We start from the raw sequence: 72,089 nt of genomic DNA, 5'->3' as shown, positions 1-72,089 counted from the left end.
AGGCAGGACATGTTGAGTAACAATAAAGGAACCAGGTAAGCTGCTGGGCCCTGGAGGAGGATGGGAGAGGCTCTGGGGCTTGGAACCCAGTGATTTTTGAGGATGGAAGCCCAGGTCACTGGGATTATTCTCCAGGGCCTGGGTGTTCCCCAAGGCTAAGGTAGCTCAGAGGGAAGATTGAGCCTATGGCCTTCCTAGGAGTGTTTAGGAGGAACTTTGCTTGCTACCAAAGGAATCTGGCTCAACTCAGAAAAGCTTTTCAGGGATGACCTCATTCCCAGAGGAGAAGAGCCTCCCTGGATTCTCTCACAGAAGCTTTACAATGGTATGTTAAGAAGCTGCTTGTTCCCTAGAAAAGTCATTCAATTCAGGTGACAAGAATGAGTAGGGCAGAATTGCTGGCAGCTGTCCCCTGAATCTGGAAGTTTTGGGCATCCAGCTTAGAAGCACCTGGATGAACAACAAGCCCATCTCTTCCCTGACTTGAGTCATAGTCTCCCTACCCTTCCCCGCCCACAAAGGTCTGTCTTGGAGATTGTAAAGAAACTCTAGCTATAAATGCCTATTGGTGCTAATGGATCTGTCTGAAGGGTGGCATATCATACATAAATGGAGTGTAACTCCCCATTTTTGTGGTTGTACATGATGTGGAGTTACACTGGTTGAAAGTGAGTCTTTAACTGAGAACTGTCTTAGAATTTCTGTGGCTCTCAAATAAATGCTTATTGGTCATTTAAGCCCAGAGGTCAGGTGGACAGCAGAGGGGTGGACTGAGAATCCATAGGCATAGCCCGTAGCAATTAAGATCACATGTTTTGAGTTGGGTCCACAGCCCTGCTTCACCACTTACCAGCTGTGTGTCTTTAGGCAATTCAACTAACCTCATGGAGCCTCAGTCTCCTCAGTTGTAAAGTGAGGATAATAATGATGCCAACTTCAAAGGGTTGCAGTCAGGGTTAAATGAAAACAATGCAGACAAAATACTTTCCCTGGAATGCTTCCTACTATGCACTCAAAAAGCATCAGCTGTATTAATGTTGGATCCCTAGTGCCACATTTGCACTTTGTCCCCTGTCTGAAGTCCAGTGCTGGTGGTGCACATAGGCAGCTGCCTGCTCTAAATAGCATCTGGGAAGAATATCATGTATTGGAGATGCCAGCCCAAAACACGTTTTTCTAGCCAAACACCTTGTTTGTCCAACTACAGAGCGTGGCCTAAGTATTGGAGACAAAGTCACTCCAGCTCCATTTTTCATCAGGAAGTACAGCCAGCAGAGGAAATTGAGTTGTGACTTTGTTTCAGCACAAAATGCAAAAATTTTCCTTCTCCATAGGTGCATCTGCCCTCCCAGTGGCCCCGTGAAACATGCAGGAACTGAGAGTCACTTAGGGTCAGTGGGGGAATTGATACTCTTTGAAAGAAGGTTGAGAATAATACAAATGTCATGTGATCACTGCTCCACACAGTTCCTTATAGGAGGAACAAACCAATTAACTAATGGAATGTGGAGCATCTAGGGGAACTGCAGGGGCTCTGAATGACCAAGAAAGGCAGCAAAACCAGATTCCCACGTGGACAGGAGTCTAACGCTTCTGCTAAATTTGGCTACAACTAAAGCTCTGGGGGGCTTCAAACTGGCTCTTCGTCCTTCACCTGAATTCTTCATCTTTTCTTTCTAGCATCTTAGACAGCATGTCCCTCTTTGAACATGTAAGTTTCCATACCAGGGACAAACCCCAAGCCTCATTCCTACCTTTCTGGAATCTTGATTCTCTAATCACTGGTGGCTATTCATTCATGTCCCTTCTGTGGCATGTGTGCCTGGAACTGTCATCTCTGCTGAACAGCTTGCTAAAGCTGAGGATGCTATGTCTCTCCCAGATTTGAATCCAAAGACAAGAGTAGTCAGTGGGTGCCTAACGTACTAAGTTAAGGATCTTGGGGAGAGTGTGCAAGCATTGATTACTAAGGTCGGTCATGGACAGGGCTGTATACAACATAGGTTAATTAGTAACTAGTGTATAGTAAGTGATTTAGAAATGACTGTAAAGAGTGAATAGCCAAACAGGTAATAAGTAGAACGGACAGGAGAGGTGTCTTGCTGAGGGTCACACAGGCAGTTTGTAGCAGAGTATGATTTAGAAAGCTGTATTTTGATTGGCACTTTCTAATTCTTCTCCTGTGTATTTTTTCCTCTTTCCTGGGATCAAGGCACTAGGCTGTGGGTACTTAATGACAGTGGGAGATGGGAGAATCTGGTAAAGGCCAAAGTTCTTTCTCCAGCTCTTATTTGATTTGATCAGGAAAAGATACACAACGGCCCAACTTAGGGATGAGACCTCTGCTGACTAGACCAGGGAGATGCCTGGCCTCTCTACCACGCAAAGAGAAATGCTGCAAGTTGCAACTGGGATTGCCAGTCACATGCGTTCTCCATCTAGAAATCATTTGTTAATCAATGACTGCACTCTTTTTTTTTTTTTTTTTTGGTATGTAGAATCACATCTGGAAATGATCTAGCTCCATAAATTGATGTTCAGGAAGATGATTAAAAATTCTGATTGTGCCCAAATAAGTATGGAAATGTTTAATAAGGAGCTGGGGTCTTGGGATGCCTGTGAGGCACATTCCTGAATCCTCATCCTCATGGTCTGGACTTCACTTTGGGCAAAAGGGACCAAGTAGAGGATTAGGGAGGTGCTGGTCCAGTTTCCCTGTCCCGTTCTAGGGTGGAGCAAGGGCTCCTGCTTCCCTGCTTGCCCTTCTCTTGTCCTTTGAGAGTGCTTGTTCCCAGAATGCAAGGACACATTGTTGTCACTGTGCTGGCATCTGACAGAAGCACCATGAGGACTCCAAGACCTGGGGTCTGCCATTCCTCTTCACCCATGGAGGAGCAGGTGGTGATGTAAGGTGTTTCTGAGGCTAAAATCCATGTGACTTATACAAGATCATTATAAAAGCCAGAGCCCTGCCACTGGACTCATGATGTAGTGCTTTTTGTGCATTGAGCTCTGTGGATCCTTGTTCTCCTCAGCAGATCCCTGGGGTGGCTCTTCTGGTCATGGGATAAAACTGCAGAAATTTGCAGGAAGCAGATCCTATAGCCATTGTACTTCAGAAAGGAAAGTATGGGTAGGGGGTGAGGAGGGAACAGTACCTTCCCCCTCATTTCAAACCCTAGAGAACGTCCAGAATAAGGCTCTTTCTGGAAGTCAAGGATGGATGCCACTTCTTTTCCTACAGTTGTTGATGGGTGGTCTCCCTAGTCAGGGACACAGTATCCCTCATTTTTTTTATCAATGCTCAGGGATCCAGGCTCAGTTCCTCAGTGCCCTAACAATATTAATAATTGTTGAGCATTTGTCGTGTTGTGGTGTGCTAGCTATGCACTCACTGTTATAAATGTCTCCTCATTATACATTTGCAACAATCTTATGGGATAGTTCCTGTTATGATTGCTCTTTTACAGTTCAAGAAAGTGAGGCTTAGAAGCTTAGAAGCTTCTGAAATGCCAAAACCAGTGGATGGGCCATGCTCCAGCCCATCCACCCTAGAGCCGGCTCACTAGTAACAATGCCACAGTCTTTGGAGGCCTCTTCAAATCTTTCCCATGTTGTGTTTTGGAAGAGGAACAGATGAAGTGCCAAAGGACACTACTGCAGTTGTGATTTTTTTTTAAACAACATTTCCCCAACAGGCCCCACATTGGACAGGCAATAAATCCCTCATACTTCAGACTTTGAGTAGCCTGACTTGCTGCCCTGCCTCCTCTCCTTGACTTTGTAAATAAGATAAGCCCAAACCCTTTGATATAACTTGGGCTTAGAAGTCACTTTCCACCTTATACTTTCCTTCTAGGCAGAGAAATGCTGGGAGAGTGTTCTGTTGGCTCACTGTGCAGGGCCTGGGGAGGACTCTGTCCTTGCAGAACATCAGAAAGACACAGGAGTGGGAAGAGAGGACCAGCACATGGTCTGGGAAGAAGATGAGGCACAAGGCTAGGGGTCTGGGGACTGGAGAAGGTCTCCATCCTTTAAAACCCAGGTATTTGATGGCCCTCTTCAGATCCACAACTTACAGACCCTGGAAGGGTGCTGGAAGAGGGGCCTGGTTGTAGGCAAAGCGTTTAGGACTAAATTGAGTTCTCCAAGTTCACAAGTTGAAGTCCTTTCCCCTAGGGCCCATGAATGTAATCTTAGAACTAGGTCTTTCCAGAGGTAATAGTTTGGGTCCTATCCTAATGACCTCACCCTATCTGATATGACTGATATCTTTGTAAAAGGTGGAAATTGGGACACGGCAGCTAGGAGAATGCCACAAGAAGATAAAGGCAGAGGTCAGGGTGATGCATCAAGGAATGCCAAGACTGCCAGCAACTACCAGAAACTAGGGTTTAGGAAGGGAGCAGATGCTTCCTCACCGGCCTCAGGCCTAGCACTGCTCACACCCTCAGCACAGACTTCTGGCCCCAGTACTGTGAGACACTGAGTTTCTGCAGCTGAAGCCAGCCGGTCTGTGGGGCTTTGTTAGGTGAGCCCTGGGAATTCCATCTATGAGGTGCACCCAGGAAGGCAGCAGGAGAGTCCAGGCTTCTCCAGCACTTCTGAAACGTTGACCAAGCACATACATGAGCACAGCAGTGAAAATGAATTCTCAGGCCAGTTTTATAATTTCTGATTAATTGAGTGAGGATAATTTTAGGCTGAGAAGACAAAGGTTATTTAGGTATGAGCCCAGAAGGGTCATAGGACTCAGGTGTTCACACAAGCCCAGAAAACCTGGCTTTGTGCTCAGTGACTTAAACTCTTCTGGATCTGTTGAAAATGTGGGAGGGCAGAGGTCAGTGGTATGAGGAAAATGAGACTTGCATTTCTTGAGGAAAGGGGACAGCTGACTTAGAGTTTAAGACCTGCTGGTTTGGGACTGAGGAGGTCACCTCAAGTAGAGATGCTGGGACTTTGAGGGTCATTGCACAGAGTCCCATTCTTGAGAAGCCGTCAGTGAGGTCAAGGAGATGAGATGAAGCAGTGAGGGACACCTTCAGAGGGGCAGGTGGAGAGGCTGCTAGGCAGAAGAGCAGAGGGGGCATCAGCTTGAGCCCAAAAGCTGTGGTAAGGCTTGGTGTGTGTGTGGCTTGAAGGGCTGAAGTTGCTTTTTGGGAAGCCTCAGCTTCTGCCACACAATCCACTTTCAGGGGTTGGCCTGAACCCGTGTGTCTGCTTCAGCTGTCACGGAGGAGGAATCCATGTGGTTGTGGGGAAAGGCCTGTCAGTAGACCATGGCCTCTGGCAGCACATGAGAAAATGTAGGCAGAAGCCACTCAGGAGCCTGCACTGAGTGAGACAGCCGTGTCACCAGCTCCCCAGTCTGAGGAGCACAATGTGGGTGGAAAGAGAGGACCGACATGCAGCTGGGAATGCTGTTCTGGGAGCTTTGCTGTGTGCCATGATTTAGGAAGTCTGCTATGCACCCCAGGGATGGGAGAGGGTCTCTGGCTGGGCTCTCTTGCCTCTGAGTCTTCCTCTCGAGAAAAACAGCCTTGGACCTTGGCCAGAGCAGTAGCTTCATGAATAAACCTCTCCTGGGGCTGTTTCAAGCTTTTCTTCCAGGGAGGTGGCTGTCGGGCCCCTTGGGGGCTTTCTGCCCTTGGCCTCCCTTTAGTAGAATGAGGGAAACTGAAAATCAGAATCAGGAGGAGGGTGTTGGGGACAGAACTGCCCACACCCAGGTCCATTATTTCTTGATTCCTGTCTATTTGCCTGATGGTTAATGGGCACTCTTCTTTAGCTCCCCAGACATAAGTTTGGTGGTACCATGACTTTTCAAAAACATCAGTGCCCAGGTGTTGGAAGGCGCCATTCAGCAAAATGCTAGAAATAGGCAGCACCTGACTTACCTAGAGCAGGGCCCACAGCCTTCTGCAGAGAAGGAGCAGCACTCACTTCTCTCAGAGGTTGAGGGACACGGGGCCCTCCCTTGGTTGGCGTTTAGTTTCTGCACTTTCAGCCTGGGGTGCCTGTCTTTTCATCTGGGCTGAAAAGCTAGGGCTTTCTTTATGTGTCATGAACATAAACATGATAAGAAGCTTAAGAGGAGAGAGGTGAGCACACAGCAAACCTTTCTAGCACACACAAAACTAAGTCAAGCAACAGGCTTCTGCCCCTCATTGGAGAGAGCTGGAGTGAGCTTAAGAAAGGGGGACCCGTGTAAAACACCAAGTAACTACCTCGATCAGGGCCTTGAAACCAGAGTGCCACAATCAGGCTCTGATGTAGCTGTCATGCTGATGGATGGGCTTTACGCTGTGCAGGCTCCTGATGTACTGGGTGGGCTGAAGTTGACTAGGTGTGTTCTTTAGGGACAAAAGGTGAATAAATGGCATATATTCCTGAGGTGAGTTACTTGTTCTGACCCTGGCTCAGGAAGGGGATAGAGCAGAGGTATAGTTCATTGAGCTGTTTTGTCCCCAAGGTTTCTTATCGCTGGCCTGGCCTGGGCCCTGCTGGCAGTCAAGGACAAGGGACTGCAGAGACAGAACACAGAGGATGCCCTGAATTTTGAGGTTGAACAGCAAGGTTAGGGAAGAGGAGCTCACTCTACAGAGGACTTGGAGGTCAGAGTAATTCTGGAGTCCACCCCAACTTGGTCTTCCATTCCAGTGAGTTCCACATAGTCTGCCTGTCCATGGCTGGGGCAGAGCTCTGTACAGCCTGACCACAGGCTGAGCATTTGGGGGCACATTTTGTTCTTTAACTCAGTTTTACAACTTGGTTTGAAGCTCACAGTAAATATTCCCCTGAATCTGGATGCTGTTAGGCAGGATCAGCCTCCTGATAAGATAGGCAGTGTCTGATGTTGCCTCCTTTGCTCAGAGCAGCTTGTAGGTGCAAAGGGAAGATGGAGGTAAACAGATGGATGATTTCAGTCAACTCCATAGAAACAGGCACCATCCAAGGAACTCATTCCCATCTTTATTCCTTTCTTTCCAGCAAAATGGCACAAGAGGAGTTGGCCATGGCAGTGAGGGGGGACATGGACAGTACTTGTAGGCATTTAGGAGAGGGTCTGAAACAGAGACCCTGTCTTTGTTGAGTGGATTCTTCTGGAGGCCCAGCACAATCAGCAAGTTTATGGGGTCTTGCCCCTGTTACGGAGCAAGGGTTTGCTGCTCCATGCACATAGAAGCCTGGTTTATGCAAAAGAAAAGAGCTGCATTGTAGGTTGAGTGACAAGGAGACGGGAAGCACATTCAAATATGCCTCCCCAGTTGCCAGTAGGAAAGGGGTTTAAGCAGCCAAGGCAAAAGGGAAATAGAGGGCTGATTGGTCATAACTGGGTGTCTTGGAAGAATCTGCTTGTGTAGGTGGAGTTTGCAATTGGGGAGTTTTCAGTGGCTCCATAATCCTGGTCCATCCTGCAACTGTTGATGGCCCTCTCACTTCTGATCTAGGTCTGCAGGACCCTGTTCTGGTTCTTCATGTTACACTTGCCAGAAGCTTTTGGTTTCACTGTCTCTCAAGATCATTTTTGGTCAGGTCCTGTAGTTTGTGCCTGTGAATAGCCTGAACAGGTTTTAGGAACAGGTAAGTGCCATTTTATGACCTTGTTTTACTCACCTCTGTGCCTGGTTCGCCTGTGCCCAGTGTGAAGATGTAGATGTTGGGAGATAGACTGGGCACACAGGCAGGGCACAGGGCTCTTATCAGGCTGTAGACAGGCAGGTGGCCACAGTTGTAAGTGACTTGGTCCAGGGGCAGCACCTGGGTAAATGGCTCACAGAGCACAAACAGCTCTTTTGTCTTGGAAGTCAAGACAGGCTCTGGGCATTCCTTCCAACAGTGTCACCTCTGAACTTTCCAGGGACCCCTCTTCATGGAATAAAACAGCACTGTGAGACTGCATGTACACGTACGTCCCCAGCCAGCAAGACTCCAGGCCAGCCGTCTATGAAGTTCTCCAGGTGAGTTTGATATCAGGAAGCTCTTCCCAAACGCAGATGCTTCCTGGAGAAACTCTAGCCTGGGGCCCTCTTGGGGGAGCAAGCCCTTTCTCCAGCAGAGACCATGGTTGTCTCTGCATCTAATATGCAGACACTGCAGGCCTTTCCTTAGTGGCTCAGCTGCTGTTCTAGCCATAAGATCAGATGATTCTGGAAGCTGTTCTGCTAAACTGTCCAACCAGGAGGGATATGTGGACCTATCTGCCTTGTGGTGGCTCTACCAGGAGAAATTACAGAGGCTGGCAACTGTGATATTGCTGTCAGATAAGGGGGCAGCTCTGTAGATGGAGCTACTCCAGCAGCATGAAGAACTTTATGGGTGATTGTTTTTCTCCTGTTTATCTAGTGCCTAGAGGAGCCCCTGGCACATAATAAGTTCTTATTAAATGTTTGTTGACTGATAGATTATGCTCCATATCCCCTTCTGCTGTGTCTTAGCACTGGGTCACACTGGCTATAGTAAGAGATAGGGAGGGATCTGAGGATTTGCCCATCTGTGCTCAGGGATGACCTGCACAGTTTCTTTGAGAACAAGGTACTATGACACAATGTGCTGAGAAGTTCTATAAATGTCCCAGGAAGACCACCCTCACTGGGTGTCTTGGAGTACCCCATGGAGAAAAATGGGCCATCTCAGGAATGCCCCTGCAACAGGACTGGTATCAAGCTGGATTCAACTGGTGCTCACCTCATCTCCTTTCTGACAAAAGGCTGAAGGAATGCATGGCCTTATCCAGAGCTCAGTGTGGCTGCTGGCAGTTGCACTTGCCTGCCTGTAATTGGGTGGCATCCATCAAGCAGGGCAACAGAGTGTGCCAGTCCTGTGTGGGGCACTCCAAGCCAGGGTTTTGAGGACTTTCCATTAGCCCTCTCTCTCTCTCCAAGACCCATCTGACAATTGCTGCTAAGCTTCCCTCTGCTTCCAGGTAAAAAGCAGTGAAGAGGATTTCAGGGAGAAGAAAGAATTTCAGGAGCAGAGACTGACAGTGAGCCTCAGAGAGGTAGAGTGTGGCTATCAGCTGCTGGGAGGCATCAGGAGGGAGGCTGAGGTAGGGGTGTGTATGTTTGGGGTGGTCTGTTTATTTGTGTGCACACTTAGGCACATATTCATGCAGAAATGTGTATCCATATGTGTGCATATAAACAAGCTTGTGTCCATATATGGGCATTTCTGCATCCTGTGTCCCAGGTATGCGCACACAAGGCAGGTGTTAGTGTACCATGTGCTTTTACATTCCTGTGTATCTGCTTAGGTTCTCATCACCAAGGAGTGACACTCTGATTCTTAAGGTCCAGCTTCCCTAGGCACTGACCATAAGAATGGACACTGTCAGTAACCCAGTATTGGCTGGAGTCATGGGAGGCCTAGAGGGTCCTGTGGGAGGGACCAGAATAACAGGTGTGGGATAATATTTGGGGAGCTGTGGCAGTAACTATGAACCAACTGGTCCAAATATCTCAATATTTTAATAGCTGATGGCCTTCCTAGTGCCAATGGGATGAGCATCAGTTTTGCTGTCACCAAAAATAAACTTGAGTAATAAAAAATATGTTCTGGTTAAGGTGAGTTTGATTTTCATCAGAACGAGTGACACAACTGGATTTGCATGTTCGATACCCTATTAATTAATCTCTTGTAAAATTGGCATGACCACACTCACAAAGGCCGTGTAAGGTTGGCGTAAAGATGAGATGAGAACACTTAGGTGCTGAGCACGACATGAGGAAGTTTCTAATATTAATGGTCTCATCATTTTTATTATAAAAATGATACAGCATACATTTCTTGTTATGTTTTTGGAGATGATGTAGATCTAGATTTTAAGCCCAGTTGGCTATTTATACATAAATAATAAATATGGAGCTACTTAATCTCTCTGAGCCTCAGTTTCCCTATCTGGAAAATAAAGATCCCACTATGTTACTGTGGGTTTGTCATAATACCACTAACACTGTCTTGCAGTAAGTGAGCTATAGAGGGTCCTGTTTCCATTCCTCTTGATGATGGTGGTGATGAGGGTGACAGTAGTGCTGAGGGGCCCCTCACCAGTCTTCCAGAATCTGAGAATCTTTGGAGACCACTTGACTTCATTGCATAGATGGACTGCTGTAGTCTGGAGAGGTGGAACAGGAAACTGGCCTCAGGCCTCCTGGGACTATGACCTGAGGGGTCCACTGAGAAAAGAGAAGCTTCTAACTAAGTATGGATTTCCCTACTATGCAGAGCCCTAGGCTCCCCAGCTGATGGTGGGACCTTGTGAGACATGGTACCAGGTAAACCTTTTTTTTTTTTTTTTAACCTTTGATGAATTTATAAGTTGTTCAGCACCAAATAACTTGTTCCCATTCTTCATGTGTGTGCTGTGGCAGATACCCTCTGTAGAATCTGGGTTCCTACTGACTTTAGGGAGAGAAAGGAAGACAGTGGGGTATCACGGAGCTCCTTCCCTGTTGGATGGAGCAGTAACATGTCTGGCTTATCCAGGTTAGCCGGATGGTTGAACCACGCATCTGACAAACCTCCTGTCCACATTGTGAGGCTGTATAGATGCTGTTGTTTAGTGGCAGAGGCAGAAACCTAGTCAAGACAAGGCCTCCTAGGACCCAGGTACTGAACATTCTGGAAAGCTGTTGCAGCTTTTGAGGGATGGTGAAGGAAGTAGAGGGAGGTATTTGATTGCTATTTAGGAAGTAGCAAGTTTCTGGAGGCAGATTATCAGAGAAAAAAAGAACAAGTATGTTATGTCAGATATTACTCAAAGCAACGAACACATTCACTTTTATGATCTTCACAAAAATTTTCTGAGCCATGTACAGTTATTCCTCCATTTTGTATATGCAGAAAAGGCTGGTAACCTGCCCACGGTAACCTGCCCCCTCAGTGCCAGGAGGCAGGAGTTAGAATCAGGTGGTGGGTCTCTGAAGTCTTTCTGCATCCTCCGTTGGAGGATGGGATGTAGGGCAAAGCCTCTAGTTTCCCCTTGGTGAAATTTGGGCTGAATGCTGAGAAATTGTGGGCACGGACATTTCTCTAGGCAAAGAGAGAAGACCAGGAGCTTCGAGGAGGGCGGGAGGCTCTGAAAGGCCCCTGGTGCTACATTCCACGACAGCCATGCGCGGTTGCTTGGAGAGCTCCAGGGGAATTCTGGGAGCATCATTAATCATGGAGTGGCCTCTCACATGGAGTGGCCCACCTCGCCATTCCTCTCCTCCGTCACTTGCCGAATTCTCACCAAGAAAGACTGCAGGAGAGGAGTGCAGGGCTGCCACTTTTTGAGGGTGGGCTGCTGGCATCTTTGAGGATGAGTGACCAAGACCAGCTGAGCCCAGAGTCCATCTACGAGGTTTTGCCAAGCCCTGCCAGGAGCTAGGTCCCAGTTGAGGACAATGGAGGGGACGAGGCCTGTGAAACCCAAGCCCAGATGCAGGAGAGCACCAGCCACATGAGCAGCAGGATAGAGGGCGGCAGCCCAGAGGAGAGGAAGTTCCCTGAAGGATGGGAGACTGGAGGTGAGGGATGGTTTATCAGAGGAGGGTGACACTGGGAGCTTTGTGGGGACATATCACTATGAAAGGGAAGTGAAGGAGTTGAGGGCTGCTGGTAAAGCCTAGGGAGCTACCTCGGTGGGTCCCTTTGCTCTGGGTCAGGAGGGCTGAGTGCTGCTCAGGGAGCGGGGCATCTCCTGGTGCTGGTTGCAGAGTCCCTCCTGTGGGGTCGAGCAGAGTTGGGCTCAGTTACTTAACCTGTGTGCTGCGTGGCGTAAGCCCCCAAAGCACTTGATAGGCACTTGAGGTAGATGTATTGAGGGAACAAAAGAAGGAAAAGACAAGAAGGCAGGAGTTTTCTGCCCTGATCTTAGTGTCCCAGCAGAGCCTGACTGGGGCAGAAGGCCTGGCCAGGCTCGTAGGCGTGGAGAGTGGCCCTTCCCAACCCCTCAGGTCTCTGCATTTATGTCGGAGGGTGGGGCTGTTCTGGTGCTGCTGCAGTAGGTACTCTTCTGCCTAGGGTGACAAGGTACCACTAGGGGCCCTGTGGAGCCCCCACCACACTTCCTGCCACAACCTCCCTCCAGGTAGGATGGGGAAATTCAGGGATGTGCCAGGATGAGGGCTCAGCCCTAACCAGAGCTTTTTACTCTTCAGCTTCTGGGGAGGGGACCCTCGTGTAAGTTGACCAGCACCATGGAGTTTCCTGGGAGACAGACCATGGGGGAAAGGAGGCTGACACCTCTCCCCCTAGGGAAGATCACAGAATATTCAGGCCTACCCTTTTCCCCTTCTTCTGCAGAGTTTGCAAATATCTAGGGACGGAGCTCATCAGCTTGGCACACCCTGAAGTGTGTTTTTCTATTTGTGGGCAGTTGGGAAAGCCAGTGGCTAGTTCCCGTCCCAGTGAGCAGTGGACTCCTCCCTCCTGCCCCTCAGAAGGCCACTGGCAGTGGGGAGGGGAGGGTGGCTGGATTCTCAGGGGTCTACAGGGCTTGGAACTTAACTTCCCTGGGGCTGGCTTATATTCTCACCTCCAGCTTTCTATTTGGCTTAGGACAGCTCACATTATACTTTCCCACTTAATTTAACAGCCATAGAAAATATGCTCTTTTTGCTTTTTTCATCTTTTTGACCCGAGATCGTGTTGGTGCCAATTTCCTTTTAAAATAATTCATTACCTGTAGGCCACTGGTGTGAAATCCCAGTGGTAGCCCCCGCCGATCCTCCCTCTGTAATTCCATGGCCTGGCCTCCGCTTGCTTGCCCTTTCCTCAGGGCTCCTTGGCCTCTGTGTTTATACACTAATGTTTTTTCTCACACATTCATTCTGTGGCTTTCCTTAATTTGGTGTCCTGCTGGGTGCCAGCGGGGGACCACTCAAACATTATGTCAGTGATCTCAAAATTGAACCCCAGGGCTTTCTTCTGCCAGTGGCCTGAGCAGATGTGTGGCACACTTTATTAACTCAAGTACCCACGAGTTGAAAATTTCATTAGTTTGAGGGGAGGGCTAAGACCCATCAAGAGACCTGGTCTGGACAGATTCTTTGTGTCAACCTGACCCCTGGCAAAACGGATTATTGTTCTAAGTGAGACAAGTGACCTAATGTTCTGCCTATTATGCACACATGGTCTGTAACCTTTTAAAATGAGTGTGGGAAAACAGTGCATTCTGCCACATCCCTGACTGCAAATTCCTGACAGGTAGCAGCGGCCTCTTAGCAACGCCACAAGGAGCCCGGAATTATCCAGGGCCACGATGGATGGTTCCCTTAGGGCCAGGTATGGGGTGGGGTCCGGAGATGGCCTGTTGGAGAGGAAGGAGCCCAGGAAGGCAGAACTCAGTCTCCAGTGCCACCCTGTGACAGGTCAGGGGACAGCCTCAGCCTGGTGGGGAACTGGGAGGAGCACAGGAACATCCCACCTTTCCTGCCTTGCTAGTGTAGGGCTGGGCTTCCCATCAGGGCACCTGGGTGGTTTTAGGTGTAAAGTTAATAACAGCATTCTGTGCTGGGTTCAAGAGCAGCTATGTCCCAATTGAGAGCACTCTGCACAAACCCACCTGCTCAGCTGGCTCTGCTCCCTCCACATTGTTCTCAGTGGCCTCCTTAGGCACACATGGCCTTAACCTTTAAAACTGAGAATGGGAGAATGTCACTTTCTGCCACATCCCTGATCATCAGTTCCTGATAGGTGGAAGCCAGGATCTGGTGGGAAGAGGCAGACTTGGTCAATTGAGTTTGTCACCTCTGGAAGCCTCTCCAGCAAGGCTCCAACCCTGTGGAAGAGACAGAGGAGCCCCCACTTAGCCCAGGTACATGTGTGGGGATGGGAACAAGGAGGAACATAGGGCTGACAGGAGTGGGGGATACCGTGCATGGAGGTGGTGGTGGAGGAGAGACAGGGCTTGGGGAAGGGAAGGCGGGAGTCAGGTCAGAAGAATGGAATGGGGAAGCCTTCTGGGGAGGAATGGGGAAATGTGTGGGTCATGAGTAGAGTCTCTGGGAATGCTAAGAGGTGCTTGTGATGGTCCACAGCAAGCTTGCTCTGGATTACGTAAGGGGCTCAGACAGAGGATGGTTCCCAGGCTGAGAAAGAGAATGTTTAGGCATGGTTTCTGGTGGCCCTTCATCTCCAGTGGGGCCTGTAATGGAGATGCAACCTTAAACAAACTCAGACCTTGCGGGGTGGATGAGAAGGCTAGAGACCTCAGACTGCAGCTTCAAGGTCTGGGCTCAGCTGTCACAGAGTCTCAGTGACCTGGCCTCCCGGGGAGCTGAGGGAAGGGCTGCACTGGCCCCTACCTTCTGACAGACACAAAGCAGAGCTGGTTGTAAAAACTTAATTAAATGAAATATTTTAACAAGAAATTCCAAGAACAGAATGCCCTGCTCATAAGCAAGCCATCACAAAAATAAAAGCTGACAGGAAGCGTGTGTTCTGTCCAGTAAGAGAAAGTTTCTGCAAGAAACAAGATAGTGAGGAGCTGGCTTGTGTCAGACAAGCAGCTGAAATGGGCTGGTGGTTCCTAGAGGCAGAGCTGTGACCACCTGGCTGGGGAAAGCTTGGATTCCTGACCACAATCCATGTGTCCAAAGCTTTTCTTACCACCTACTATGTGGCAGGCAGTTCAGGAGGCTGTGTGTGCCCATGTTGTCAAGTTCACAAGGTACACCAGAGGGGCAGCTACCAGAGAAAGACAAGGAGGGTCAGAGGGGTGGTGTGACAGGTACCACTGAGGCAGAGCTGGGACCAGCACCCAGGACCACAGGCCCCTATCCACGTTCTTTTGCCCCTGACATACTCTTTCAAGCCCAGCTCAGGTGGGAGAGGCTCTGGAGGAGTTCTGGGAAATTGCAGCTGGTGCTGAGTGGGGCCATCTCTAGGGCTGGAGGTGCTGTCCAAACTTCCTGGGGGAGAACAGCCAGATTCTGTCCTCACAGCAGAGTGAGGGTGGGCTGGGACCCTTGTTCCCACACTAGTCCTGCCAAGGGGCTGGGTCAGATGGGCCCTTCCTGGGCTAGACAGAAAGGGAACATGGACCTGAGGGACAATGATGGGGAACCACAGTGGAGCACATAGCAAGCCCAGGAGAAGGTTGGAAGGTCTTGGAAGGCTTCCTGGAGGAGGTGGGACTTGAGGAAACCCTGGAGGGTGTACCTGGCAGGGGAAGCAAGGAGAGCCTGAGAGTGGGTAGCAAGCATGATATGTCAGCAGGGGACCAGAGGAGCCTGCCCAAGAGGAGAGAGTGAAACTTGGGTCAGAAACATGACTGCCTAGGGCCATGTTGCCCTCTGTAGGTGTCAGTCATGAGGGGTCATGGAAATGCCTCCTGCTACCATGTCAGTGTGGAGCCTGTTTGCAAGATGTATTGAACACACAGCAAAGTAACTTGCTAGATTTCTCTTGATTCTCCAAGCATATGCCCCAATTTCCAGGCCCTAGTGATTGTGTAAAGTGAAGCAGGGCTGTGTTTGGCACAGAAATTACATTTCAACATAAGTGACTATTTTTACAGTAGCAGAATTGTGTGCAAATTCCACACACCCCCGTCAATGGTCCCTCACTTTTTTCTTCCTTGGCACAGACAGGGAACAATCAGAGAACATTCTATCAGGGACTGGAATCCACAGGGACCATCTCCTTCTGGAAAGTTGCAGATTTTACCGATTTCCCCCCATGGGAGGTTCTCACCCAGCTCCTGGAGAACAGAAGTATACATGGGCCTATCCTGACCCACCTGCCTTGTCCCAGGAAAATGGCTTGAATTTTTTTGTTAAAATAGATTCCTTTAAAAACATGATCATTGTTTCTGTGTCATATGTGTAAAAGGAGGGAAAAACTATTTTAAGGCTGGCTGCTGTTGGAACCCATTGGCCTAAAGGGAAGGCAAAATGTTTCCTAGTTAGAGGACTGGTTGCTTTTCTTAAAGGAATAGTGCAATGGGCCCATGCCTGTTGTCACCCAGACAACCCATGAGAGAAAGCTGTAGCCACAGGAGAGTTCAAATCCTTCAACAGCAGTGGAGTTTTCCTCTGGTGGGAAACAGGACAGACAGGACATGGGAATCTGGGGCAAGCTGAAGGAGGGACGGAGAGGGCACTGTAGAGTCAGGAGTAGATGGCACACAGGGACAGCCATGTGTTAGGGATGTCCTGGGAACCTCAGGAGAGTATGTAGGAGAGGGCCAACAGCTTCTTTCAGATGTTAAAGAGGGGAAAGAACCTGGAGGCTGGAGAACCTGGGCAGACCCAGGCAGCCGACACTCGATGGCAAGTGATTTGGGGCCTCTTATTTCTTTATGTATTAGATTTGTTTAAAGTGGGGCACCTGTAGTCAAATTTGATTCATGGGCTGTCAGTGCCAGGAAAACCACAAGGATAGAGGCCTAGAGAGGAATGGTGACCTATACAAGGTCACAGAGTCCACTGCATCAGAGCACACGGGGCCGAAAGCAGGCCTCCTGACTCCTGTGGAGGAGCTGTTCTGGGGAGAGGCCCCATCAACTGATGAAGAGCTTCTGAGAAGCCAGATTTCCCCTGGGGTTTCCCAGGAATCATGGGCCCCATGAGGAGCTCAGAAAAGCAGGGCTGTCTTTAGAGAAGGAGAAGGGAGTAAAAGGTTGGCAAGCTCAGTATTTGGATTATTCCTGCCTCCAGTGTAATAAAGTTGGGGTTTATGTGCATTTCATCATAGCACCACAGCTTTACCCCACACACAGGGCTGAGGGGAGACCCTGCACCCCCAGTTTACATCTGTACTTGCCAGGGAAAAAGCCAGCTGGGACCATGGCAGGGTGCCAGGGAAGGGGAGTTGGTGTGGAAGGCAACACCCAGTCTGGCATGGCAGCAAGGATCCAGAGGCAGGAAAGAAAGCAACCCAAAGGTACCAGCCTCAGTGAGTGAGTTGTGGTGCCCTTATCAGACACCAAGATGTTGATATCCCTGACTAAGTGACCTAAGATTTCAGAGAAAGGAGAAACAGTGGGAATAGCCATTTTAAATGGACCAAGTGGACTGGAAACTCATTTTACAAAATAAAATCCATACCTCAGCATTGCCTGGGGCAAAGGAAGTAGAAGGGGAGGCAGCAGACAGGCCTGGTGGGACTGGGGGGGTCAGGGCAGGAGCCCAGAACTCATGGCGTGGGGCAGTTCCAGGGCCCAAAACAGGTGTAGAGGAAAGAACAGAGATGCTTAACCTCCCACCATCCTGAGCAGCTCCTGCCAGCCCCACCTCCTAGGAGAACAGGGATTATTCTCTCCAAAGACCAGGTCAGCCTCCTGGCACTCTAGTGCCCCCAATCCTCCCAAGCCTCACAGCTGTGCCTCCCTGTGAAGGGTTATTCCCTCAGTGGATGAACAGCCTTGTGTTGAGTGAGGTGTCTCAAAGGAAGCCACAGAAGGCGAGGATTGTTTCAGCAAACTCAGGGAGCCCCCAGCAGGAAGCCCTTTGCCTACCCAGCCACAAGGTGAAACACCAAAGAAAACCAACAAGACCCTAGAGGAAGAAGCCCTTATTGATTTCAGAGTTTGAGCTGGGTGGCAACATAGGTCAGGAAGACAAAGAGACCATGCAGCACAGGGCTGGGTGGCTTTATCAGTGCTCAGAGCAGGCTGCAAGGACCAAGGGACATTTTTTTTTGTGGGGCCTTGAAGTATTTTCCTAGGGAGACTAAAAAGAACCAGTTATTGAACTAGGAGTCAGTATAGTAGGACCCTGACTCATTCAGTTTATCTGGAATGAATTATCATTTTCTGAGTTTCCATCCTGTAGTTGAAGAAATTGAGGATCAGAGAGGTGAAATGATTCTCCCTGATCCCCACAGCTAGTAAAGCACAAACTTTGGAACTCCCTCCCAAGAGTGGTCTGCTTCCCCTTCTTCCCTCTGTGCTGGTGATCCCAGGATCCCTGTGAGTCCTCCTCATCTGGGCTCCTCTCAGACAGAGGGTCACCTCCAGCCTCCCATAACAGGGCCTTGTTGACTTATCTGTCCTGAATGCTCAGGACAGTACCTGGCTTAGAGAGGGGACTTAATAAATGTAGCAAAGATCTGAAATAATTTTTATTTGAAAGGGAGAGTTGGACCCTTTAAAAACTCCTGGTACTTTTAAGAGGAAAAGGGGCACAAAATAACTTAAGTGCTTAATATGGGTCAGGCACTTAAAGACTCCCCTCACCTTTTTTAAAATTTATAAATCATCAAAATTTGCTTTTTACAGTTTTGGAGGCTGGAAAGTTCAAGATCAAGGTGCTTATATTTGGTGTTTGCTGAGGCCTTTTTGCCTCATCTGCACATGGTGGGAGAGCAGAAGGGCAAAAATGCCAAGCCTTTTCCCTATATCCCCTTTATAAGGTCCCTAGTTTCATTCATGATTGCTTCACCTTTATGATTTAATCATTTTATAAAGTCCCTCCCCTTTTTTTCTTTTTATTTTCTCTTTCTTTCCCTCCCTGCCTCTGCCCACCTGTGCGTGCACACCCTCTCTCTTTCTTTCTCCCCCTCCTCTTTCATTATTCTAATTAGGTATATATGACAGCAGAATGCATTTTGATTCATTGTACACAATCACAGCACAACTTTTCATTTCTCTGGTTGTACACAATGTAGTGTCACACCATAAGTGAAGTTTCTTTCCCTTTTTTGTTTTAATTAATTAATATGATTTAATTAATAGCATAATAAACACCCTGCACTTATCCCCCGGCATGAGAGTGAGAGCATGATGACAGAGCTTCCATCAACCCGTGACCTGTGAGTCCTCTCCAACCTTCCCCCGCCTCACCCCAGCCCCAGGCTTAACCCATCCAGCATCTTGAGTTTATCATTTGCTTGCTCTAAAACTATAATACTAGAAAACACAGTGCATGATTTTAGTTGATGTTAACTGTATTCCAAAGGTAGCACACTGCACTTGGTTTTTGCTGTTGGCTTTTTACTTTACATTCCTCTATGAAGTTGTGTACAAGTGTCATTTTTTGGCATTCATTTTGACTTTTGTCAATATAACACAACCAATTTGTCCATGCTCAATATACATTTTCTCACTTGACCTTCATAACAACTCTATAAAATACAAAGGAAACACTGTCTGCTCCTGCTCAGAGTGGCTCAATTTGTCCTTTCATGATTTCCATTTTAAGGATAAAACTGAAGGTTAGAAACTTCAAGTTACTTGCTTGAGTTTACATAATTCATGAACAGGGAAGCTTGAATTTGGCCCTAGAGCCTTCTTTTGAGAAGAGGGGTATGTGTTGGCTGCCAGGGTCTTCTCTACTGCTGTTCAGCACAGCTACAGGGCAGCACCCTGCCCTCCCTCTGCTGACCTTTTCCATGGTCCCAAAATCAGGTATTTATAGAAATATTTGAGTGACCTCAGCTTCCATCCAGCTAGTCTGGCCCCAGTTCAAGCCATCACTGGAGCTGTTCTGAAGCTGTCCTGAGCTCCATTACTCTTTAAGGACCTTGGTACCAGCCTGTATGGGCCCCACTTGATAAGAGAAGGCAGAAAGCAAAGAGCCCCCTGGGTTGCTGGGGGAAGCTGGTGGAGCTGGGCTGTTTACAGCATTGCCCTTTGCTCAGGCCACTGTCTAGTTTAGCACCTAGACTCCAGAAGCTTCTGTGTGGTGTGGTTGGTGTTGCTGCACAGCTGACAGCTGAGCCAAAGCTTACAAGAGTAGGAATGCAGGTCTGCAGCTCAGGCACCAGGCTACCTCCAGGGCTTGCTTCATCCCTTTCACCTCAAGACTGGCCCTCAAGAGTGTCAATTCTGGGGGGAAAATGGACACAGGGCTAGAGCTTAGTGACTAGTACCCGTTTCACTGACCTGAAACACTTCTTAGAATTGGGGAGGCAGGAACCAGTTTGGAGGAAAAAAGAAAAAAAGGGACATCTTCTCCTTGTGGAAACATATGTACCTACTCCACCAGTTTTTATGAGGCCCTGGAATGTTATTTGTTGGTGACCACCCAGCCATCCCACCGACAAATGGAACACTCTGAGGAAGATGTGTCTGACCTCCTAATGTGAAACATACAGAAGATGAGCTAAGAGGTGAGGTCCATTTCTGCACATTTATCTCTGGTTATTAGATACTTTTAGAGTAAACATCTGTTTGTCCACTTCAGTTCTCATATTGCAGGCCCCATTCAAGGGCTGTTTTGACCTTATCTCTGATTCAATGGGAACAAACCTTAAATTAGTGCCAAAAGGGGGACCTAGAATGGGAAGGTAGAGGGAACTTTGGTCATCTCAACCAAAAAAGGGGGCCTGGGATCCTCAGCCAACTAGTCTTAAAGTGAAAAACTGAAGAAAATGGAGGGTAAAAAAGTCTGAAGGCATCTTGTGAAGGCTGGGGATGTATCTCAGTGGTAGAGCACCTGCCTGGCATACAAAAGGCCCTGGGTTTGGTCTCCAAAACTGCAAAAACAAAACAACAACAACAACAAAAAAACAAGTATCTTGTAGTGCCTGATCCAAAAGGACTCTTTCATTATAAGGTTTATCCTGGGGCAGTGCCACATCTTGACATCAAATCAAAGCATACAGTTTGATCATGCTTCCAAAGTTCCAGGAATATGGGCTGGACTACATTATTTGATTTCTCCTTTGGTTTTCAACTTTGATAGTTGTTTTGTAGGAGGAATATCTGTCTTTATTGCAGGACTTTCCATGTCACCTCACAGTATATTCTCAGGACATGTACATATTGTCCTAAGGGACAATAGGCCAGTTAATTCTACAAGAGGAAAACTTTGTTTTCTTAGGTTTCTAAAGCTACATGACATGAATACAATAATTGGTGAAAACTGTCCTTTGTTCCTATTTCTTTCTCTAACCCACATCTCCAATTTTCCTGCTAGATATTTTTTACCTGAACATATCATAGCAAATTGAAACTCACCATGTGATCTCATAGCCTGTTCCAGTGGTGACATTCTGTGAGTCCTTATACTAATCATCTTCCCTTGACACATTCTTCCTGCTTCTATTGTGGCCCTATAACTCCTCAGGTTGCACAGGCTCAAAATGTCATAGCTCTGAGCTCTGCTTTACTCATTGCTATGGATTGAATGTGCCCCAAAGTTCAGGTCTCGAAACCTTAATCCCCAAAGCAATAGTATTAAGAAGTGAGGCCTTTAAAAGGTGATTTGATCATGATAGCATTGACCTTATGGATGGATTAATGCTGTTATCAAGGGAGTGAACTAGTGACAAAAGGGGGAATTCTGCATGTTTTCTATTTTTTCTCTTGTGCTAGCTTGCTTTTCCATCATGTTATGACACAGCCCAAAAGCCTCTGCCAGATATTGGCCATGCTCTTGGATTCCAAGCCTTCAGAGCTGTGAAAATGATTTTATTTTCCCTATAATATAAATATTCTATTATATCAGCAGAAAACTAAGACACCTACTCTTCTTCCTATTCTTCTTCTCTCTCACAACTGCTCCAATTCCTGGTTCCAGTGACTTACCCAGGCATCTCCATTTCTAATGGCTTTTATACTCATCCTTTGTGTCTTTAAAACTCAGCTACCTTGATCCTGTTCATTCTGCTTTCATAATGCTACTTTTATCCTACCCCTCCTTGCCGTTTCTGACACGTATTACTGGAGTGAGGTGCTCACAGCTGGGTTCATCTTTTTACTTGGACCAGATATAGTGGAAGCTGGTCATGAGCACCTCATGTGAAGGACAGCAGTCAGAGAGCTGGGCAACAGGTGCTGGGTGACTGTATAATCATTTTGAAGTTAGTATGTTTCCCTCATTTCAGTTCCAGATATAGATATCATCTCATGAGCCAAGGGGACCTTAAAATTAAGGCATGACTTAAAATTAAGCCATGACTCCAGGCCTCCTTTCAGTTTGAAGACTTGGTAGATTCTTCCTGCTCCCAGCTCATCAGGAAAACGTGCAAACTAATCTGGAACCACTCATTTGTTGTACTGGGATGTGGACCTAATTTTCCCCTTCTCTCATCCTGAAATGATCTCTCATTTACCAACTCATTTTTTCTTCCTTCCTTCCATCCATCCATCCATCCATCCATCCACCCATCCATCTAACACTTTCCTTGAGTACCAGATCCATAGACCTCCATGTGTCCATCCTCTGTGGATTTTTTTTCTGGCTCTTCAGTTCCAGATAGAAGAATTCTCCAAAGGCACCAATAGGCTATGTTTCCTTTTCCAGATAATGCTTGTGAATTTTAACAGTGGGCTTCATTAAGACAATACAAAGACTTTATGGAAAACTCAGAGTGGTTGAGATATTTCTGGATAAAAATGGGTCATTTCTAAAGAGACATTATGTAGGACTTGGGCGTCAGTAATCTCTAATTTTATTCCCTGAATGATATACTCTAATTTGTTTTTCAATGCCATAGAAAGGAATGTGCCATTTGATAGCTACTATGCCAAAAATATTAGTGAAAGTTGGTTGCACCGAATCTTTGCAGCTTTCCCTTATGAGATCTCAGGCTGGGAGCTCTGACTGAACATTGCCAATGCTTAAAATTGGAGCTTGGAGTGCATGTGTTAGGAGAAACCCTTGGGTTTTGATTACGCTTTGATTACTATTAGATATTGAATTTGAAAAAAATAACAAAGTTCAAGAACATAAGTGCATGCTTGGTTGCAGAGTTGTTAGGAATCCAAGTACCCATACCTTCTCTAAGCCAATACTTCCTTTGCTTTGAATGGATCCTGGAGGAAGTACAAGGAGAATTCTGGGGTCCCTATTGCCATAAAACCCTTGGGACTGGGACTCCCTCACTATCCCTTTCAGGCAGAGTGAAATAATGGACCTTTTGGTGTATCTCAAAGCCTAACAGCCTTGCTTGGCAAAGGCAGATGGGTTGGTAAGAAAGATTGTGTGGTACATGAACACAAATGATATGCTCTTCATGATCAAATTATGTAAAAATATCTGTGAATACTTTTTCCTTTTCACTTGGCAAATAAATTTTCTGAGATCAACTTCTTTTTGTTAGGTGACAAAATATTTCCCTCCATTGCTTCTCCCTTTCCCTTTCCTTTTATTCTATTACTTAAATCACAGAATATATTCTTCTAGAGGTTTCGAAATGCCAGAACATTTGAATTGATACCTTCATTTCACTATCTTTCAATACAAGTGAGTCATATTGATATACAATAAAGAATTCATTTATTTGTTTTTCTCTTCCCCCCAAGTTTAGTAAAATAACTCAGATCCTGATTTTCTTTAACTTGCTAAAAATGTCATTCCCTAGAGATCAGAGACCTCCAGAGCTCTTACACCAGAGTCAGTGCAGGTCCAGTTCTTATGTAGTTCTGCTTGTAGTCAGCTGCCTGCTGCAGGGTTGGCTCAATGTGTGGTTTTATCAGTGGCTTGGATTTCCCCCTACTATATGAAAGTTTATTGGAACAAATAAAAAAATGAATGCTTTAAAAAATTAAAAGATGATAGTCAGTTCTCCTGGAGCAAACTTCATGTGGCGGCTTACATCATTGACGGTGGTTGACTGCAGCTCTGTCAGAAACTTGGTGATATATCTTAGAAACATGTGGTAGCTTTGAATGGACAGGTCAATCAATCTTGTAGCCTCAGCAATGAATTTTTCATAGTAATCAGAAAGTTGGTCTGAAAAATCCTGTAGTTTAGATCTGAACTGGTGCTGGTAATCAGAAATGATTTGCTTCATTGCAGTGGCCCAACTTTTAATTATTTCCTGAGCAGTGGTAGAAAGCTCTTCAATCTTTTCTTTCCCTTTTCCATCTGCATCAGTAAGGATGCTAACATATTCTTGGAAAGCTCTGTCCACAAATTGCTTAACTTGATTTGAGAGTTGAGAAGTAAATCCAGTAGCACTGGATGTATATTTGGAATGGAAGTCCTTAAGGGCAATTAAAAAGTTCCTGATCAAATCCATTACTTTTTCTTCAAGTTTATAATATTTCACCATCCAGCCAACTGTACTTGGATCAAAATATTCTTCATGAAGAGCCTTTATGTACTGATGAACCTGCTGTAAGTTTTGAGAGCTGTCCTGAAGTTGGTCTTGAATAAATTCATTGAACCTACTGAGGATAAAGTCTAGACTTTCTTCCAGATTTTGAAAAACATATAGAACACCATCTTTGAAATTGTCTTTCTCACGTAGGATCTCATTAACAAGATCAGTAAAATTTATCTCTTTTAAGATTTCAATGTCTTTTTCTATCTCTTCAAAAACAAATGATTGTAAAACGTTGCAAAGGAGACTTAGTGTCTCTGTAGTATTGATAGATAAGTAGTCAATTAATGTTACTTGAATTTCTCCTGATAAAGATTTCAACTGTTCCCTCAAGTCCGGAATTGCATCTTTTAGTTTAGAGCTTGTTGAATGAAAAGGAAGTTTAATCTGTAGGTCTTTGATTAATTCAGTTCTCTCCACTAGGTCTTGGACATATGAAAGCAGTTTATCTAACCCATTTTGGATATTTGAACATACTTGGGATAGCATCTTCCCTACCTCCTTCATGACCATACTGTTGAGTTCATCAATAGTGGACATCTCAGCTTTCCCTGGGAGATGGAATCTGGAGAACTTCAGGATATCAATGAATGAGTCAATCAGATGCTTAATTGCCCTATGGTACCCCTTGATGATTTGTATTAAGCTGTCAAATGCCTTCTCCTTGATTGTCTGGAAACTGGCCTGGCTCTTCTGAGCCAACAGTTCCTGGTACAGATTCTTGGTCTTGTCCTTCCACTCCTGGTAAGTTCTTGTGGTGCTGCTGACTGCTCTCTGGAACCCCATGTCCATCTCATCAATTTGCCTCATGGCCCCTTGATAGGCTTGCTCAGCACTGTTCTGTAGACTTCTCCTCAGCTTTGCAGAAGCATCTGTCAGGCTGAGTCCTGTGTACTCCTGGTGGTACTTGTTGACATAGTCATAAAAGGTCTCTGTGGCCTTGGGCACACTGTCTTTTAGAGAGCTTAGCAATCTGGATGCTGCCTCTTCATCCCAATTAAATTTGATCTGAATTTCCTCATCAGGTTTCTGCCCCCACTCAGTTATGAATATGATGAGTTTTTTCTCTGCAGAGGACTAAAACAAGAAAGGGGGGACATGTTTTCAATTACTCTGATTACATAATATATTACACTAAAACTTCATTAGCAGTTAAAAGTAAAGATCAGAGGATCCTTAATTTTCTGAAGGGAATTTATCTTTTACATGTCAGTTTGTATGTTTGTTTTATGGTTAAAAAAACCTACTGTTAATTTCTCATTATCATATGCCTCAGAAAGGATAAAAACCATGCTTGGCATTTATACAGGAATACTTAACATTAAGGCCTTCCTAGTACTGAAAAATGGAGATAGGAGGGGAAGGATAGGGAAGAAGAATAGGGAGCAAGAGGAGGCAGAGGAAGAAGGGAAAAGGCAGAGAATGGCACATTCAGGTAAAGAAGTAGCAAAAAAGGAAAATGTCCAGAGCCCAACCAGCAGAGAGCCAGAGTCCACATCTCCGTATTCATGCTCCAAACCTATGACAAACCTTGGTGATTGAATCAGGTTAGGTGTCCCCCTCTGGTAATGACATATTTGATTTGGCCCTAGTAGAGCTTATAAAAGACTGAGTCCTTGGGTCTCATCAAACTATTCTGTTAAGGGAAAGAATTCTAAGCTTCAAGAAACCTCCCGAAACCATGATTTAGGTTATGAGAGGGCTTTGGCTGTGGCTCAGGGTTAGAGTGCTTGCTTAGCATGTGCAAGGCCTGGGGTTCAATCCACAGCACTGAAAAAAATATATAAAAATAAAAAAATAAATCCAATGATGAAATATTTGGAAGTAGGGCAGATGGTGGGGTTGGACTAGGAATGTGGCTCAGTGGTGAAGTGCTTGCATAGCATGTTTAAGACCCTGGGTTAGATCCTCAAGACCACCAAAAAAAAATAGTGTATTTGGATGATTAGGCATGACCCTTATCTTTCTAGATTTTCCCAGAAGTAATAAAATAATAATAGTGCTAATATGAAGTCATGTGCATGACTAATAATTAATTTCAATGAAGGATTCATTGTAAGGCTTTCTGAAGAATAATTCCTTAGTGAGTATCTTTCATCTAATTTGAGAACTCTCTGAAAGAATTGTCTTAACTTCATTGACAAATTTCTAGAGACATGATCTACCCCAACTGAATCAGGAGGACATGCACAATTTAAACAGATCAATTTCAAGCAATGAAATAGAAGACACCATTAAAAGCCAACCAACCAAGAAAAGCCCAGGACCAGATGGATTCTCAGCCAAGTTCTATAAGATATTCAAAGAAGAATTAATACCAATACTCCTCAAAGTATTTCATGAAATAGAAAAGGAGGGAACACTTCCAAACTCATTCTATGGGGCTAGTATCACACTGAGATCAAAAGCAGACAAAGACATATCAAGGAAAGAAAATTTAAGACCAATATCCCTGATGAACTACATGCAAAAATTGTCAATAAAATTCTGGCAAATTAAAACATACAAAAAATATTAAAAAGATAGTGTGCCACAATCAAGTGGGGTTTATCCTAAGGATACAAGGTTGGTTCAACATATGGAAATCAATGAATGTAATTCATCACATTAATAGACTTAAATACAAGCATCATATGATCATCTCAATAGATGCAGGAAAAGCATTTGACAAAATACAGCACCTATTTATGTTCAAAACACTAGAAAAACTAGGGATATAAGAAACATATCTCAATATTGTAAAAGCTACCTATGCTAAGCCAAAGGCCAACATCATTATAAATGGAGAAAAACTAAAACCACTCCCTCTAAAAACTGGAACAAGACAGGGATGCCCTCTTTCACCACTTCTATTCAACATAGTCCTTGAAACTCTAGCTAGAGTAGTCAGACAAAATAAATTAAAAGGATATGAATTGGAAAAGAAGAACTCAAACTATTACTATTTGCTAATGACATGATTCTATATTTAGAAGATCCAAAAAATTTCATCAGAAAACTTTTGGAACTAATAAATGAATTCAGCAAAGTAGCAGGATATAAAATCAATACTCATAAATCAAATGCATTTCTATATATAAGTGATGAATCCATTGCAAGAAAAATTAGGAAAACTAACCCATTCACACACACATACACACACACACACAAAAAAAAAAAACCCAAAAAAACTATCCCCTCAAAACAAATAAAGTACTTGGGAATCAATTTAACAAAAGAGGTGAAAGACCTATACAATGAAAACTATAGAACACTAAAGAAAGAGATTGAAGAAGACCTTAGAAGAGGGAAAGATCTCTCTCCCATGTTCTTGGATAGGCAGAATTAATATTGTCAAAATGGACATACTACCATAAGTGTTATACATATTTAATGCAATTCCTATTACAATACCAATAACATTCTTCATAGAACTAGAAAAAGCAATCATGAACTTCATTTGGAAAAATAAGAGACCCAGAATAGTCAAAGCAATCCTTAGAAAGAAGAGTGAAGCAGGAGGCATCAAAATACCAGATGGTTAACTATACTACAGAGCCACAGTAAAAAAAAAAATGGCATGGTATTAGAATAAAGTAGACATGTAGATCAATGGTACAAAATAGAAGACAGAGACAAACCCACATAAATATGGTCATCTCACATTATATAAAGGAGCCAAAAACATACATTGGAGAAAAGATAGCCTATTCAACAAATGGTCTCAGAAAACTGGAAATTCATACATAACAAAATGAAGTTAAAAGTTATCTCTCACTCTGCACAAAACTCAACTCAAAGTAGATCAAAGACTTAGGCACTAGAACAGAGACCCTGAGCCTAATAGAAGAAAAAGTAGGCCCAAATCTTCATCATGTCAGCTTAGGACCTGACTTCCTTAACAAGAAGTAAAATTAAGAATCAATAAATGGGATGGATTCAAACTAAAAAGCTTCTTCTCAGCAAAGGAAACAATAACAGGAAGATAGAGCCTACAGAATGGGAGAAAATATTTACCACATGTACCTCAGATTGAGCATTAATTCCAGGATATATAACCCAAAAAACTTAACACAAGAAAAACAAATAACATCCTCAATAAATGGGATAAGGAAATGAACAAACACTTTACAGAAGAAGAAATACAGTTGATTAACAAGCATATGAAAAATGTTCATCATTTCTAGCAATTAGAGAAATGCAAATCAAAGAAAAAATTTCATCCCCAATCATAATGGCAATTATCAAGAATACAAGCGATAATAAGTGTTGATGAGGACGTTGGGGGAAAAGGTACACTTATACATTGCTGATGGGACTGCAAATTGATGCAACCACTATGGAAAGCAGTTTGGAGATTTCTCAGAAAACCTGGAATGGAACCATCATTTGACCCAGCTATCCCACTCCTCAGTTTGTACCCAAAGGACTTAAAATCAGCATACTACAGTGATACAGCCACATCAGCTGTTTATTGCAGCTCAATTCACAATAGCTAAACTATGAAACCAAACTAGATGCCCTTCAATAGATGAATGGATAAAGAAACTGTGGTACATACACACAATAGAATATTACTCAGCCTTAAAGAAGAATGAAATTATGACATTTGTTGGTAAATGGATGAAACTAGAGAATATAATGCTTAGTGAAATAAGCTAATCCCCCAAAACCAAAGGCCCAATGTTTTCTCTGATAAGGGGATGGATGCTAATCTACAGTGGAGTGGGGGTAGGGAAAATGAAGGAAATTTGGATTATACAGAGGGAATTGAGGAGAGGGGTGGGATGATGGGGATGGGCAGGACAGTAGAATGAGACAGACGTTATTACCTTATGTACATGTATGATTACACTACTGGTGTGACTCAGCACAATGTACATCCAGAAGAATGAAAAGTTATGCCTCATTTGTGTAGAATGTGTCAAAATGCATTCTACTGACATATATAACTAATTAGAATAAATTCATTAAAAAAGAATTGTCTTAAATTATCTGTCCCAATTCTCTCCCTGCTCTTGGGCTTTGTCAACCCATTGGTTGGGACTCACCTGAGGGTAGAAGTAGGGGTTCTTTACTATGCCATAGTTTCCTTTTTCTCCCAGGTTCAGGCCCACGGTGTCTCTGGCTGGGTAGGCTGCCCAGAAGATCTGGATTTGCTTATCTCTTTGATAGCGCAGGTGGAGGTCAGTGAACACCGGACTGGTGATGTCCAGGGCAGCCTGTATTTCCGAGTCCCTGAAAGCAGAAATGCAGCTGGGTCACAATATAATGGGCACAAAGAGGGCACACATCACAATGAGCTTTGAAAAGGAATGAAGTTTCAATAAAAGTTTCATACTGCAGTCCTTTGTATTTGCCCTCTTCTTTATACAGCACACTGAAGTCACGATGTACAAATGTTGTGTTGCTCTTACAGATGAAACTGTAGTCTTCAAATTTATATGTTTCCACCACTGTAGGGGAGAGAGTTTACATTTTGTGGGGCAAATAATTATGGAATACAGAGATATTTTCATTGGGAAACTTGGAGCATTCTATTTTAACCAAACACCTAACTTACATGTTTTTAATATGCAATGTCTAGTTCATAGTGTTTTGAAATAATTTTTTTTTGTTTGGTGCTGGGGATCAAACCCAGGGCATCCACACATGCTAGGTATGTGCTCTATCACTGAACTATACACTCTGCTCTATAATCTAAGTAAATAGTAAGAAGACAATGTAAGTCCTAAAATCATTATAGAAAAATCTACTTCTTTGAACCTATCCTTTTTGAATGTCAGTTATTTTCTATAGTTTTTTTTAATGTATGGGGTATATATGTATCTCCTCTTTTAATTTTACTGACAGTAATTGTAACTCTGGTCATAACTAAATATATAATTACTTACAACTTTCATTAAGAACATAGTATCTAGGAAAGGAGTCAGGTCATTTTCTTACCTTTTAGGTCATATTCCAGGAACTTTAAGGTTGAACTGCATGTGGAATCCAGGAATGTTTCAATATGATCTGCTTTGTTTTTCAAACCAGCACTCCAAGTGGCATTATATGGGAGAGAGGCCACCTGAAACCGTGCAGTCAGTTCTCCAAAAATAGGAATCCAAATTCCAGCAGGTATAGAGAATTTAATGGAAGGAATCTGAATAGTCTGCTCAGGCATGATTATGGTAGGCAATTCAAAGCCTCCAATCTTATTGGCCACCTCATTTAGGTCCAAGACAGCACTGCCAATGGAAATGCTTTTTGGAAGGGTGAAAGGGGTTAAAATTAACTGAGCTTCAGGCACAGTTATCTCAAAGAAGGGAAATGACGAGTTTTCCGATTCAGAATATTTTGTTAAAACATCAACTTCAGGGAATTTTATTTTGGGTAATGTTGGTAGGTTGAGTGCAAATGGTGACATTCTTAACTTTTTATAGATTTTCATTTCACTGAAGTCAACTTTGTAGGATGGAACCTGAAGATCTGTGAATGGGACTCGAAATGTAGGTGTGACAAAAACTGAATTTAGATCATTTAGTTTCAACCCAGGTATAATGAATTTATCAGCCAATTCTTGCACGGGGACAGAGAGAAGATAGCCATTGGGATTTTTGGTGTACACAAGAGCAGTTGAAACATGAAGATACTGCCTCCTGCTGGTGCTGGTGGTTACCTCCAGCTTTAGGAGGTCCCATAAGCTCTTGTCATACACTGGTAGGATGATATGTTCAAGGTTTGACCCTTCTAAGGATCCTGCAATGTCAAGGCGTGCCTCTTCTTGGGTATTAGAAAGCTGTATGTTGTTCTGGAGAGACCCAGAATAAATCTGGATCTCACTTTTCCAGCTGACCTTCTGGTTCTTAGTGTTTGCATTCAGAGTCACTTCCTGGTCAATGTAAGGTATGTCCAGGAGGGAACTGGGCTGACTTGCCTGAACCTGAACAAGGGCAGACATTGTCCATGGGGAGAGTTCCAAGATGGCTTTGCTTGCATGTTCTCCTTGTGTGAAAAAAAGGCCCTGTAGCTGTAAGTAATTTTCTGTATTGTGTTCCCAGATGGCATATATGCGTCGGAGATTGGCTTCTCCAGCAAAATTTTCTTTTACTTTAAGGTTCCAGATACTATCGACCTTGGAAGCCCCTTGCAGCTTCACTGATGACCGAGTGCCCTTGGAATTCAGGTACATACTGGCCTCACTGGCAATAGTTCCCAAATATTCCCGTGAGAGGACTGAACCCTTGACATCTCCTTTAGTAGATGACTCAATGGAAAAGTAGGAGGTGAGGCTTTCTAAGCTGAGCTTGTGGTCAACTGCTCCTTTAGCAGTATAGTACAGCTTCGGAGAATTAAAATCATATTTTAATTCAGTGGATGAAGAGACAGTAGGTTTTGACTTGGTATTTCCATTAAGTTCTTGCTTGAAATTCAATCTCAAAACTGGAACGTGGATTTTGGCAGTTGTTGTCACTGATGCTTCCAAGTTTTTCTCGATTAAGCTAATAGTGCTATCATGACTGCCTTCCACAAATTTGTTGCTGAGAGACAAAGCTGTGGCTAGCTTCAGCCCTCTTTTCCTTGTTAAACTTGAAGTGCCCTCTAATTTGTACTGTAGTGCATCAATGACAAATGAAGAGGAAGAAAGGAAATGAGCCACAATATCTGATTGATTATAAAGTCCAATATTGGTATTCAGCGTGATGACACTTGATTTAAAGGAAAAATCATAAGTAATATTGCCCAGGGCTGGAATAAAAATATTGTTTATGGTACTCAGTTCCTTGAAATCTGGAAGAGGGACCTTGAGTAGATTCCTAGGGGCATGAAGGACTGGCAACTCAATGGATGGGAGGACAAATGTGTGTGACGGCACATAGAAGCCAGACCCTGGGATGGTGACATTGGGGGTGCTGATCACTTTGGGGATCACATGACTGGAGGCTGACATCTCTACTGTGAATGGAGACACTTCCATGTTGATGACTGGAAGAGTGTATCTGGGAGTTTGAAAGGTCCTGGGGAGCTTGTTGAGAGATCTTTCAACTTCATACTCATCAAACTTACTTTTTGCTTCATTGTAGGATGTAGTGAGAAAATCTAAGGCGTCATCTCTGACTTTCTCAAAATGTCTGTCAAAGGAATTGATATTCTGATTAATAAATTCAAAAAACACACCCAAAGGAATTGCAATGGAATGCCTGTCTTTGTTTTTTTTGTACCGAGCTTTTACACTTAAATCAAATGATTGCTTTGTTGTTTTCAAGAATTCCTTTAAGCCGGTTTCTTCCCATATGGAGAACTCTTTCAGTGAGGGTGTTGTGAGTGTTGTATAAGGTAGATTTATTTCAGGAATTGTCAAAGGAATGTTCAAGAAATCCAGGTTGGCATCTCCATTGATCTGTACATGGGCTTCCATGCTGTGCCCATTGTTCACGGCAGAGAAATTTTGATGGTATTTATACTGATTGAACCTAGCACTTGCTTGCCAACTTGCTTGCTGGGCATGAGGACTCAGGAACATTGCATAGTTGTTGAGGAAGTCTATCTTCCCTACCAATTTTAGTGGAAAACTAACTTTCAGATTTCCTTCATTTTTTGTGGTTGCAGTAATTTCAGATGGCTGTGCTGAAAAGAAAAGGGAATTTTTCAAAGTTCCAATAACTTTTCCATTTAAATGAGCATTGTGGATGCCAGTTATCTCTGTCTTCCCTTCTTTGAGCAGTGCTATGCCATTAGCAGTTAGAATACTGTGGCCCACATGCTGGGATTCAACTTCAGACTTAATTTCAAACTTAGAAGAGTCAAGGAAGCCAGATTCATAAGCGATCTTTTGGTTTACTCTTAGGTGTTTGCTGCTGATGTTATTGGACAATCCAAAGGAAGTGATGGGTCCTTCCACGGTGAAGCTGATCTGTGATTCATGTATTCCCTCATCTGAGAAGTTGAGACAGGCCAGTTTCCATGACCCTATTCCAGAAGAAGTCAAAGTTAAGTGTCCAGCTTTCAGCAGTGTCTTGATATCATTGTTCAGGTCAACCTTACTGGATAAGTCCAGTTTGGGGATGTTCAATTTGTGGAAGTACTTTGTGTGGCTTTCCAGTTTAAGCTGGTTATTTATCTTGACAATCACACCATTATTAAACTCCAGTGTATTTTTTTCTGTGTGTAAACTTGCCATTGTATCTGATTTTCCTTCAATAGCATTTCCAGAAAATAGTATTTCACTTTCATGCTTTGTTCTCACGTACTTGCTGGAAAATATCATAGATTCCTTCAGAACCAGTGGATTAATCTTAGGGTCTGAGAGTTGTGCATTTGCTTGGAAATCAAAATTGAGAACTTCTAATTTGGACTCTCCTTTGGCAGTGATGGAAGCTGCAATCTCTGCTTTGTGGTCTGAACTAGTTACATTCTGGATGTTAGCATTTGCATCTAATGTGAAAAGGGGAGATTGGACTTTCAAAATGCTAGTCAACTTGCCAAAAGTAGGTATTCCGATTGTGTGTGAGATGTGGGGAAGCTGGAAGTCTGGTATTTGAAGGTCAGGAACTTGAAAATCTTTCAGGTTGAGATTTGGGATCATGACTTCTGGAATTGTAATTTTTGGCAAATGGAAGTCTGGCAGTGTGAGTAAAGCAAGGGGGGTGTCTCCCATCTTCAAATCCCTCAGATACACTTCCGGAAGTGGCCACTGCAGCTCACTGATCAGCATTTGGTCAATGGTTCTGATGATCTTTGCTTTGATTTCTACCAAGTCGATTGTAAAGGAAGGAATGTGGAAGGTGTTGAGGATAGTGAATTCTGGAGTGGAAAACCTGGATGGGATTTTTATATCTTTCAACTCTTTGAAGTTTATCTGAACTGATGGAATCCTCAGATCTGTCAGGGGAACTATGAAGTCAGGAGTCTGGAAGGTAGCTTCCTGGAGAGCATGGAGACTGACCTCAAAGGCAGGCATAGTCCCAAGGATGGTCTGGATTTTAGGAACAGTGAACCCTCGTTCCACCAAGGATTTCACCTTTTCAGCCCAGTCTTGGATAGAGTATTGCTCTGCAAAGTCAGTAAAGTTCTTAGCAGCAAGAATCCACCAGTCAGTAATGTAGGTGACAAGTGTATTATAAACCTGGCCTACTAGAGACAGGTATCGCTCAAGTTCCCGCTGAAGGTCCATTTGATAGATCCGGTCTCGTATGTCTTCTAGAGTTTCTTGGAATCTGGCTTTCATGTGAACCAAAGATGCAGAATTTAAAGCATCCTGTAACCAATCAATGAATAAAGTTATTTTGGTGTCTTTTAGCTTTTCCCAATAGATAGCGACCATGGCTTTGATGTCCTCTACAAACAGTTTTAGTGCTTCAGCTTTCTGTGGCAGTTCTAGAGCCTGAATTTCACCATTGATTCTCTGAGTCATCTCATGGATTTTGTTATTGGTTTCATTCACAAACTGGTTGTAATTGAACGATTTTAATTTCTTTACCAACATGTCCAGCAATCTGTTTACTTCTTCAATGAATTTTTTAAAAGACAATGCTTTAAGCTGCTTGACTGCATCATCAATAAACCCAACCAATCTCTCATAGTATTCTTTTATCTCAACTTGCTGTAGAACATTGCTTAGTTTTTGAACAGTCTCCTTCAACTTATACTTGTGGGCCAACTGTACTGATTTATCCATTAAAACCTGGATTTGTTGGTCTACTTCATATTTCCTAATTAACTCATGGACTATGGCTCTAAAAGCATTGATTTTCTCAGTTACTTCAAATTCTTCAATAAGATTTGTAACAAAGTATTTGACATGTTCAATAATGTCCTTTATTCTTTGAAATGAAATTGTAGTTCTCAATTGATCTAAAAGGACTCTGACATCAATATCCTTAACCCGTTGTTTTAACACTGTGGCAATGTCCTCGATGTCTGTATTCTGAATATGCGCGTTGAGCTGCTGCAGTTTTTCTTGTATCTGGATTCTGACTTGATACTTAGTATCCACATTCTGGATCCAGGAGGCAACACTACTTCCAGTTTTGTCAAAATCAATATTTTCAATAAATTCGTACAGATCACTGATTGTCTTTACTAAATGTACACAGATATGATAATGTTCATTAAGAATCTTCCATTTTTCAATGATTTGATCAATAATCTTAGCAATAGCAGTTTTAAAATCATGTAGATCATAATTATCTTTAATATACTGATCAAATTGTATCACATATGTCTGAAGTTGAGAGAGTTTTTCATTAAAGTTGATTTTGGCATTATCCAATGCAATTTGTAGATCATTTTCTGTAATTCTATAATTTTCTGTGAAAGTGTTCAGTTTCTCCTTGGCAATGGAAACTTGTCTCTCCCAATTAAGTGCATTCAGATAGTCATTAACTTGCTGTGGGAGTCTGTTGAGGGCTGCTCTGTATTTCCTCATAAATTGATCAATATTGATGCGTTTCAATTCTTTCTGAATGGTTTCCAGAGCAGTTATAATTACTATTCGATTCCTCTCCAGATATTCTGGCAGAGTTTCAAAGAAGGGGAGGCTGATGGTGTGAACGTCTTGGTTCTTATCGTACTTAACAAAAGCAACAATTGTGAATTCTTGGGGCTTGTCAATAGCATCTTTCATCTCTAAAGCATCAATGACATTGACGGGCTCTCTGAGTAAAAATGGCACTTTAATCGGGGAGTCTATCACAGTAAGGTCAGCCAGGGCTCGCCCACTAAGCTCCACACCAATTTTGTCTTTAGTGTTGTAAGCTTCAAAGTCCTGGCTGTACTCATTGTTGTTCAATTGGGTCTTGAGTTTCCAGGTGCTTGTCTGCTCGGCTGGAGTGAGCAGGACACTGACTTTGTGATCAAGAGCTGTACTGATGCTTTTGCTGGACATGAGATGACTTGTGGACCCTTTGTAATCATGAGAGAAAGTGAGGGCCAGTGGTTCTGCTTTCAACAGGAATTTGCTATAGAGTTGTCCAGTGTGCTCTCCCCAGAGAGCCAGTTTTCCATTGCCATTTGTATGTGCATCAATGGCCACGGTGAATGGGGCCATTGCAGAATGGAAAACATTGCTGAAATGCAGAGAGTCTGAATTATAGTTTGTACTGATGTCAATGGATGACGCCAGCCCAGCAATGTCAGTGTTGAGCCGATGGCTAAACTCCACACCCTGAACCCTAGCTACAGTGTCTGCTTTATAACTTGCTGATAAGTCAGCATAGGAAATGGTGTAGATATGTTTTATTTCATCATTTTGGTAGGCTCCTTTGAGGTTTCCAGCCATGTTCAGCTTCAGGGGTTCCAGCCGTAATTTCCCATTGCTGGTCAGATCCAGAGCACTGTATCTCAGGTCATTGTTTAAAGTAGTTACAAGAGAAAAGGGCTGTAACTGTAAGTTAAAATTCTGCTTGTAAAACTTGTCAGTGCTATAAACGTTGTCAAGTTTGGATGAGAGGTCCAGTGATAAGCCTGCGATATTCAAACTGTTAGAGTGGTCCAGCTTCATTTCAGCATATGAGCCCATCATGTCATTTGAAAGCTTCAGTCCTTCCCGGCTGATTTTGAAGTTGAAAATGTTTTTACTGTCGACACCCAGAATCATGGCCTGATAAGTACTTCCCAGTGATACCTCTGTGAGGGCAGCTTTTCCATCCAGGCTGAATTTTGCATTGTGCTCCCTGAAGCGACCATTTGCTGTTAATTTCATGGATGCCCCAGAGAGGTCAAGCTCTGCATTCAGCTCATTCTCCAGCAACAAGGGACTGTACTTCAAGCTGGTGGTTGCACTTGTAGATAATCCATCTCGGGCAATCCTTAGTGTTGCCTTATGAGCACCAGTATTAATTTTGTCAGTGCCCAAGATGTCAGCATTTAATTCAATTCCATGGGAATTCAGTGACCCAGAAAGCAGGGTGAAGAACCTCAGTGACTTGTAGTCAGCCTGATACTCAGAACGAAGCAATGCATTTTGCTTAGAGAAGGTCAGATCCACCTTGTTAAAAGTAGAAAAGTCCTCATATTTCCCATTGCTGTCAGATTTCACAGTGAGCTCATAGTTCTCATATTTCAGGGAAGCAGTATTTTTAAAGATGCCATCTTGCAAATCAGAGGTAGAGGTGAGGGAGAGGGTTCCATCTTTGTACCTTCCAGTTATCTGGTTGGTGCCTTGGAGGTAGGAAGAGTTAAACCTCAGGTTGGATTCTCCACTGAGCTGGCCAGTGGTAGAATCCCTCTGACAAGACAGGTCATAAATGCCATTAGCATAGAACGAAGAAGCTCTAAATTGCCCATCAATCTTGACATCTTTGACATACAGATGTTGTTTCTTTTTTGAGTCAAAATGGATTGAAGCAGACATCTGTGGTCCCCAGGCACTAGATGCATCAAATGTTAGAAAACCTTTTGAGGCTGGGTTGTTTCCAACTTTTTCTACATGACTGAACTTGATTTTTGAATCCAGAAATTTGTGGCGTAGAGACCCATCACAAGCTAATGTGAGCATATTCCTTTGGTCATAAGCTGTTTCTCCAGATCCTAATGTTAAAAATTAAAGACATTGGTTAAATTAAGAAAAAAAAATGTCCAGAACAATCATTGTTGAAAATCTTTCAATTAAAAAGTCCCATTTATCTGGGTCAGTTGTGTAGTAGTCTCCTCATCTATAATGCAAACATAAAATTTGAAAGCATAATGTATTTCTCCAGGAAGTTTTCCCTGACTGCTGAAGACCTTTTTGGGCTCCCTTATTGACGAGTTTCACTGTATCTTATACTAGTATACTCTGTGGCACTCAAGCTGAATTATGATTAATAAAGTAAACTTGATGTATCTTATACACCCTACCATAGTACTTCTCACACTGAGTTACAATTGCTGGTTTATGTACTCCTTTCCTTTTTCTTACCTAGGTGTATATCAAATACATATAACATGTTTAATAAATATTCCTATGAGTTGAGTGGATGAATAGACTTCTGAGTAGCAAGGACAATAAGAAAGTCCATGTCCTTTCCTCCCTAGAGGGGGTTCTCCCACCAGAAACTGCAATGAGTTAGCCCTGTGAACCCTTCACCTGAGCATGGCTCACCTTGGATGCTATAGGAAAACATGTCAATCACAGAGTCAGCCTTCATGTGGTATCGAGCCTGGAGACTGTAGTGGTCTCTGCTGGTGTTGCCACCAGTATAGGAGGCAGACCAGTTGTACAAGTTGCTGTAGATATTTGTGGAGAGGTCCAGAACACCCAAAAGAGGCACTCGCAATTGATACAACTTGGGAATGGTAAAAGTCGGGACTTGGAATTCTTGAGATGGCAGCTGGAATCCCACAGACTTAAAGTTGAGGGCTGGTGTCCTAATGGTCTCTAGCATCTTCAGATCTTTGGAAGACTTGCCACCAAAAGGCAAAGGAATCTCAATTTTCACACTGTTCTTGTTCAAGGTATATTTGACCCGGCCATCACTGAAATGAACAACAATGTCCCCACAGTCAGTCATCAAGAACTCAGCTCTCTGCCATCTGATCTTCCAAGCAATACTGCATCTACTCCATTTCTAAACTCTTTTTTATTGCACTACTTCCCATGCCTGGATACCTTTGCTTTTTTTCCTCTACCTGCCCAACAAACTCTTTCTATGCCCTTCTAAGAGCCATCCCTTAGCATTTCCATTCCACCCAAGTCATAACTAATTTCTCTCATTCTTAAAGGGATAGAGTCTCTTACACCTATCTCAAAGAGCATGCCCTAGTTCTGCTTAGATAATAAATTATCTGTTCATTTTTTGATGTCTGCACAGTGTCTCCCTGGGAGGAAGAACTATACCTTATCTAGTGTCTATCTTCTCACTGTACCTAGTCTAGTATTTTGCATGTAGTGGACCCTTGGTACATATTTGCTAAACTAAATTGAGGTAACTTGATATGTGGAATGTACACAGGAATAAAAGGCAATAAATTTGGGTGAGAGCTTCAATTTCCACTGTTATCTTAGTGATAACAGTGTCTCTGAGTCTCTGTGATGTTTTCTGCATAGTGGGGATAACAGTATCCTTTCTGTTGAACTCACAGTGACGGCCTTGGCTATCAAATGAGAAAAAAAAAATACCTAAAAGCACTTTGCAATCTTTTCAATACCATACCCATGCAATGTAATAACAGGATAACTTATAAAAAATAAAGGGGGACAGAGGGGTTTAGCTATTATGTGCAAATAAATTGTTCATTTTATTGCTGCAAAAGGATGCCTGCTTTCAGCAGGAGGATGACTGATGACCAGTCAGGCCCTGTCCAATTCGTAGGTCCTGAAACAACAGCAGAGAAGGAGGGTTCCTGAGTCCTTTGTGCTGCCACCCTTTTCCATCTCCTACAGTCTTTTTCCGTATGGGTGCTTTGGCAGACTTCTGCCCTTTTACAATAATTTGGCCTATTAAACTGCTCCTCTGCCACTGACCATGGGAGGGTCCACATGACATAGGTCACTTATTTTTTTTTTACCCGAGTAAAGTACAGAGATCAGTCAACTTAGAAAATACTCTAGTTTTTTTCAGCTTGTGCTCTGATTTCTTATTTTCATGAAATAAGACAAGCAAAGCATTTCATATATTTTTGTAAATACAGAAATGGACTGAGCACTTTGGAATCTGACTTTTTGGGTAAGGGTTAAGTTATATTGCTAAACTGAATCTCTCTCCAAATGCTGCCTTTTATTCAATGCTCAATGGTTGTTCTGACCCTCTGTAGTTAAACAGCAAGCCCATAGTCAATAATTCCTCCAGCTACTCTTAAACTCTTCACAGTCAAATAAGTGTGAATATATTCTGGTCTGGAATAGGGTGTTTACTTGTGATGGAAGAAAGCTGAATGCCTTCCAAATTCAGATTGTAGTAAATAAAACATCTTAGGAGGAAAGTACCAGAATTCCTCAATTGTCTTTTGGGTTCATTTTGGGTTGACTGTCACATTCAGACTTCACGTTTAATAATACAAAAGTGTCACAGTATTTATGCTATAGTTATTCATCTCTTTAAAAATGCTTATATTATTTCCCTTAAAATTAAATAAAAACAGTAACAATCATGCTATGTCAAATTTTCCATGTGCTTTGCATGGTTTGAGAAACTTCTCTAGTTTCTTCTTTTACCTTTTTAAGAAGAGGTTTTCTGGGACTTGGAAGGTTGGAAATCTCATTTTCTGGAGGCTCAACTCTGTCAAGCCACTGAGGTGATCCTGCAAAGTCTGGGCAAATGGAAGACTCTCGGATGCCTTCTGAAGCCAGCTGTTTGTTGCCTACAAAATGATAGAAGATTTTTAGAGCAAGAAATGGGACTGGGTGATCCTCAAAGTGAAATTAACATTACGTGATAATTGAGATTTGACAGGTCAGTTATCAAGCAGAACAATGAAGTAAAAGTTAAAAATAAGTTATAGTGATGGGCATGGTGGTGCATGTAATCCCAGTGGCTCAGGAGGCTGAGACAGGCAGATCACGAGTTCAAAGTCAGCCTCAGCAACTTAGCAAGGCCCTAAGAAACTTAACGAGACCCTGTCTCAAAATAAAAAATAATAAAAGGCTGAGGATGTGGCTCTGTGGTTAAGCACCTCTGGAGTTAATCTCTGGTATAATAATAATAATATTTATTAATATTAATAAATAAATAAATAAATAAAATAATAGTAATTAATAATAATATATTATTATTATTATTTATTACAGAAAATTATGAATTTGGGCTGCCACTCACTGATCTCTTCCCTTTTTAAGAATATGTAACGTAGAGTCCTAGCCCATGTCTTGAAGTTTCTGTTCATATATGTACACATAGCAAACTCTTTTGCTTATAGCATTCACTTGGTATTTATCATATTCAGCTTTGTGTAACTGGAGAACTAAGCATGCTTGATGTTTCTTTTCTCTCCAGAAATTCCTTAGGTGCAGGAAGCATGCCTTAAGCATCTTTGAATACCCTCATACACCTATCTTAGAGTTAAGGATGTGATTAGCACTTTTAACCATGAATCTATTTTGCTGATTGATTCATACTTACAACTATTAACTTGGATCCCATCTGCCGGAAAGTCATGTCTGTTTGAGGAACTCTGTTATCTGGGAGACTACTGGCATGCAGCAGGAAGGCTCTATAAAAATCAGAGAGATCCACTGGGAAATTGGAGGCAACTTTTTTGGTATCCACATTGGTGCCTGTGTTCCATTCAAATTCAATCTTTTCCTCATCTAGAAAGGCACATATGAAATAGTTGTCAGTGGTACAACACAGGTCAGCCTGTGTCCATGGCACTTGGCAGTTACACTGAAGTACACAGTGCCCTTGGAAGTGCTTGTGGGGGAGAAGAGGCACATACCATAGCGCCAGGCCAGTCTCTTGGAAACTGTTGAGCCATAAGCTGTAGCAGATGAGTCCATTTGGAGGAGCAGTTTGGTTGGGGACCAGCGGGTCAGGATCTCACTTCTGGCTTCTGCTTGTAAGCGGGGTATGGAAATGACACCTTTGATTTTGCTTTCTTCCTTAGTGTCATAACTTTGGAAAAGAAAATCATTTGGCTTCAACGATTTTTCCATTCCAAGGAGATATACAGAATTCAACAATTAGGAATTGCATTTTTTAGTGATAAAAGTAAGATACATTAATGAGTGAAAAACAAGGCCACAGACAGACCAAATGCATTAACTTCAAGGCTAATACTCAGCAAAAGTGCAGGACTTTGCAGGGAACAGATGAACTTTTTGAAAATTGTTTCAATCTGCTTTGCTGTTTACGAAATCTTGGCCTTGGCCAAAAGATTAAACTGCTCAGAGCTACCATTTCCTTATCTATAAAATAGGGAAATTCATACCTACCTTGCAGTTTAAGGTGAGGACTCAGAAAATTTTTTAGTGTACCCAGCACAGTATTTGATAAGTGGATAATAAGTGTAAGATAAATAATAGGAAGATCCAACTAAAAATGTGCAGAGGGTCAAGACACTGAGGACGCTGTTTGCCAGATGATAGATGAGGGATGCATTTGTCTTAGTTTAAAGCTGGGGTAAGAAGGGAAAGAGCTACCAGGGCCTGCAGCTCAGGTAGGATCTCCCATGCCTTCCTTACCTTATGTGGCCCATCAGAGCGACTTCAGTGATTTTCTTATTCTGAATGTCCAGGGTGAGTTTGTAAGACTTTTTGTCCTGAGCAGACTCATCACTAACTCTGAGGACTGTTCCAAGGTCAACATTAAGATCTGGAATTTGGATTTCACTGAATAAAGTTCTACTCTGCCGATTATATTTGAACATCATTGTAGCCTCTGTATGCTTCACACCTGAAAATGTACAAAATAATTAAGAGTGTGTGCTAAGAGGATCTACTTAGAGAAGGAAGGAGAGGATAAGGTAGAGAAACCCTGGGTACTCAATGTGCTTAAACAAGAACACAGTTGAGGATTTTACCTTACATTTTTAACTCTGTGGTATTCATAATTCACTCAACTTGCAAGTATTTACTGATGGTAGAATATGTGCTGGGCACTGCTCTTGGCATTGGGGAGTCCTGCCCTTATAGAATTTACCTTCTAGTAGGGCTGTACAGACAACAGGCCAGCCAATTACTTGCGTCAGATGGTAATAAATGTGAAGAAAAGTAAAACTGGATATGAAGATGAAAGACAGGGATAAAAGAGAAGCTATTTAATATGTGGTGGTCAGACAAGTTCTCTCTGCAAGAATGGGTATGTGGGCAGAGACCACAATGAGTAGATTGTGGGGATGCACCATGCCAGTTCTGCAGGGAGCCTTCCAGGCAGAGGGTTGGATATGCAAAGGCTCTGAGGTAGGGATCGCTCAGCACATTCAGGGATTGGAATATGGCTCTTCTACTACCACTCTCATTCAAAGCAACTACATCTCTTGCTTGAATTATCGTTGTAACCTACACACCAGTGTCCTTTCCTCTTTTGCAATCTTTTGCCAACATAAGCATAAACCATGAAAAACCTTCAATGCTTCTTATTTTATTCACAGAAAAAGTCAAAGTTCTTACCATGTCTTACAAGTCTATCTCTCCTCTACCTCCCCTTAATTTCTCTGATTTCATCTTCTATCACTTTCCTCCCGGATCTCTCTGCTTCAATCACGTTGGCTTTCTTTCCTTTTTTCAAACTTGGTAGCCCCATGCCAGCCTTGGAGTCCATGCAACTGCTGGCGCCTTAGCGTATAACACTCTTGGCACAGGGCTTACCTCCCTCACATCTCTTTTTTGTGTTTGCTTTACCAGTGAGACTTTCCCTTATTGTTCCCAGAATCACTCCATTCCCCAAGTTTTCTCCTCCCAACACTCCCAGCATTCCCTAGGCCCATCTATGTTCTGTTTTGGTCCCTACCATGGATTGACAGCTCATAAATATTTACTTGTTTGGTTGTTTACTGTAACTTCCACAAAGATAGAGACTTCAATGTTCCCTGTTTGAGCCTCAGCTCTCAGAACAGGCCTGATACTTAGTTGGGCACTCAGTCAATATTTGTTAAATACATTACATTACATATTTCTCCCTTTGAGTCCTGAACCTGAGACTGAGGGTAGAGAGGCAGCATCCTCTTTTTGTATACTCACCTTCTGCCTGAATTATGAACTTCAGTGTGTCCACCAAGGCTCTCTCTTCCCTCTGGAGTTCATAGGTTGCACTGGCAGAATATTGTTCCACCTCTCCTGTAGGCTTCAGTTCCAGTTCATATCTAAAGAAATTACAGTGAATGATGGCAATAATATCCCCCAACAATTCAGTATCAAGTGCAATAAAAATAAGGTCCTTATTTTAACCTTATCTCTTGCCTGTAACTAATAATGATCTTTATGATCCCTTCAGTTCCTCCCAGAGCCTAAGACAAGGACAAATCCTAGGATTCCCAGGCTTTTGTACAAGTACAGGAACAGCTGGCTGGCCCTGTCAGCAAAAGCTGACAACAGAGTGGGTGAGGGGATGAAGACAGAGGACCCTAAGCACTGTGGAGGCTTTGGGCATGCTGGTGAGCTCTAGGAAGCTCCTACCCATGGGTCTGGAGGCTCAGAAACTCTGACGATGAGGTAGGAGCAAATTGGAATGTGCTCTGATCTTCTCATCCAGCACATGAAGGGGAAAGAAGTGCTGGCCACACGACCACTATTTTAAATACCCAAAGGATGGTACAAGCCCCTAAGATTGACATAAGGCTACATCATATGGCCTTTTTCTGTTTGCCCTGCCAGGTGGCCACAATGTGGATGGCAAGCAGATTCAGGCTGTGCACTGAGTATCTCTCACCTGGTGTCACCTGTCAGTGGGTAGTAGGAGGCAGACTCGGTGGAGCTGGCGTTGGAGTAAGCTCCTGTGGTGCAGTAGCTGAGTCCAGTGACAAAAGGCCTGCAAGTTGACCAGGACTGCCTGTTCTCAATGAGAGGAGGGATCACTTCTGTTTTGGTGGTGGAGACCAAATGCAATGTGTTGCTGGTGAAGGATGAAAAATCAAAGTTATCTTCAAGCCAGGAAATCAAATGAACAGGGAGATCAGTAAAGTAGAAGTGGGAAATCAAAGAGAAGGTAGGAGGGAAGGGAAAGGGGAAGAACTGAGAAATTAAATTGACCAAATTATACTAGGTGCATGTATGACTATACCACAATGCATTCCAATTTTATATATAACTATAATGCATTAATCACAAAATAAATTTAAAAATTAAAAAAGAATAATAAAGTAGAGGAAAGGGATCAGGGGAAGGATGGGAGAGAGGTTAGAGCTGGGAATAGAAATGGAGAAAACTATGTTATATATATTTATGAATATATCAAAAGGAACCCTATCATTATACATAACTATCATGCACTAAAATTTTTTAAAAGATTTTAAAAAATGAATATCATTCTTTTAAAAAATGAACATGATTCTTACTATACACATGCTCCCTTTTCTCCTATCCACCTCTGTCCATACCCATCTTATTTGATTTACTGAGAAACAAATGGTGACTCTTAGGCTTCAGACATTGCACTAAGTTCTTTATGTGTGTTACCTCTGATCCCACAACAGCAGGCATAGGATTCTCATTTTACAGAAGAAACAACAGTTCAGAGACACTAACTAACTAGTCACTGGGACTGAACTTAGCTCCGTCCTTCATATATGATACAGGGCAAGAGGAACCCTGTCTGTCTTTCATGTGAAATCTCTCATGCTCTGCTGGCTTCTTTTTTACCCGCATTAAACATGCATAAGTCTCTTCAGTCTCTTCTCCCATTCTCACACTACACACACACACAGACACACACACACACACCTCTTTCTTTCCCTTGTTACTGTCTCTCATAACCCTATCAACAGGGTGTTGGCCTTTGTGGGGTTTTTCTAACACACTTATTGCTGAACTGTGCTCTGAAAGTTACCCTTGTCACGTTTCTGAAAATGCTTTCATCAATATCTCCAGTCCCCTTCATGCTCCTAAATCCAATGAATCTAGTGAGGCTTTATCATCTCTGACCTCTCAGGAGCATTCAATAGGCTTGTTTACTTATGGCTACATCAAGATGCCAGAGTCTTTATCCTCTGAAAAGATCATGGTACCCTCCTCTTATATATGTACTTTAAATTAGTGAAAATACAAGGAAGTTAAAAAATGTCCCCGTATCTTTGAAGGATGCTTTCTTTTAAACACTCCATCCTTTCCCCAGTATTTTTTTTCTCATTGTTGGTGGTTCCCCAAGACCAACCTTTGCTGATGGGCTGGAGTCCTACATGCCAGCTATGGCCTGCCTATGTTCTAGCCTCTAGTGTCTTCTTGGCTTCTAGACCCTTATGGCCTTGGTTCTCTGTCTGCCTCTCTGGTTGCTCTCTATACCAGCTGCTATTTCCTCGCTCTGCTATATACTGGTGATGCCCAACTCCGCGTCTGAGCTCAAACCTCTTTGCTAGGCTCAGGGTCATAGGTCCATCTGCCACCTAGATAGTTCTAGTTGGTTGTTTCATAGGACATAAATACAGCATATCCAAAACTGAATTTGTCATCTTTATCTAATAGAACAGCTCTCCCTCTGTTGTTCCTATTTAAAATGAATGCTTCCCTTCTCTCTTCCCTTATACCCATATCCAGTCAAGAATCAAGTGCTCCTGATTCTATCTCCATGCAATTTCTGATACCTCTCACTCCTCTCTGCAGACCATTGTCACCTCCAATGCAGGCCATTGTCACCTCTCACACATATGTATTTTCAACAGACTCTTAAATGTCTTCCAGTCTTGCTACTTTCCCACATTTTCCACCCTGGAGTCAGAGTAGTTCATCTAAAACACCAGCCTTGCCTTAGTTATACTCTCCTGTTCAACTATTTTGCCTTCAGAAGAGTCTGGGTTCTTTATGGTGGCTGAAAAGGTGGTCCATGGTTGCCCCAGACCCCTTTCTCCCCACCACCCACAATTATGCTCTCAGTGCACTTTGGCATACTCAATTTCTTTCAGTTCCATGAACCATTTTCTTTTTTATTAGGCTGCTATGCATACTTTTCTCTTTGCCTAGAACACTCATTTCTTTTTACTTTGCTTGGGTAGGTCTCAGTCCTTCGCAGCAGATCAAGTGTACCTGTGTCAGAAAGCCTGCTCTGACTCCCTCAAGTTTCACAGTATTGTAATACTGCCTCTAATCTAGCTCTCACTCCATTGCAGCGGTTTTCTCCATTGTATGTCTTCCTATAAAGTTAAGCTCTAGAAGCCCAGAGACCTAAATTCTACGTCTGAATGAGAAAATTAATGTGTTCAAAATATCAAAAACTAAGGTCAATCAATGGTGGAGGATATCATTGAAAATGGAACTCTCAACAGAGGCTGAATCCTATAATCTATCATGGATTTTCATGCTTTATCCACTGAGCTAGCTACCACAAATAAATATGGCCTTTGGTATTTTTCCTAGAGAAAAATGTTCATGTTTTTTTCAAGGGAGATTTCTGTAGAGTTAGTGCTACTTCATTCTCTAAGCAATCAACAATAACAACAAAATCCTCCACAGCAGAGTTATGACCAACTAAACATAGATATTAAGTCTCAGTGAAGGATGATATAGGACAATTTAGTAAAATGTAGAAAGGCAATTATTTTGTGTGTTTGCATCTAGGCTAGGTTAAAAATAGGTAATCAAGAATCTTCCTTCCCTCTCCTGCTTCTCTGGGACTAGAATTTTCCCTGTTGGTTAACTAGCCTGACCAAATCCTACAGATATGTTTTCAACTCTTTGAAACTGGCCAGGCACACCTGGCTGAAAGAATTACCTGCCACTAAATAACCTGACTGGCCTCCTTGGAGAAGGAATGATGAACTTCAGTTGTCCAGTCTTCAGGGTCACACGAGCCTCCAGGCCTGACTCATGGAAGAAGTTGGTGTTCATTTGGACACCACTCCTGGCAAAGCCAGGAAGAATGATGCCCATGTTTGTTGCAAACTCCACAGTCATAGAGGGATTTACCACCAGGTCAGCCTGCATCTGCAAGTCAGAAAACAACCTATCAGTACTGTTAAATTCCTCAGTCCCCTGGTTGTCAGATCAACCCCCCCTTCCCATCTCTGGGTAAATATCTCTGGATAACTTGCATCTCAGGAAATAGTATTGTGATTTATTAGAGGAAGAAAGCCCAGTGCCCAGTTCTCCAGAGCCAGACTTCACTATGAAGGACTAGGAAGCAACTTAGACAGAAAGATGATCAGAACACTCATTTATGAAGCAAACAACTGAGTTTTCATCTTATTGCCACAATTCAACTGGCGATGGTAAGGTAGTGCATGCTGGTGGAACCCTAAAGATTTTCATAAAATTTAATGAGGTGATTACTAGGATGATGTACATTGTTGTGAACTAGAAACACATTTTTAAAATGTGAAACATTTAAAATGTCCTCTCCCCCACAAGAGGAAAAGAACAACACCCACTTATTTGCAATCAATGTAAACAGGGTCTTACATTGGCTAGTTCCAGTTTTACTCCAGCCTTAGTCCCAGGGGTGATGACTCCAGATAAGGACACTTGCAACTGTGACCCCACTCCAGTGGGAAGCTCAAAGGCATTGTCCATAAAGATGTAGTGAAGAAACAAGTCACTCTTTGAGCCTTCCCTTATGGCCTGTCCAATCTGCAAATTGAACAGGGGAGAGTAAATTAAGCCTTCTATGAGTGAGTTTTGTCAAATGCAACCTCCCAAATAGAAAGGAATAATTTCTCTTTATCCAGAAAAAAAGAATTAGCATATTTATCTGGCTAATTTCATAAATAAAGGTTAATGTTACTCACATCAATGCATTTGGATATATGCAATTGCTCTGAATTAAATATCATGTTCAACTGGTGATTCAGAGAGTTCCTCGGAATAGTACAGGGCCTCAGACCCTTATAAGCTCCAAGTAAAATCTATGGCTTGGCTTAATTCTGTTTTCTTTTTAAAAATCTGAATGTAAATGAGAGTTTACTTGAAGTGTATTATATTTTGGTAAAATTAATTTTAAATAAAAAAGCTCCTGAAATGATGTACATATTAACATGCATGGTTTTTTGTTTTGTAACATTTCCATAAAATAACTTCAGTGTTTTTTTAAAAACCAACATGAATATTTATTTAATAATGAGGGTATATTTTCTCTTTTATTAGTAAATTAATTATAATAAAAATTGTGGCAAATATTTAGATAGTGTGTTACAGTTGGCCAAACATTTCTTAAATAATTATTGTGTCCTTTTAATATTAAAAGTAGTCTTTTTTGCAGGTGGAGGAAGATATTCTTAACAGCATTTTCTAGAAGATCAAACTAATGCTCTTAAAAGTACAGCTAACATTATGAATAGCTTCATTTCTGAATGCGCCGATTCCTTGTGAGTTAAAGATCTTCTTCATTGAAATTCAGAGCAAACTTGTATCTTTGAAGGAAATATAGGCCCTTTCTCTGCTCTGTGTGGCAAGGATCTTAAGGGAGTCTGGGAGATCTAGGAAGAGCACCTGCTAATCTGTGGGCCCTCTGAGGGGCCTGGTCACTTACCAGGTGTTGGATTCCCTGCAGTGTTTGAACACCACTCAGCAGCAGCCTTCCCAGGAGCTGGAGGTCTTGGAGCCTGACAAAGCCAAGCTCTTCTCCCAAGATGCGGAGGTAGGCACTGGCTTCTGGGATTTCTTTGGATTTCAAATCATTGATCAGCTTTTCAACGATGGGCATAATTCCATTTACCATGTCCTGGGATTTTAGTAACACAGTGTTTAGTGAGAGGTCAGCTTTGTCTGAGGTGGGATTTGTCTCCTGCTGACATGACTGGCCTAAACACAAACCCTGGATCTGGGGCTGTAGGGAATAGGCTCCTTTTACTGAAACATAATTCATCTAAACAAAGATCAAAACACCTGAGATCTTTTCAGGACTAGTAGTACTTTCAAAGCTGACCTTAACTTGAAAAAAACAAAAACAAACATGCAGGAATAGTAAGGGGAATCCCTGGTCTCCAGGATTCCAAGATCCATAGAGCTCCTCAGGATTAAAAGACCTCTGTCCCACTTCCCTACTCAGCCCTCTCTGCTTCAACTAAGGAAGAGGACCGGGGTTTTCTAAGAAAGTATAGTTTTCTTATAAGTAAGTCAAGAGCTTGTAGACCTGTTCTTCTTAGAGACAGGCAGAATTCTATAGACCGATGCACAGATATTGTGAAGGAAAAGAAATTGCTAGACCCCAAACAGATCTAAGTATATCGGCTTCAAGTGGAGGTTGGCAAATCAGAAGATGGAAATGAGACTATCAGGGAGCATCTGGGAGCAAATTATTGCCCTGTTCTCAACCTTGAATGTACACACAAGTCCCCTGGGGTCTTATTAAAATGCAGATTCTGATTCAGTAGGTCTTTGTGGGCTTGAGGTCCTGCATTTATAACAAGCTATCATGTAGTGTCAATCATCAGACCACATTTTAGATAGCAAAAAATTAAAGACTAAGAAGCTGCAGATATACAAGCTAGTTTCTACTCCTTCACCGGGGACTCACTGCCAGCCTCAGAATGGATTCTGGTCCCATTAACTAGTGCAGTGGTATGAGTGACAGTCAAAGGAAGCAGCTAATAATAAAGAAATAAAAATAACAATTTAAAACTTATAATAGTATCTTCTTGTTGAGTATCCGAGACTGGTGTCAGGCACTGTGCTTAGCATTTTATGTACCTTATTTAATGTAGTCTTTAAATAACTTTGTGAAGTGTGGATTACTATTAGTACCCTGAGGGTGCAGGAACAGACATATATAGTATTAACTAACTTGCCTGGAATAATACAATTTAAAGACTGAGGTTAGACTCAAACCAAGGTCCCATACTTTATACTCTTAATCATTTTGCTAGAGTGCCCCTAGTGAGTCTGGTTCCTGGACACAATGCATTTCCATAAGACCCTTAACTGCTGAGGATACTGGACCCTAGCTCTGTAGGACTGGTTAATACACATGCACAGTTGTTATTTCAGTTAGATAGGCCCTTGATGACTTCTGTGCTTAGGAAAGAATGTTTTTGCACTGAGACCCAAATCTTTCCTTGAGAGAATACATATCCAATACATACCTGCTCATGTTTATCCTCTTTGATATAGTCAAAGTGGTCCACCAAGACTTTGGACACATGATCAGGCACTCGACCATTGACCCAATATAAAGCCTTGTTGACACTGTCTGGAAAAAATCCTTTCTTCCCAAAAAGAGCTTCCAGTGTTGGCTCAAAGCCTTTTCCTTCTAAGCCAATCTGAGAAAGAAAATCAAGCAAGAATATGCCACTGGGTGTTCTGGCTATACATCAGTCTCCCATTCCCCGTTTTATGTCTACTTAATTAAAAATGTATTTGATGAACACTGCAGGGAAGGAGCTGGGCTTAGCATTTCACAGAAGTTGTCTATTTAAATTTTACTAGACTCTTGAAGGGTAGAACTCATTTGCCTTTTTCTATAAAAGACAGGCATGAGAAAAGATAAATAATTAAACTGAGGATTCAGAACTGGGAGTGGATTTGGAGTTTGAACCAGAAATGATTGGTTAGCTCAAGTATTTCATTGGACTTTGAGTTGAAGGGCTTCTCTGAGACATCTATATTTCCATTAATATAAGGAATAATGTTTCAGATGACCCCTAGTGGACAGAGAGGAAGGCAAGGAAGGAAGGAAAGAAAAGCCTCAAAATGAAGGTACCAATCCCTTGATGATTCCTGCTCCTCCCCAGGCTGGTTCACAGCTCCCCTGACTTTGTATTTGTGGTGTACAGACCAGGCAAGAGAACTTGAGACTCTTCTTTAGTCTCACACATACCTCCACGAGGTCAGTTGGAGCAAATCCAAAGACATTGAGGGTTGTTTTCAGCATGCTTTCTTTAGGAAGGTAATTATTCGGATCAAAGATAAGATTCCCCTCAATTGTGACTGAGACTGGGTCAAGCGATGGAAGAGAAACAGATTTAGAAAGGTGATAGTTCCGAGAAAATTTTTTGAAGTCCATGACGGTTGGAAGTTGAGATTCTTTCAGGGCTTCTTTCACTAAATTTTTCAGGCTAGATGAAAAGAAGAGATATACTTTGAGCCAACATACCATGTGACTTATTCATCATCTCCTGCATCCTGAGTAAATATGGATTTCCAATTGCTACTAAAATATATGGGTTTCATTTGCCCCAAGACTTTGGCTCAGGGTCTGCTGCACACTCACATGTGTTCCAGAAGAAAGCACACTCCATAAAGGACAGACAGGGCCTGGGCCCGAATGGAGACTTAGAATTCCAACCCAGGGCCCTCTGTAGCAGATTGGTGCAAGGGATGACTTACTCTTGGATATCCAATTCTTCTGAGTTCAAGATGTTGGCAATGTGGGATGCCACAAAGTTCTTCACTTGCTCATTCTGTTCCCGTGGGAGAATTCGGGCAATTTTGTTAATATCTGCCTGGGAAGGCCCCCTCATCAGCATGAGATAGGCAGCCAGTCGCTTATCCACTGGAGCAGCACCATCCACAAAAGTCTGGAGAAGGATCCCCCTGACCTGTAGCCAGAAGAGGCAACTGTTTATCAGGACACAGAGCATGCCTGGCCAATACTGGCATGGTCCACTAGCTCTTTCTTAACACAAGTCTAATCTCTCTCTAATAACTCTTCAAATAATGCTGAATCTTCTTGCTAGTGTTCCTTAAAGCAACCAGCTCAAGGCAGGGTTCTCAGAAGACTCCTATCAAATATGTGCTCAAATCAATTGCATTAGAATACATAAATTTTGACCAAGTGATTATTTGTTTTGCGATCTGCTACTAAGTGAAGACAAAATTGTTTTGTCACAAATTATTTCAATGTAAGAATGAAGGTGGGAAGGCACAGTGAGATTTTGGAGCTAAAAAATAAGGCGATTTCAAAAGCTGTGGAGTTTCTGCCACCTAAGGTAGGAGGACCAGGTTCACTATCTCAGTTTGGTGCCACTGGAGAAATCAGGTATGTTTTCTCAAAATAAAAGTAAAGGTCAATCTGGTAGTAGGACATGATATAGCAAAAATCTCATGTTCTTTGTGAGAGAGGAGTAGCAGCAAGTTGACTATGTTTCTCATCCCATACACCACTAGGCAGTCAATAGGCTCATTGAAGTTTTGCAATGAGAAAACAGTAAAAGAAAGTCAGCACAAGAATGGGATTTAGAATCTCATTCCCCCTTGTACTTCCCCAGACCTTGTTGATCAGCATGGACTTTCACTTTCAAACACCCTTGTGTACTTTACCTCATCTCTGAGTTCCATCTTCCTCAGGGCCTGGATAGCAGCTTTCTGAATCAGCAGTGATGGCTTTGCACTTCTGATACATTTCAGGACTGAAGATTTGAGTCTCGGCATTACCTGTTCCATAGTTCTGCCCATGTTTCCAATGACCTGCATTGAAGAAAAGAAATAAGAACTCATCACAGCACAGAAGGAGGAGTAAAGGTTGTTCAAAGAAGGGCATTGCTGAAATGATGCATCTTATACAAAATACTGAAAGTACCCTCAGGATCAAGTAGGTGTGATCTTCGTCCCCAGTACACTCATTGCGAATCTGTTCCAACAGGTAATCAGCAATGTCCTGAAGGTCCTGGGTCATTTCCTGGGTCATCTGATGATAGCTACAGAATAAGAGAAGAGTGTTAACATTCTCTTAATTTGGAAGGCATAGATGAGCTTTCTTAAAATCCAAACTTGTGTTTGTTGATTTCTTATTCCAAGTTGTTCTTTTCAAAATGTCCAGTAGAAAAGAGTGAGCACTAGGGTTAGAAGGTAGAAGGAGGGGTGCCATGTCAGTACAGAGAGGCGGGATTTTCCTCTGCTCCCAGGTGGAGAAGAAATTCAGTGCAGAGACTCACTTGTTGACCACATGGCTCAGTGCATAGAGGGTGGCCCGGCTTTGCTGCTCCCTGGCCGTGTTGAAGATCTCTCGCAGCCTCTGTGTGGAAGGCTCTGGGATCAGGGCCACCAGGTAGGTCACAACATCTATCAGGAGGGGGTGAGCTTTCTCACTTTTCAGCCACTGGAGGATGTGAGTGTAACACTGGGGCTGTCCACACTGAACCAAAGCTTGCAAAGTGATGGGGCTGAGAAGAGAAGAGAGAGTTACACAGAGCAGCATCAAGGTGGTGAACCCTCTTTGGTCTGTGGTGTGACCTCTTCCAGGAGTGCCCTATGTCTCTTATTCACTGTCTAAATTCAAAATCCAACTCTGATCCCAAGAACCATGATCCTTCCCTAAGAAGAGTCTTTCTACTGGAGAAACACTGTGAGAGAAATCTGAAAACGACCTCTAGGACTCAAGCTGAAAGGGGAATGTTATCACTACCCTTTGGTCAGGACATAGAACATGCCTGGCCAGCACTGGCCTAGTCCATTCTGGCCTCAGCAACTTTTATGACATTCAGAGCACCTGGATTCCGTCCCTTGAAGTACAGAGAACACATATTATTTTGTTTGCCTGAGCTCTCTCCCTTCTAGCTTGTAAGTTCCAGAGGGCATGAACTTCTTATCTCACACTCTTCAAGGAACCCTCTAGAAGCACGGATGAGAAGATACTCATCAAATGAGAGGTGCTACCTCCCTCTGGTTTTAACACACAAATGTGTACCTTCCTCGAATGCCCTGTGTGTGTGTCTTGCCCTTGAAACTCTAAGCACCTTAGCTGATATTTCTCTGCCCAGAAGACATTAACTGTTTGACTGATTAACTAGATTGATATTAAATGATTCCTGAGGTTCTCTGACCAAAGTTCAAAAGTTCTGACAGCCTCCATAGGTTGTCTGAGACTGAGCTGCAACCACTGAAGACCTACCTGGACACCTCGATCAGCTGTGGCAAGAGGGATTTGACTGCCTCTTCATTGAGGCCTCTCAACTCAGTAACCAGTTTTTTGAAGAGATTTGCTCTCTGGGCATTCTGCTCAGAGATGGATAGCTTTTTCAGTTCCTGGAGTGTTGTCAAGACAGCCTCGGCCTGCTTTGGTGGCAATGTGGATTTGGTGCTCTCGAAGGCCAGACCCACCTTCTCAGTACCTAGAAAGTGCCAAAGGAATTCTTGGTTATTTCTACATCTCAACCATGTCTTCATCTAATAGAAACTAGGGAGGTACTAGCAGGTAGAAAAGAGAAGAAAACAACTGTCTTCTTAATGCCTAGTAGCTATGTGGCTCTGGGCTAGATGTTGTTAATTGATTCACCACAGCATCCTGGGGGGTTGGTATTACTCCCCAATTTAAGAAAAAGGAGCTAAGATCCAGAGGTGAGCAATTTACTCTGAGAGTCCTTACACAAGAGCTCTCTGAACTAAGAGGCAGAGCTAGAATTTAACCCAGGTTGTCTGGCTTTGGTATCAAATTACCTCTGCCTGAAAGAATGGTGAGGAGATGGGGCAACTGATCAAGTGACAGCTGAGGCTGGACTAGTGGTTTCACCACCAGTCTTTCTAATTGAACCTTCTAGCAGTTTCTGATGAGGAGAGACCCTTCTGCAGCCTTCCCATCTTTCTGCCCTCACTTGTATAGGGAGAGGAGTGAAGGTGGGCATGGAATTGTGAAATAATGGGCAGAGTCCTGGTTTTAATTAGACCTGGATGCTCATTTTACACACCTTTGAGGTTCTGGGACCTTGAATACATCACTAAGCCTCCCTGTGTGTCCATTTTCCCTCCACAGAATGGGTATAAACTCATCTGCCATTACCACCTAACATCATAGGCAAATAAATGAGGTGAGGCACAAGCAAGAATTTTGACAGATTTCTGTAGAATATAATGCTGGGATAGGGTTAGAGTAGAGGTCTCTGAAGTTCTGTTCCTTGGATTACTCTCTGGTCTGGCCCTAAAGATCTTTTCCCGCTTTCTCCATCTGGTCCAGGACAGGCACAAGTCTAGTCACAGAGTCTATGAGACTGTCAACTCCTCCAAAGGTGTCATGGTTGACTTAGGAAACCTAAGCAGCTTTGGCAACTTCTCTTTATCCCACTACCCCTTGGTGTTCTGGAATGAATCTACCTACTGAGTAGCCAAATACCAGTGTCTGCTTCACTTTTTAACGCAGCAGACATTTAATAGGGCCCAACCATGAGCTAAGCTGTGATTGGCACCTGTTGGACAGATTCCCCTGCACCAATGAGGACATAAAGTCTTACCTGCATTAAAGAAGCGGCTGTTGGTCTTAGGTGTATCTTCAAGTTTCAAAGTCTGTGTAATGTGTGTCATCATCCCGTACTTATTCCTGGTAACAGAGGAAGCACCCTGCCTCATGAAGGGTCACCAACCCAGAACACACTAGTCTTTTCATGTCAAAGTTCCTATCTCCACTACTACCCTATTTTGCCCACCTTTCAGAGCATGGTTAAATCTAGCTATCTTTCACTCCTTAATGAACAGCACCCATGTCCCCCTGGTCACATTCAAGGACAAATGTACCTTATATCCTATATCAGCCTGGAGTTCCCAGAGGGCAAGGACTAACACTGAGCCTCAAAATTCTTCATATCTCCCACAGCACAGTGCCAAGAACACAGTAATTACTCAATAAACATTAGTTAATTCAAAACTGATTGGATACACAAGTCTCCTGTCAAAAATCCCAAATCCTCCATGAAACTATTCCTAACCAGGGCATCCTGCAATGGTTACCTAATTTTCTGGGTCTATGGCCCTTAAAGTCTGAGATGTATATTGTTGGTTTCAAAATTGTTTCACATGCCTAAGAATTTTCTGTCAAATTGCCTGTTTGCTTACAAAGGAGGTCAGGCATGGGCTCTGCTTTGTACCTCTCCACAACTCCCACCCAGGCACAGCCTAGCTTGGACAAGGGCACAGGAGAGTTCAGCTCACATAAACCCCTTGATGATGAGTTGGGGGAGCAGCAGGAGACCTACTTGTAGGAGAAAGGCAGGAGCAGGTGTTGCTCCTTGCAGATGGCTTCCGACACATGCTTCCTCTTGGAGTCCAGGGTGTATTGGCAGGACTGGCTGCTGCTGAGCAGGGTCGACAGGGGGCGGACCTGTGCATGAGGTTGGAGAGTGAGCATTTTGAACAGTTCCTGGGGTTTGGACCTCAGTCTTTTGTCACAGTCATTTTCCTCCAAGGTAGGGGAATGGGAGTCCTGTACCACTAGACAAGCTCAGTAAAAGTCAGCATACTCAAGGCTGTGGACTCTTCTTATTTCACCCCAGCAGAGCTCTCATCCTGCACATGTGTATGCCTTATGTCCCACATACCCATCTGCCCCCACATAACGCCACGCATGCTACTACCTATTAGGTTTTCTTTGCCTAGAAGCATATCCTTGGCTCTCTCCCATTTGCTCATCCGTTGTATTTTTCAGGTTTGTGTTCCACATCCTCCATAACTTTGCCTAATGAGCTACGTGCAAATGCTGCATCCTTCCTACTCAGGCTTAGAAATGCTTGTCTACACTGCTCAGTTTACTGCTTTATCAGGTGTGCTGTGCATTGTATTTTACGGGCATGCATGTGAACCTTGCTTCTGCATTAGCCTGGAAGCATCTCCAGGGTAAGGTTCATGGTTCACCCACTACTCTCACTCCCTCAGTAGGAGTAAACATAGAGCAACCTCTCTGAAAAGACCCTAAACCAGTGCTTGAGCCTCCTCTGACTATGGCCCCCATGGTCATCAGACTCTTTGTGTTCAGTCCCAAGGACAACGACCTTGAACATGGCCCAGCAGGACAGTGATTGCTCATCTTTTATGTTTACTGAGATAACCTGTGCCTCATGTTCTGGATAATGTAACAAGAGGTTAGGCAAACTCAGGTCATGTGGTGCTATGTGACCTAGCTAGCAGCACAGAAGGTCAGTACTGAGTAGGTGGCCCAGGCAGGAGGCCAGTGGGCCTTGATTTGGTCAGGGTCACACATAGTGTGTAAAGACAGGTGGCTGGGATGAGGGAGAAAAGTGAACACAGGCCTTAGGACCTTAATAGAGGTCAGATGTTGGGACAACCAGCTCTCACACAGAAAGCAACAGCAAAGGACTTTGCCTTCTCAGGGATGAATCGTCATCATGCTCAATTGATGGCAGAGGGTTCAGTGTCACAACAGGAGGATCACTGAAGGACAGAGCTCTGGCCTGATTCTAGTCCTGGCACAATTAATAAAAAGCAATGCGGCCCTAGCAGTGATTCTAGTGCCTGGTCCTTAGTGTCCTGCTCAGGAACAAGCCGGGCAGGATCTTCTCAGAGGTCCCTACCAGCTGGAACATTCCTGAGGGTTTGTAAGAAGGATGCTGCTCAGGGCAGACTGCAGGCTGGTATGAGACTCACCAGGCCCTGGATGAGGGCGAGTGGGCTGACGCCCGTGCTGATGGGCTGGAAGCTGTCACACTGCTGCAGGTCCCTCTCAGTGGATATCTGTGTTGCCACATTGCCCTTCCTTGTCATGACGGTAACGTGAGTGGAGCAGTTTCCATACACGGTGTCCTGTGGGAGCAGAAGACACATTCAGGAGCATTCAACGTGGGAAAAGCCTTTAGGTATTTGGGAAGGGCTGGGAAAGAAGCCTGAGAGCAAAGGCAAAATGAATGTAGATTTGGGAAGGACTTTTTTTTCCTGCCTGCACTGCTGGTGCCTGGCCAGCCTGGGCAGGGGGAGAAGAAAAGGTGAAGAGCAGCTTGGAGGAAAGGCCTGTGCAGGATGCACCTCTGTGTTCTCCAAGCACCGTGGAGCTCAGGACTCAGAGCACAAGAAGGACTGAAAAATGTTCAGAGGGCTGAAGAAAGTTGGATTCTCTTTATGCTGAAATCTGACATTTTTGGAAAGAGGCTGGCAATATATTCCAATCTTTTTAGAGTCTGCAATACACACAGGCTTTGCCATGTTGGAACATGTGGGAATTGGAGAGGGAGAATGTCAAACATAGATAGGAGATCAGGAGTCCCAGTAAGTGCTTTAAAATTAGACCCAACATGATTGACCTGCTTGGGATGTCCATCAATGACCCCAAGGGACAGGAAGGACCACAGGTTCTGGTATTGTACACTAAATACAGAGTGTCCTATGTAGCCCAAGCCAACAATCCATTTCAGGTACCATTGACGGGTCTCTGACATGGGAAGTGAAGCTTAGAGGGTTTTCAGCTTTGTAAATTCTCACCGTGAACAACACTTGTTTGTCTTCTTCTGTCTCTGGGGGAACCAGGAGTGCAGAAATGATGCCCCTCTTGATGTTCAGGATGTGTTTGGGTTCACCCTTCTCTGGGTAAAGGAAGACTTTCTTCCCTTCAGGAACACCCAGCCTGAGCTCATACCTGTCCCAGAGAGAGCATGTGGTCACAGAAAGGTCCCCTCTCCACTTTGAGCCTGTTGGAAGGAAGCTTCTGCTTGGCAGACTCCTTTTCAGTTGTTAACATCAGTTCTTTACAAATATATGCACACACATGTACATATTTTCAAAAAAGTCCATAAACAGGTAAATTTTGCCATTATTGCTCTTATTTTATTTATTTATTTTTTTGCTGGGCTCATCTCTTCCCTGTCTGTTCTCCACCCACCAGTATGGACACCCGAGTGGGTATTTCATTCATATCTCCCTTTTCATAAGGTTCTACATAGATTGTGAGTACAAACACAGATACATAAAGATGTTGTAATTATTTGTTTTATGCAAATGGAATCGTATTATGCATACTTCCCTTCATGTTGTTTTTCTCATTTAATTATATTCTAGGAAAACCCTGAGTCGCTTGGTAAGCTCTAAGAGATTCTTTTTTCAAAAGCTGTATAAACATTCCATTCTGCTGTTATATATAGTTTATTCAACACATTGCCCCATTTGGTGGCATTTACTGGACTTTTTTCCCTTTTTTTTTGCCACACAAACAATACTGAAATACATATCCTTATGTGTTTATCTTCATCTTCATGCATTACTGCTTTTATTTTCATGGGCTTGAGTCCCAGAGATTGGAATTGCTGTGTCAAAGGGTATAAGTATTTTCAAGTATTTTCAACTGGAATAGCTATCACCCTGTGGCTCTCATTCCCACAAGCCATGTGTGGGAATAACTTTTCCTCCCTGGCTCACCAGCAACAGGTGCCATTGCTGTTTTAAAGTTGTCCAGTCTGATGGGCGTGAGGTAATCCCTATCTTATTGTAACAGTAATTTGCATTTCCTGACTACTAATGAATTTGAGCATCTTTTCATACATCTGTTTTTTATATGTTCTCTGGTCACGTCTGGAATTCATGTTGACTTTGGTTTTAGAACCTTCTCATTGAGGATGATTTGGGTGCCTGAGGGCCTGGCTGAACCTGTTCTAGTTAAGTTAAAAGGACAAGGAGACCAGGATTTTCTCCCGTATTTCTGCACCTTTCAGAAAATTCCAGATATGGTGATGCAGGCCTGGAAAGCCCTCAAGATCGAGAGTTAAGAGTCCCTTGTGTTTAGAGAAGAGTAAGGACTAAAAAATAACTGCTATTCCTTCCTGCCACCAAACCCCTTCCCATCATGCACGTCAGAATCTCAGGTAAAGTGAGGTGTTTGGATGGAAGAAAGAAGAGTCCACGCAAGCCTCTTTCACAGAGAAAGGACTGGTTTCTGATGTTAGCAAATTGAAAGATGGGCAGGGATAGAATTTTTTATGCTACAAACTGACTGCTTATACTGTAATTAGGGACAAAGCAGAGATAATGCTAAAATATTTAATGGCTGATACAACACAGGTGCTGGAGTGTCAGAAGAGATGCCAGTTGTAAACAAAGTCCTGGCCTTCTGGTATGCAGTGGCTGCATGCCACCCTGGGTAGAGGACCACTAAAGCCTTGTGCCCCTTTGCCTGCCACTGAATAGACCCTGTGCCACTGTATGTTGGCACTAAAGACCCTTTGCCACCATCTTGTTTAAATAAATTGCCTCAAAGAGTTTAAAAACATGAGATCTTTTAGAAACACATTTAAATGATAATTAAGGCAACCTGACTAAGAGAGGGTAAGTAATGCTTTTTCCTCTTTTAGATAGTTCTGAAAATTCTGCAGTTTCCTGATCCATGGTGAACACTGATTATAGTACACTTATACTCACAGGCACCTAACATGAACACACATGATCATGCCTCACAGGACACACATATGATTAAGCAGGCATTCACGCAACATAGCCAGGGATGCAAAGAGCTCAGAAATATAAATGCATGAGTCCACCCTTACTTGGACATGGCGGCTGCAAACTCCTCAGAGTTCTTGGTCTTCTTCAGCAAAGGCTTGCCCTCAGCGTTGAAGCCATATACCTCTTTCAAGGTACATTGGTTGGTCTTCAGGATGAAGTTGCAGAGTTGGGGAACCTCTAGCTCGACCTGAGAATGGAGGGTAGCAGCATACTGAGTTTCTCTATCAAGCACGGAGAGATTTCCCATAACCCAGGGCTTCATGTCTAACTAGGGCACCGGGGTAATGGTTCTCTCATGGGTCTCCATGCATCAACCTAGGCTCTGTCCTATTTTTGGTCTTTTCCTCTTTCAGGGTAACAAGTTTCTTAAGTTTGCACCTATGCATGGGAAGGAGGATTTCTTTTTATTGGCTTTAAATTATTCACTTCAGTTACAAAGAACTTGGTGCACTTAGTTACAAGACAGAAGACTAAAAGTAAGAATTTAGTAAGAAAAATAGGAAGTAGGAAGTGGCTATCATTGGTTTTCACAGCTAATATTTCCTTCATGTCACCCAAAAACTGTATCCTCTAGGGCCTATTGAGGGTCTCACATACAGCTGCGGTTGAAAGAGCATTACCCAGTATTATTCAAAGAACTTTTTGTCATGACAGGTAGCTTTATATTTGCACTGTGTGATATGGTAATATGAGCCACAATGGCTATTGGGCATTTGAAATGTGGCTAATAAGACTAAGAAGTGAATTTTTAATTTTATTTAATTTACATAGCCACGTGTGGCTAATGCTTGCCTCATCTGACAGCACAGACAAGGACCACGGAGCCCTATGGAGAACAGGGAAGCTTCTCAACCTGCCTCCTCCTCCCCATATGAACCTTGACAGCAGCCCTCTGATCTGTTCCATATGGACAGGGACAGGACTATAGCCAGTCTCAAGAATAAGCAAAGTTTCATTTTAGAATGAACTACATGTTTACATGCTAAATTTGTTTTTCCATTTCTTTCTAGCAACAGTTTGACTTTGACTGTAAATACCACCTTTTCCACTTTCCTGAGATGCCCACCTCTCTTAGCTTACTCACCGGGCCTCCCTTGTGTTGAAATCTATAGTCCTACATTTCTGATAATCTAGACCCTGTGTTCAAATTGTAGCATGGAAATTAATGGAAGAATGTTTTTTTTCCGGGCAAAATTTTCTGTGGTGGACAGCTTCTCAGCAATGTGGCTGACTTACAGGCTGAGGGCCAGTTCTAGCACTTTGAGGTCACAACAGTTCTGGCATGTGCTGGGACCTCCTGGAAGGTCCAGTTCTGGGCACCTGTGGAGCAAACCCAGGCTCCAGGTTCCTCCAGCGCCCATCCTCCATACCTTGCAGTTGATCTTTGTGATGCTTCTTGAGTCAGCAGTCCCAGGGACACCACTGGAGCTCTCTGCCTCATAGTTATACATGTACTTCCGGAGGTGCTTGAATCGAGTTGCCTCTTCTAAAATGAGAAATAAGTTTGCATATCAGAAATAGCTCTCCCCAGGCAGTCAGTTCTGGGCAGAGAGGGGTGGTGGTATAGATAATTTTAAAAAATGTAATTGAGCTCAAATTATTTTTAATTTTCTTTACATTATGTTAATTAAGCATTGCTGAACCTGATATTTAAATTAGCTGGGTTTCCTTGAACATATCATCTGAGATACAGGGAAGAGAGTGCCAAGCATTAAATAATGGGGCTCCAAAATGTATAGAAGAGAACTTTGAAAAAGTTAAGATTTGACAGCACTAAGCTTTTCTCAGCTTGAAAATACCAAAATTGTGTGACTGTTTTTTTTAATTATTTCAAATACCTTAGGCAAATTTCTTTAGACATTAGGGATATCTGGTTAACTTTAAGAAGAAGAAATTTCTGGAGGATTCCACTATGAGGAAATTTTATAAACTTGAGACAGAACAGCATGAGCCCAGTGTAGTGATTTCAGATGTCCACCAGATGGCGGTGTGGCACCATCAGAGGTCAGCTCAGGCATTTTCTAGAGAACATAGAGTACTGCCCAAGGCCAGCTCCTCTGACCTCCAGGGGTCAGGTAAACACCAAGGGGTTGGGGGCTGGATTTTTGCACAAAGGTTAAAGTCAGTATTTCTTCATCCCCACACACTCTGAATCAATGATTAATAACTGATAAACAGGACAGTGATGTCTCTTTAAAGTGTTCATAAGGCTTTCAGAGTGGCAGTCCCTTCCCTTCCCCATCCCCAGGCCAAATTTTTGGGACAAAAGGACTGGTAGATGAGGGTGTAGACCCTTGGGGGTGGGCAGAGGCTCCAAGCACTTGTTTCCTAGGGTCTGAGCAGCAAACACCAATCTGAGCATACAACACTATGTAGAGTCTTGGTGACCAGAGGTCTAAAAGGGCAGTTGGCCAGGTGTGGGGGGTGCGGGTCCATGCCCAGTGAAGAAATGCCTTACTTGGACAGCTTGGGCTGACATTTTCCAACACCTCGTCTTCTGTAAGAAAAGAAAAAAAGAGACTGGGTTTTTCCATGTCCTACTGAGGTCCTGGGGTCTGACAGGGAGGACCACTGCGTAGGTCTTGTTTTTCGGCAGGAAGCAGGTCTGGAGAGCTCAGGCCCCAGGCCCTCCATCTGCCCATCCTATCCGGAGTCTGGAGGAGCTGTCAGTTCGTCCTGGTCCCTGTCCCAGTGAGCCTGTGAGCCCTGTGTCTGCCCTCCCTCTGACCCAAGCCCAAGCTGCCCCAGCCACGGCCCCGCCATGGGCTTCCACCTGCTCTGGTTTAGGTCATGGTCAGATGTTGCAGCCCCGCACCCGGGACTCCACCTGCGCCCCGTCCTACTCACGGGCCCAGGCGCCAGTGTCCAGGAGCAGCAGCAGCAGCAGCAGCAGCGGCAGCAGCGCGGGCCTCGCGGGGCCCATGGCGGATGAGTGGGTGAGAAGGCTCCTCGGCTTCCTGGCTGTGGCCTGGCCACGGCCTGGCGCCGCTGCTGGCTCCAGGGGCTCTTCAGAGGCTGCACTGAGACCCACACTGGCTCCACGGGCAGTAGGGGAGGGTGGGACTGCACGCCCGCGCGCAAGCACCCTATTTATAGGAGGCCCTGGATTAAGAATTGCAAAAGGTCCAAAGGGCGCATCCCTGGCCTGTTTGCTTTTCCACACGGGCTTGTCTCTGAGCCTTGAGGAGGGGCCTGGGAGGGGGCTCCCCTCAGACCCAGCGACAGCCGCCCTGGAGCTTTCTTCCTGCCTGGCGTGGCCTGCTGGGGCTTGGTGGTGGGCGGTGGGGGCAGTGGGCTTATTGCCTGAGGAGCCAGCCTGCGCTGGCTGCCTTGGGGACAAAATCCACTCTCCTCCCGCTGACTCTGGAGCCCTTTAGCAAACCAGTTCTTAACTCCTGATTGAGATGTTTTCCTAGTCCTTTTCCATTTGGGTGGACTTTGGGTCCACATGGAAGGCCTACTCCAGATCAGTACGTGTGGCTGAGGGGAGGAAACTAGGAAGGTCTGATGAGTGATGGGCACTGGCCCTGAGCGGTGGATACCTTCTCAGGCCCAGCTTGAGTCCAGGTGCCCTAGTCTTTCAGAAACCCAGTGAGGATGATTCCAGGGGAGATAGCTCCCAAGTGACCCCTGGGCAGGGTCTTCTTGGGAAATTGAGGAGTGGATGCCGCTCTCCATCTCCCCACTTTCCTCCCAATGAAGAGCCCCAGAGGGAAGGTGTGAACAGAGCACATTCCCTACCAATAGCCCAGAACCTTCTCAGGAATCCTTTCTTTCTCTTCTAAGTGCTGGGTCATGGGACCCAGAGAAAATTTGCCCTCTCTTCTTCTTCCTGGCTACAGGAACTTGTGTTTGTATAGACATTTCAGCAGTCTTGATTTCACTAACCCAAGATCAATCATTAAGGTTTATTGACAGGATGGATGAATGTCTGAGCCTGGTTATGTCTTAATTCAAGGCATTCTTATCTGGTTGTGAAGAGAAGATGCATTGACAGGAAACTGTGGGTACTCCATCAAGGTAGGATGTAAAGAACACTGAACTGTGGGGGTTAAAATTGCTGGAGGGGCACTAACTAAGCAGTGAGACTAGGTGGTAACCCAGGAGGAAAGGAGTGGGAGTAATAGGGACTGTATCTTGGAAGCATTAGGGTAGTTAGTATTTATTGCTTCTACGTGTCAGCTTTGTTTGACTTGTAAGCTATATCCAGATGTGTGCAACAAATTACTTGTAAAATTGTCTAAATGTTCTGATGGCATGTCTAAATGTTCTGATGGCATGCAGATGGTTCCAGAAAGGTCAATTCATGTATAAAAACACCTGTTTCCTCAGAAGAGACATACCATGATGTTTGTCTTGTTTGCAACACCTGGGCCTCCACATCTCTTATAGGTATTGTCTGTAGTCACAAACTCCCTGGGTATCCCTGAACTCTCTAGTGATCAATTGCTTTGCATCATTGTTAAAGGTGGATATTACAGTGGTCTCAACCGGAGGTTGGCCAAATGTGTACCGCTGGTTTCATGCAATATGAAAGGCCTGGAAAAGTAATTGCCTAGAAACACCATTTCTCAGCATTTTATGTGCCTTATTTTATGTGGGTTGACTTTCCACAGGACTAGCCCTGTCAGTGTTTGAGAAAATGGTCCTGTTCCCATGCATATTCACTTCAAGGAGAATGGGCAAGAATATTTAGAAGTACAGAAACTAATAAGAGATGGTTAACATTAATTTATAAGCACACGTTTGGGATTTCTCTGTTGGATGATAGATGCTAAGGTCAGCATCAATAGAAAACATATAATTTTTACAATTTGGTATTTCAAATGAATCTGATAACTTTAATGCAGGGAAACACTGTGAGATGTTTGAAGACCCCAGCAAGAACAGTCACCATCTCTGAAAGAGAAAACGTGAGATTCCAAAGTGCTCAGTTCAGCTTCCCTTTTCTTTCCCTGATGGCCTTTGGAAAATGTCCCCTGGGTTGGGTACTCATCCTTCAACAGGATCCAGCATACAGGACCACAGAGCAAACGGCCAATTGCTGAGATAACTTGCGTACATCCACAGAAATACTGTAAGGATAAATACGTAAATATATAAATTTTTTTGAGCTTATAAAATATACTCATATCCTTTGTTAAAAGCGATTTGCAAATATACTACTGTGTGTAACCACAGATGCCCCCCTTCATCCCCTTTCCTTTAAGCAGAACTTTTCGCAGTTCTTTTTCCTAAACAAGTTCTGGGTTTCAAAGGATAATGGTCAGTTTTGGGAGAAACTTAAGATAGGATTAGGAATCAGGAAATCTTTGCGTATAAGGTACTTGTTTAACAGAGAAAATCCTGGTGCCAAGAGGTCAGCAGTTGTAAAGGAAGTCAGTGCGGCTGTTAGATTCAGGAAGAGCTGATCTGAAATCCTAGCTGGATTTTTTTGTGAGGTTTGAAACATCCCCTGAAGGCCTCTGTATGTTTATAGGACTAATGCTATCTACCACCTAGGAATTTCAGTGCAGATCAGGTAAAACAATTATGTAAACATAAAACAGTTAGCAAGATGCCCAGGAAATAAGAGGTACTTAATGCATAGTGACTGTCACCATGCCTTAGGTGTGTTCCATGGGAATGTGTTTGCTGGCACTCTGTGAGCTGGCTAACCACAACCTGTATATAAACAGAGGTTAACAGAACACAGGGAGGAAGCCAGAGCCTATGAAAGGGAGCAGGAGTGGAAAAGGACCAGCACAAGGGTGCTGTGTAGCCGTGACTGAGCATCCAATTCTGATGATTCCTCAGATTTGAAATCACTGTCCTTTCTGAGCAAATGGAGGCCTTACCAAAGCTATCAGACTAGTGACTGTCATTCTGCTGTCATGCAGATGAATCTCAGCTAGTTGCTATGACACTGTGACTTATCAGCTCATGAATGCAAAGTCCTGTTGGGTGAACCATCAATCTGAGTAATCACAGGGCTCTGGGTGCCCATTAGAAAGCCACCTGACTAGTGGAATTTCAAGGAATTAGATCACGCTCAATGTCCCAGTTACAGTCTCTAGAAGCAAAACTATCCATTCTGCCTATCTGCAGGTGACATGAAGGGTCCTGGCTAAGTTCAGGGGACCATAGAAGCTATTAAAGATCCCCAGCAGCCCAATATTCTGAGTTCAGTGTAGTTCACATATTGAAGTAGGTACTCAGTACATAATTTGCTGAATATAATGAATGAATCTTCCATTTAGTTATACCCCATTGCTTCAAAGATATTTATGTACAGTGACCATGATGCTAAATAAATGCTTTCAGTGACATAAAGCAAGAAAATAAAAATTATTCCTAGCCATGCTCTTCAAAAAATTCATCTGGCAAATAGGGACCAGTATTGACAATGATTAATTAGCCTATCTCTTTTCTGCCTATGACAGCATTATAATTGCAAACGATACCCAGAAGCTGGAAAGTAAATTTCAAGAATTTGTAGATGAACTCATGCTCAGTGTGGTCTGAACATGCCATTGACAAGGCATGTTGGCATGTGTACACACACATACATAGACATACACGTGAGAAATGTCAAGGAAAAAATGATGTATGTAGGTGAAAGATGGTAAATGGGTCCGTATCAGTCAAATGCAGACATTGCACATGAATTAACCTCCCATGAAAGCAAAAAGAAACAGTCCTATTCCCTCATTCTGCTATCTAAGAGATAAGGTCAGAATGTTGAGCAGTTCTTACTGGGGAGAGGAGTAAGAGGTCAAGAGGATTCAGTGTGGTGCAAGGTCCTACACATATGAATTGTCACTCCCTTCACTATGCAGATCTTTCATTCCACCTTCCCATGGCTAGCTCCAGCTGACTCACCCCCTGCAAGGAATCTTTCTTTGGAACCAGCCTAGTAAGGTCTTCTGACCCTGATCTCCTTGTCAGTCAATATCTATATAAGACAATGGATCATGAGGGCTCTTTATACATGTCTCGTTACTCTGAACTTATATTTTTCTCTTGTGACATTTAAAAACTTTCACCTACTTACATTGCCGACTGGAGAGCTGATCTTCAGGATAAGCACCATGTGTAGTTGATACCTTGTGTCTTGCTTCTCTCTCCCTCCCTAACCTCTTGCACCAGGTGAGACAGAGCACAGCTAAAGAGTGAAGGCTGAAACATCACATGGTCCTTGCGAGATAGGTCTCCTTCCTATATACCTTTCTCTTTACTCTTGGGTGCTCTGCCTATGTTTATACCCAGAATGCATGATTGAGGCAGGACCGGTGAGTAAGGGTCAAGGGACAGCCTTTGAGATGCTGTCAGTCCCTCACCTGTGTGACAGGGCAGGACTAGATGAACCTGGAAGGCCTGTGTGATTCTATGGAAATTTTGTGACTTAAGAAAGAAAGGTACAAGTTACACTGGCCAGAACCTTAGGGTGGTTGGGAGCTGTGGCTAAGGATTCAGGATCATTGAGGAGGATGGATTTGGATTTTCTAGAAGGCTGCCTACTTTACCCAGACTTACACTCATGTGTCCAGGAGGTAAATTTTAAACAGATTTCCAAGTGGGGAGAAGGCATGCTCTCCTGGAAACACTGGGGAACATCGACTCATAACTCTCAGGAAGTTCTTCCTCAAGTCTTGCTTTAGGGTTCATCCTGGCCTTGACCTTGGAAAACCTCTCTTGGATATAACTTGGTGTTGCCAGTTGCTCTTTACTAAGTTTTTATAAGTTTTCTTTATGTTCTCACAAGACTAAGACCCAGAACATAATACCCTCAGAAGGCTGAGACCAGTGCTGAGGGTAGAACGCTGGGTGGATAAACAAGCTTCCCACTCCTACATGACCGCTGATTCTCTTCAAGTGTCATGGAGGCCCTGGACCTTTTCCTCTGAGAGCTCACAAATGAGGAGAAGGGTTTAATCACGTATCACAGTCAACCACAAGTAAAGTGCCTAAATTTTGGGGTTGACACAGACTGTAGTTGTCTAGGGTAAGTCTCTTGGCTCCTGGAGGGGTAAGACTTGAGCTAGATCTTGGATGGTGGGTAGGATCTGGGTCACTGGAGTGAGTGGCACTTCTGAAAGAGCAGTAGCAGAAAGCTGAGAATATATTCAATGCATCTGACAATTTGGGCCATAGCCAGCCAACTGGAGTCCATGGAGAAGTTCAATGTGAGATGGGGGATTTGGGTGGGAACACAGTTGGCTGTGCCTGGGCCAGAGACAGAGATGCCAGGCTAATTAAAATCTTTGATTTAACTGGGGGTTACTCTAACACTGCACATAATATACTTGGCACTAAATGCAGTACATATGGCATTAAAACTAGATTGTACAGAAAGCCATGAGTACTGGGCTGAATTCTCCTTGTCAAGAGCTGTGAAGGGAGGTACAGGAACAGGAATTCATGGAGTCAGAGAGAGCATCTCAGACCTACTCTATATGAATATTCTCATAAATAGAGAAACTGAGACCTACATAGCATAAAGCTTTTTATTGTTTTGTATTAAAATTTGGTTAAAATATTTTTTATCATGAAAATAGGACAGGGGTCTCCTAGTTTATAATCAAGAATATTTCTTCTACTTTCTATATATTTTACTGTCTAATATTCCTTGTACTGTCTATTTAAACTTCATAAAATTGCCTATAGATTGCTTTATAGAGATGAATCTTTGATATTAGGGTAGTTCTTACAATCTATTGCTCATTAAAAGTGAAACATTTGGTTGTTTTTTGTGGGTTTATATTTAGAATAAATATTACTATGTTTCTAACTACATAGAATTAGAGAGGTTTAGGTCATAAGCTATTGAATCAACTCTTCTCCCAGTATAGATGTTTCATCAATCTGAGAATACCTGGGCATCCATTAATGGGCTGCCTAACTGATGGAACTGATGAAATTAAGTAATGCTCTAGTCAGCATAGCAATTAAGAGTCCCTAAAAGGGAAACTTCCAAGCCTGCCTACAGATGGCCAGATGGATCCAGCACAGCCATAGCAATGCTTTGTGGTCGCATCTCAGCTTCTGCTATTTCTGTCCTCCATCTGGGTCACAGGCCATCCATCATAGGCAAAGCTGGGATGTCTATAATGAGGGGCAAGTTTCTCTGACACTGTCTGTACCTGTATTCTGAAGTCAAAACCAAATCATTTCAAATGGTGACATATTATAGTCATTATTGTGCACTCTTTTTCATGTATTTGCTTTGTATATATGAAACATTCATCAAAAAGTACAGGAGACACTGGAATATTAGTTGTCTGAGGTGAGGAGAGCTAGATGCCCGGGGGCAGGTGTGGGAGGGAGACTCCTCTGTGTTTCTTTTTTTATTCTGTTTGGATTTTGAAGCATGAATATTTTAACTCTTTAATAAATAAAAAAATCTTGCTATGTATCTCTATATGTGTAAAATCATCTTTGATTGCCTGATGTTTCCCTCTGTATATCCTTCCTTCTCTATTAGCACAGGGGCTTAGGCCATCACCAGAACCCAGCCTGCAATGGCTACTTGATCTCTGCTATGGTTTAACTGTTGAATGCCAAAGGCCTGTATGTTAAAGGCTTGTCCCTGGGGAGACACTGGGAAGTGCTGTGGGAAATTTGGAGGCCCAAGAGGAAGACCTTTAGGTCATTGAGGAGTGCCCTTTGAAGGGATTGTCTGACCCCAGCCTCTTTCTCTGACTTCCTTTTTGGTATTATAAGGGTCTCCACACATAGGTGCCTGCATCATGATGTGCCACCATCTGCCACCCTTGTCAGAGGCTAAACCAGATCCTCTTAAACATTATTTTGAACTTTGAATCTCTAAAACTGTGACATAAACAAACCTTTCTCTTTTAAAGCTAAGCCTCAGGTATTTTGTTGTAGTTATGAGAAGATAACTATTACAGTCTCTGTAGCAAAAAATGGGTAGAAATATTCTATTTAGTATCAGGGTTTCACTGTGTTTCCTTTTTATTAATGGTGACACTTAGCTTTTAATATAGTCATTTTTAAAAATAATGACCATCTTAGCTGTTCCAAGGTCCACACTGGAAAGGGACTTAACAAAACACAGTTTTATTAGGTGAAATTCACATAATATAAAATATACTCATTTAAAGTGAAGTTTCAGTAGTTTGTAGTGTATTCACAGAATTTTAAGACCATCCCAATGGTCCTCGCTTACTCCATGAAGAAATCTGGGATCAATTAATCAGACCCATTCCTTCAAACCTGGATCTAACTTTAGTCTTTTTAATTTTTCACATAAGGAATCATGGAATCTGTATTCTTTTCACTTAGTATACTATTCTCAAACATTATCTATATTGTAGCATTCCATTCTTTTTCATACCAAACAATGTTCCATGGTGTGGATTTACCATGTTTTATGTACCTAGTCATCAATTGATGAACATTTGTGTTGTTTCTCTATGTAAACATTTGTGTTCAAGATTTTATATGGACATACCTATTTGTTTCTCTTTAGGTATGTAGAAATTAAATCAATGGGTTATTTGGTGATTCTGTGTTTAATAATTTCAGTAACTGCCAGATTATTTTCCAAAGCATCTGAACCTTTTGCCTTCCCACCAACAGTGTTGTAGGTTCCTGTCTCTCCCTGTCTTTGCCATTCACTGTGGCATTGAATTGCATTTCCACAAAGGCCAATAATGTTAAGCATCTTTCAGTGTTCTTCCTGGCAGTGTGTGTATCTCCTCTTGAGAAATGTCTATTCAAATACTTTAGGTTTGAATTTTTATTTAGGTTGTTTGGACTTTTTATTATTAAGTTATAAGAGTTTTTTTTTCCTATGTTTTGGATTTTCAGGTATTTTCCTCTCATTCTGTGAGTTATCTTTTTACTTTCCTTTGAAGTACACAAGTTTTAAATTAAAAAATTTTTGTATTCTAATTTGTTATGTATGATAGCAGAATGCATTAAAATTCATATTATACATGTGGAGCACAGGTTTTCATATCTATGGTTGTACACAATGTAGAGTCACACCATTCGTGTCTTCATACATGTACTTAGGGTAATGATGTCCATCTCATTTCACCATCTTTTCCACCCACATGCCCCCTCTTTTCCTCTCCCTACCCTTTGCTCTATCTAGAGTTTGTCTAATCCTCCCATGCCTGCCCGCCACCTGACCCCATTATGAATCAGCATCCTTGAGAAAACATTCGGCATTTGGTTTTTGGGATTGGCTAACTTCACTTAACATTATATTCTCCAACTCCATCCATTTACCTGCAAATGCCATGATTTTATTCTCTTTTAATGCTGAGTAGTATTCCATTGTGTATATATACTACATTTTCATTATCCATTCATCTACTGAAGATCATCGAGGTTGGTTCCACAGTTTAGCTATTGTGAATTGTGCTGCTATATACCTTGATGTGGCTGTGTCCCTGCAACATGCTGTTTTTAAGTCCTTTGGGTATAGATCGAGGAGTGGGATAGCTGGGTCAAATGTTGGTTCCATTCTCAGTTTTCCAAGGAATCTCCATACTGC

At 43.2% G+C, this 72,089-nt stretch overlaps 1 protein-coding gene across 1 annotated transcript; it reads right to left on the bottom strand.

The window, feature by feature from the left end:
- Positions 1-23,421: 23,421 nt before the first annotated feature.
- APOB (apolipoprotein B) lies at positions 23,422-63,506 on the bottom strand (the record flags this gene model as incomplete). The annotated part of the gene is made up of 29 exons (XM_081264771.1): positions 23,422-25,059; positions 29,013-29,199; positions 29,303-29,417; positions 29,908-37,473; positions 38,027-38,400; positions 40,079-40,224; positions 40,983-41,170; positions 41,299-41,474; positions 42,044-42,254; positions 43,541-43,662; positions 44,229-44,411; positions 47,220-47,431; positions 47,906-48,073; positions 48,972-49,163; positions 50,524-50,700; positions 51,258-51,495; positions 51,767-51,978; positions 52,700-52,846; positions 52,959-53,076; positions 53,314-53,541; positions 54,270-54,489; positions 55,603-55,688; positions 56,341-56,465; positions 57,746-57,901; positions 58,574-58,727; positions 60,625-60,770; positions 61,954-62,069; positions 63,042-63,080; positions 63,431-63,506. The coding sequence occupies 29 exons, from the start codon at positions 63,504-63,506 to the stop codon at positions 23,422-23,424; spliced, it is 13,716 nt and encodes a 4,571-aa protein (XP_081120897.1).
- Between the last annotated feature and the right edge of the window lie 8,583 nt (positions 63,507-72,089).

Source organism: Spermophilus citellus (genome assembly GCF_964194105.1).
Source record: "Spermophilus citellus genome assembly, chromosome: 13".
NCBI classification, from domain to species: Eukaryota; Metazoa; Chordata; class Mammalia; order Rodentia; family Sciuridae; genus Spermophilus; species Spermophilus citellus.
This window is presented reverse-complemented; position numbering and strand designations above follow the sequence as displayed.